The sequence below is a fragment of the Sciurus carolinensis genome, chromosome 2, assembly GCF_902686445.1.
Source record: "Sciurus carolinensis chromosome 2, mSciCar1.2, whole genome shotgun sequence".
Classification (NCBI taxonomy): Eukaryota; Metazoa; Chordata; class Mammalia; order Rodentia; family Sciuridae; genus Sciurus; species Sciurus carolinensis.
In genome coordinates, this window is record NC_062214.1 from 191,730,493 (window position 1) to 191,801,102 (window position 70,610).

At 54.2% G+C, this 70,610-nt stretch overlaps 1 protein-coding gene across 1 annotated transcript; it reads left to right on the plus strand.

Annotated features, from left to right (window-relative positions):
* Positions 1–7,482: 7,482 nt before the first annotated feature.
* Positions 7,483–48,854, plus strand: C2H14orf132 (chromosome 2 C14orf132 homolog). The gene is made up of 2 exons (XM_047533753.1): positions 7,483–7,712; positions 42,928–48,854. The coding sequence occupies exons 1-2, from the start codon at positions 7,686–7,688 to the stop codon at positions 43,150–43,152; spliced, it is 252 nt and encodes an 83-aa protein (XP_047389709.1). The 5' UTR covers positions 7,483–7,685; the 3' UTR covers positions 43,153–48,854.
* Positions 48,855–70,610: the final 21,756 nt, after the last annotated feature.

Below are 70,610 nucleotides of genomic sequence, written 5' to 3' on the forward strand. Positions count from 1 at the left end.
AAACAAAAAGTAACAAAATACTACTTCATACCCTCTAGAATGGCTAAATTAAAAGCAATGAGAACATCACATGCTGGCGAGGAGTGAGGTGACTAGAATTCTCACACACTGGTGGGGCTAATGCAAAATGTGCACGCTCTGGAAAACAAGCCAGCAGTTCCTAGTAGACACACAGCTAAGAGAGCAAGATGTCTGTACAGAGACCTGCACACAAACATTCATGGGAGGTTTCGCATAACACTGAAAGGCTTAGAATCAACAGGAAGACCTGCCAACAGGAGAATGGACCCATACACAGACCCATCCGTTCATCACAAGCCTCCTGTTCCATAGTAAGAACAGAGCTATCGAGATATACAGCACCATGACCTCAAAAACTTCCTGCTGAATGAAAGAAATCAGACGAGAGAGCACTCTGTATGATTCCATCCACAGAAAAATCTAGAAAAGACAAATCTCATCTGTAGTGACAGAAGCCTGACCATGGTTGTCTGAGGCTGGGGACTGACTGTGAAGGGCCAGGAGGGAACTAGTAGGGGCGATGGAAACGTTCTTTGTCTAGGCTATAGTGCTGGTTATGAAGACTCCCAGCCTGCAGATGCAGAAGGGAGACATGGAGAGAGTGACTTCAAAGCCACCTCAAGATGCCGCCCAGCCTGGCAGCCATTCACTCCCTCTGGCCGCCCCTACCTCTCTGCCAGGGAACAGATGGGAAGGTGCCTCCTTCCTTCAAAGCCTTTGTGATTAAACAGTTGTTTACCACGAGGGCACAGCCAGCAAGAGCACCCGGCTCATCACTAGCGGGCGCATACCTGCCCCTTCTGGAAGAGAGGAAAGACCCGCTTCCCCGGGAGAGGGGGACTTGCCCAAGGACTTGATGTAGGAGGTGAGCTCACAGTGTTGTCAGGGGAGTTGGGGTTTATAAAATAGGAACAAAACAAGCAGCAGCTTGCCTCTGTTGAGCTCCTCTCTTCCTCCAGAGCTGGGTCCTGGGGGAGGCCTGGGTTCCCAGGGGACAGGGCCAGCCTGCCAGAGGGTACTACAGAAGTACGTCACCCGAGGGCTCCTTCTAGAAGAGACGCCTCTCAGGGGGCTCCTCGTGGGGAGCCAGGCGGGCGTGGGAGCAGACACTGCCTTCAGCTGGGCCACCGAGCAGGGTCCATCTTCACTGCTGCTGGCAGCCCCACCTCCCGGGCCTCCTGAGGAGCAGGTGAAACACGATGTCTGCTCTAACGTAGGGACAGAAGTCCCAGGCGGCACAGGAGGGACGCAGCAAGGAAATAAAGGGCAAAAGACAGGGAGGAAGACATAGGAGATCCTTGCGTGCAAATGGCATGGTTGTCTGTGTAGAAAGTCCCAAGAAATCTGCAAAAACTTTAAAATAAAACTTCAAGGACTAATAAGTTCTGAGTCGCAGGATAAAAGATAAATGTACAAAATTGGTGATGGATGCCAAAACTAAAAATGCAACATTGCTAAGGTCAGTGTCCCTGCAAAAGTCGTCTGTTGGAATTGAAACCCCCAGGTGACGGTATCAAGAGGTAATGAGGATTAGGTCATGAACGGGATTCACACCTTTATCAAAGAAGCTTCACACATCTCTGTCCCCTCCAGGACACCTGGGAAGCTGAGCCTGCCCTCACCAGACAGTGACTCTGCCAGGACACCTGTAACTTGAGCTTCCAGTCTCCAGAACTGTGAGGCATACATTTCTCTGTTAATAAATTACACAGTTTGGGGCATTTTGTTATAGCAATAGACAGACTAAGACAAATACCATTTATAATCAAAAGAAGAAAGAAAGACAGGAAGAGAGAGAAAGGAAGGGAGGGAGAAAGAGAAAGAAAGGAGCCAAGGAAGAGGGGAGGAGAATACTTAGGTATATATTTAATAAAATACATCCAGAACGTGTATGCTGAAAACTACACATTGATAAAAAATATATATATAACTAAATGGAGACACACGTTGTTGCTGATAGATTGGAAGATGTAACGTAACACAGACGTGATCCTCCCCCCCCCCCCGGTTTGATACATATTATTTAGCATAATTCCATCCCAGCAAGATTTTGTTTCATAGACATAGACAAGAATATTCTAAAATTTATATGGAAAGGCCACAGACGTGGAATAGTTAAAGTAATTTTGGAAAGCAAGGAGAACGTACAAAGAAGCCAACCTCCTGATTTTAAGCCTGCCCTACGGCCACAACAACCAAGGCTGTGGATTGACAGAGGGGTAGACACAAAGACGGACTAACAGAGTGGAGAACCCAGGAACAGACTCTCGCAAACAAGCCCAGTGGGTTTTTAATAAAGGCGTAAGAGCAGTTCAGTGGAGGAGAGGGACTTTTTAACACAGGGTGCCGGAGTGAGATGGTATCCATAGTGAAGTGTGACTCTCTCCTGAGTCCATGTACAAACATTAACTCCAAAGTGGTGTGACCCTAAATCTTTCAGGAGAAAATCCTCACAATAAAGGACCAGTCAATGAATACTCAGACTTAACACCACAAAACTACCATCAAAACAGAAAACACTAATAAACTTGACATCATCAAAATTTAAAATGTCAACTGTTTAAGATAAAGCTAAAAACTAGGAGAAAATATCTTCAAACCATAGATTGGATGAAAAAGTAGTTTCTAATAAACAAATCTCAAGAGTAAACCAACGGTATAATTAGGAAAGGGTGAAAGACACTGGCAGGCGTTTTATCAGAAAGGATATACAGGTGGCAGATAAGCACTCGGGAAGGTGGTCAACGTCATCAGCCCTCGGGAGACACCGGTGAGAGTCCAGTGAGCTATCACTACATGCCTACCAGAATGGCAGACATAAAAATAAAGACCACGCCCGTGTTAGTCAGGTTCTCCAGAGAAACAGAACTAACAGGACTTATATAGATATGTAGGCTTTCTTATGGGAATTGGCTCACACAATAAGCAGGGCTGGGAAGACCCATAATCAGCCACCTTCCCTAGAGGCCCGGGGAAGAGACGGTTCTTCAAATTCCAAAGGCCTGAGAACCAAGGAGCCAATGGTGCAGAAGATGAAAGATGTCCCAGATCAGGCAGGGAGGCTGGGGACAAGAGGCCAAGTCCTCCTTCCTCTGCCTTCAGGTTCCACTCAAGCCCTCAATGATGCCCCCTGCCAAACGGGGGAGCACAGTCTCTACTGAGTCCATCCACTCCAATACTAATCTCATCCAGAAACACCCCCAGACACCCAGGAAGAACGTTTAATTTGGGAACCTGACTGCAAGTCAAGATGACATAGACAACTAGCCACCACAATATCAAGCGTTGGCAAGACTGTGGAGACCACTCGGGTGAGTGTCAGATTTACCGCCACTGTGAGAAGTAGTTGCAGATGAAATTACCAAATTATACTACGTACATGTATGAAGAATCCACAATAAATGTCACTTTTATGTATATCTATGAAGCACCAATTGAAAAAACAATAAATAAACAGACCAGGAGAATTGTAGAAGAGGAAGAGGGGGAGAGAGGAGGGGAGGAAAAGAGGGAGGACTGGGGATTGAAATGGAGCAGATTATATTCCATGCATGTGTGATTGTACCAAAATGAACCCCGCTACTATGTGTAACTATAATGTACCAATAAAAACATTCTAAAAAGAAAAATGCAACAACCATATGACCCCACCACTGAATTCCCGGGCATGTATCCCAGAGAAAGGAAGACAATGTGCATATAAGAAGGCAGCTTCATTCAGAACATTCAAAGGACAGACACGGCACTGGTGTCCTTCAGCTGACTCAGGGTTAAACCAACTGCAGCACATCCACAAAATAAAATACCCACCTACGAAGAGGAGCAACTACTGGTACAGCAGGAACCTCCAGAGAACGAGGCTGCCTGAAAAATTACTGACCAGAAAAGGTCGCATGTTCTATGATCCCACAATTCGAATCTATACTTTATGAATGTCCACATCCTGGTGGTCACACATTATAAGATGTTATGAACTTTTATGATTTCACAAAACGTTAACCATTATGGGAAGCAGGCAAAGTTCACATGAGACCTCTGTATTATTTCTTATGACTACATACGAACCTACAAGCACTCAAAAGAAAAAGTTTAACTTCCGAAAGGCAGAGGGGAATGTTTTTAGCAAAAGATTTGCTAGATCCATGTATAAAAACATTAAAGAAGAGCTAAGTACACATAGAGATATACATATCCAGAAGAGTATAGGGCCAGGAGTAGCCAGGAATCTTCTAGAAAAGAAAAGACAGGTAGAAAGGAGACAAAAGGAAGGAAAAGGAGATATGACCTTAACCTGAAAGTCTGCACTGAAGATCCGCGTGCCTGTCCTCCCAGGGCCAGTTTTATTCGCGGGCACGTCGCTCCCGAATTTCCGGGAAATCTACAAATCTTCACTCACAATCTTAAAGCTACTAGAAATTCACTCAGTTACCAAAACTTCCCTGAGCAATGTACCAATACATGTATTTTTGGAATAGACTCAACAAAGGAAGAGATGATAATTTAAGAAACTTCTACTACCAGGTACATTCCAAATGTTATCCGTTGATCACATAGTGGAGACGACGTTCCTCTAAGGTCCTGGGAACAGCGATCACCACACTGAGGTCATCCCTACAGGCTGTCTCATGCACAACCCTCACAGTTTCCTTTAAAAGAAGAGCTCAAGGCCCCCATAATGCCTCTCACTCCAGAGATATCCTGCACCCTCCCTTTCCTGAACAGGTCTGCTTGTCCTTCTAGCTCATCCTAAAATTCTTTTTTACCAGCCGCACGCTGTGGTGCACACCCGTAGCCTGTAATCCCAGCAGCTGGGGAGACTGAGGCAGGAGGATGGAGAGTTCGAAGCCAGCCTCAGCAACTAAGCAAGGCCCTAAGCAACTTAGTGAGATCCTGTCTCTCAATAAAATAGAAAAAGGGTTGGGGATGTAGTTCAGTGATTAAGCATTCCTACTTCAATCCCTGGTACCAAAAAATAAAATAAAATTCTTTTCTGCCACATTTGTCAAGGACTGGGTCATCCCAAGTTGAGGTCCCCTTCTCTAGGACCTCTTGGACCCCTCCAGTGACACTTACCCTACTTCAATCAGTATAAAGCTGTAGTGACTCAGTCTGTATAGCATTAGTGTTGGGATAGATGAGCAGCCCATGGAACAGAACAATCAGAGCCAGACCGGTACCTACAAGAACTCCTGAGAAACGCTGCTGCAGACCAACAGGAAAGGGCTAGTCCCGTCAACCCGGGGCTGGGGATTGATTATGAGTCCGGGAAACTGAAATTTCTTCCTCACCCAATACTAAAAAAAAAAAAAAAGAAAGAAAGAAAAAATCAGTTATAAAAAAGTTGAAACTTGTAAAGAAAGAAATATTTTATTTTTTTCTAAAAGCTACAGGCTAGCATCTTTATGGTTCCAGGTGGGAAAACACTGTTTTTGATATGCGGGTCTCTCCACATTTTCCAGGCAGGTCCAGAACTCCTGTACTCCAGTAAACCTCCCGGGCCAGCCTCCTGAGTACACGCCCTGAAAAAGATTTCCTAAACAAAGGCTAACTGTAAAATAATAAAATAATAATAATAATAATAATAATAATAATAATAAAATTTGACTAAACTAAAATTGAACGCTTGTCTATCAAAACATACAACAAAGAGAATGAAAATAAACCTAAATGCTGAAAGAAGCCATTTGTAACACCAATAACCAACAAGATCAGCACCTAAAATATATAAATACTTTTACAAAGAATCAATAAGAAAAACTCAACAACTGAATTACTAAAAAGATCACAAAAGACTTATATGAAAGGCATTTCTTATGAGAGGAAATGAGAGTGGTCAGTGGATCTACAAAAGATGTTTAATGTCACTGCTAATCAAAGAAATGAGGATTCAATCCAAATGGAACACTACTTCCTCTTAGCACGTTGGCAGAAATTAAATGTCTAAGGAAGCAAAGTGTTGGTGAAAATGTACAACAATGAGAACCTGTTGCATGCTATAGTATAGGACAATCAAATAGGAAAAATCTCCTTGGAAATCAGAAATGGAAAAGCAATGGACATTACTTAGCAAAGATGCAGAGGAACTGAACACATCACCCCACAATTTCATTTCTAGCATAATCTCTGAGTGCATCAAGATGCAAGTTCAAGATGTCATACAAGTATGGCCTGCTCTAGCAGAAAACCTGCAGATGATGTAAATATCCATCAAAGGGCCAATGACAAGCTGACACAGACCATCAGCCACACAGACATTGCTGACTGAAAATGGGGGAGAGGAGTCAGGCAAGGATACATCAAAGAGCATTTTCATTTTTTATAAAGTTTTAAAGCAGGTAAACTATAAAGAAAATCACGAGAATGATTACAATGAAAATTTAGGATAGAGGAGACCCTGGAGAGTGGGGCAGGTAGGAAACCCATTTGGAAAGATACACACCAGGGTTTCAAGGCTATTGCTTGCCCTTCTATTTGTTAAACGGTGAGGGGTGTTCTTATTTTTTAAACTGTACATGTACAGTATGCATGCCCTTTTTTTTAATAGGAGACTTCACAACCAAAGTACATAATGTGTTGACAGTCAGTAGGGAGGCAGGGAAGGTCCTGGTCTTGCCGACCAGCTGTCAGCTCCAGGAAGGATCTGACCACCCTGGGGGTGGCTGCTGGCATGGACCTGTGGCTCATGGGTGAGACTGGGAGTGAGTAAGCGGGCAACAGGCCCCTTTGGGCACCCTCCCCTCATTTCAGCCACATCTACATGGCTTGGGAGACTTGTTTGAGCTCAGAGGAGGACTTAGGGAGCCATGGAGTACCAGTGGTGCAATTGTGCACCACGTGATCCCAGGAGACACCATTCACAGCAGCCTGCTTTATGTGAGACTGGCCGTGGAGCCAGCAGCACGTGGAGCCATGTACACCTCATGTAATTCTTAGGTTCTGTTACCCTCATTTTACAGATGCGGAAATCCAGGCTTAGAGACACTAACTTATCCAAGCCGCACACAGGGCAAAACTAGATTTAAAACTTCATTCTGCCTGTGCCTAGGCACATACCGGAGTCTGAACAGAGAATTGGCACACAAAACTCCCTCACCCTAATCCTGCTCTGAGTGATGCTGACCCTTAGGCTTCGGATCAGCATGCCAGTCCTCAGAAAGCACATCCAGGTTCCCTGGTGGACTGGGGTCAACTGTACAGAACGGGGCGACAACAGCGCTGGGTTTGGGTTGGACGTTGGTTCTTGCACCAATCAGTGGTCTCAACTCAGGCCTCAGTTTCTCCTTCTGGCCCACGCAGGTAGATGACAGCTAGCGCTCAAGGGTCCGCCAGGCCCCGCCCCAGAGGGTGGGGCTGAGAGTGATCACGTGGAGGGGTGCAGGGTCCCGGGAGCCCCGCCCCGCCCCCCGCGCTAGGGGCCCCGCCCCCTCGCCGTCTGGAGTCGGGAACCCGGAGCCAGCTGAGGGCGCAGGGCTGGCTAGCTACGCGCCGCCACGCCGGGACTGGTGAGGTGCGCGCCGCCGCCGCGGGGACCCGGGGGCGCCTGTTCGCTGCTCCGCCCGCTCCTGGCCTGCGGTGCAGGCGGCTGGATCCGCAGCAGCAGCGGCGACAGCGAAAACTCGAGCGCCAGTGGTAGCAGCAGTAGCAGCAGCAGCAGCGGTGACACCATGGATCTGTCTTTTATGGCCGCACAGGTAACGGGGTACCTTCCCCACGCGCCCTGGGTGGCCAAGTTTGAGGAGGTGCAGGGCCACAGCCACGCCAGCCTCGCCCTCCTCGCAGGGGCTGAGCGCAACCGGAGCGCTCGGGCTGGGCGGTGGCGCCCGCCTAGGATCCATGCCCTGGTCCTTTGTCCCGAGCCAAGCCGGGCAGCCTCACCTGGTGCTCGCGCGGGGGGATGGAGCGGGGCGGGGTGGGGTGGGCGGTGCACCTCGCGCACCCGAGGTGGAGCTCTTCCCACTCCCGGCCCCTAGCGGAGGCTGGAAAGCGTCGAGGAACCCGAGGAACCCAAGCAGCCGAGTCGCCCCCTCCCTGCCCAGCCCCCACCCCGAAGCCTTCGGGGGCTGGCGAAGCTCAGACCCGCCGGAACCGGGTGGGCGGTCTACCGCGCACTTCCCAGCTCTGATTTGCGAGGCGTGGATAGGTGATCGACCACTTGCGGGTGACCTCGGGTGCCCCGCTTCTCTCCCCTGTGAGTGGGGACCACAGCCCCTGCCGCCTGGAGGAAGGCAGTGAGACTTTGTGACCTGGCAAGCTTCAAAGCCCAGCGGTCGATTTACCCATTTTTGCTTTGTGCTGAGTCTGATTAGCCCTCAGTGCGGGGCGCGACCATAACTCTTCCCTCCACGCAAACAAGCTCCTCGTGGCAGGGAAAACTAACGACCTTTTCCCGCACCAGCTGATCTGGGCTCCTGGAGAACCCTTTGAGTTCTGAGCGTGGGTGGTCATTATATTTCTGTGCTTTACCTTCTAGAGCCTGAACAAAGACAAACCCCCCATCTGTAGCTGCCGTGGCCCTTGGGAAGACCCATGCTGCCCTGTCTGGCTCTAGGGGAGGGCCACGTTTGTCCGGGGAGAATGAGCCCCATCCATCCCTTAGACCCCGCATCTGCCACAGCTGCGTTGGCTGAGCTGAGAGCCAGGGCAGGGGGGCCACCCGTACTCCCCTCTGTCTCCTGGGTGTGTGGCAGGGGACCTTGCCTGCTGATGTTTTCTTTTACCAGAACGAAGTTTGAGGGGACACTTTCTTTTCCCCAAACTTTAAGCTTAAAATCTAACAGCAAAATCCAGACTGTTGAGGGTGAGTCCCCAGTCCAGGGCGTCAGAGGAAACAGTCCACAGGTCATCTGGGGGGAATCCAGAGCCCAGCCTTTTAGCAGCCTCTTAACAAGTTTTCCATGATGCCAAATTGCTCTTAGGAGCAGAGCTGGCCCTTTTTGCCTGGTTGTCCATTTCCTGTTCCTAAGTCCGTCCTCATAGATATTGTCATGTCACAAACAGTCATAGATAGAGGTGTCTTTAGCTGCCCAAGGAGGTTTTCTGGGATTTATTTCGAGGTGGAGAAGGAACTCACACAAGTCTGTGGCTGCCTTCCCCTCTGGATCCCTTGAAACCACTGGCGTTTCCATGGTTACAAGATAAATTGATCATTGCTAGCCCTGGGGCTGGCTGGAGCATCAACTGTTGCTATGGTGACTTAACAAAATAAACATAGGGTTTTTCAGCAACTATGGGCAGAACCTACAGAGGTTGGGTTTTTCTTTTTTCTTTTCCTTTTTCTGTTTTTGTTTTTGTTTTTAATTCACATTTCGCATGGTCAATTTATTTCTGCCAAAGTGTTTCACAGTGATTTCTTGCTCCGCGCTATGGTAGCTGCAAGGAACAGGAATATGAAGTATCACACAAATGGAAAGCATGTTAAAGGGTTGCTGAGCACCTACTGTGTGCCAGATGCCAAGCATTTGGCGCATTGTATTACAATAAACCCTGACAAATCTGTGATGTAGGCCCTGTTTTTACAGATCTGGATGTACCAAACTTTATAACTTTATATCAGATTAAATAATTTACCCAAGGACACTTTGTTATAAGGAAGAGAACTGAGCTTCAAATTGAGGCCTGAGAATCTGCAAGACTGTTGGGTGTTCCACCTCATTGCTTCACCCCAAAAAAGGCACAGTGAAGGGAACAGACAAATGCATTTCAAGAGGGCTCACTCTTCCCCTCCCCAGGAAGTGTTCTCACTGTGGCGCTTTTCTCAGAGCCCCTGTGGGGTTTCCTCCATGGCTGCATCCTGGTGTGGGTCTTCCCTGCTATCTCCATCCGGGTGGGGACTGTTACTTCTTTATCTGCGTCACTTGACTGTGCTTGGCTAGAGTGAGTGCTCAGCGCCTGGCCTGGCATGTACAGCGGCCAGCAGGTATGTGTGACTGTGTCTGTCCCCACGCAGCCAGCTGTCAACAGTGGGTAGCCCACAGAGAAATGCTAGTGCATCATCCACTTCTTCAGCAGACGTTGGTCACCTGCCTGGTGCCAAACTCCATGCCAGGCGCCAGGACAGGGGTGCTGGTGAATGGTATGTGGTTTTCTTTCTGGGTGCTTGTAGACCGTTGGACAAACGATGGGCCAGGCAAAACCTAGCAAGGGAACAGGTCAAGTGCTCGGCTGATTAGCATACCTAACACACAGTAGGCTCTCCACAAGTATTTCTGAGGTGATTGGATGAGGACAAGATGTGTATTCCTGAAAGACACGGGAAGACAGTGAGTGAGAGATGTCAGAGGTGAACACCTGCCATCCCCAGGACGTTGAGAATAGATCTCTAGAAGGATTAGATCTGTGGGCAGATTCTGACCTGGAGCAAATGCATCCTGGGAAGAGAGGCATGAGGAGCCGGGAGTCCAGGAGACATTCAGAGTCCTCCGGGGGGTGGGGGACACAGTAGGGCCAGGAGAGAGGGGCTAGGGTCAAGTTCTGACTGGTGGACGGTTCATCGGTCACTGGTGGAAGCCATTGTGGGTTCTGGACAGGGCAGTGGCACGTCACTGAATAGTGTCTTGGGAAAATCTCTGCCCCGCGGCAGCTGGAGGCTGGCAGACTGGCGGGTTCAGGACTGCATGTTGGCCTGGTTTACTGATGAAGTGAACGAAACCATGTCCATGTGACCACCAAGCCCAAGCTTCCTCTCCTTGCCGTGTTACTAAATATGATTCCTGTTTGTGGGTTAAGAAAACCCAGAGCACACACACCTCCTTGGGAAGATGCCCTCTCCAAAGCCAAGCTTCCGAAAGACTTCCTTTTGGATGTGCTGAGTGGACCTCAGCTACCCTGGCAATCCTTCAGCAGGGTGCCCTCCTGGTGTGACCAGGGCTGCTCCCCAGGCCGAGGACAGGCTGCGGGTCCTGAAGGTCTGAAAGCTCAGCTCAAGGACCACACCCCAGCCTGCAGCCTGCTTTTCCTGCCCCAGGGTGCACCGGACGGACTCCAGGGACGAGGAGCATGTCCTGCATGTGGCCAGCATGCCCGTGGCATGGGTGCTCAGACTCAGTTCTGCCTCGCACTGTGGTGACTAGTCTCAACTCAGTAGTTCTCAAACATGACTGCCATTAAAATCACCTGGTGCTTTCAGGGTCCCCTGACCCTAGCCCAGGACCCACCCGATGCCCCATGAGAATCTAGGTGGGTCTTAGGAGCTGGGTGTCGATACTTCCATGGTTTGATCAAGACCAAGACCTGGAGTAGGGCTCAGCCCGCAACCCTCCCGGGTAGAACAAGTCTTTGGCTCTCTGATAAAAGGTCGTGAAAGGTCATGTGGTCACTGAAAATCACCAGATACAATACTGACTCAGCAATTTGAACTATTTAGGCCCACAATAGTATAACCTGTAAAATTACACAAAAATTGAGAAGTTCCCTCCCTCCAGACCACACCTGCTCCGGGGCAGGTCGGGTAGGTACTTTTATTGTTCCCACTGTCCAGACTGAGAGGAAGTGGAAAGCCAGGGTGACTCTGAGGACCCTTCTCCCCTGCAATCCCACCTCGTATCGCAGTTCAAGAACTGGGAGGCCCGGGGCCGCCCGGAGCCAACTCCTTGTCTGGTGTGCAGGTGTTGTGCCTGTACACTTTAAGCACATTCTTAAAGTAGTCCCTGTGGTTTCCTGGGGCTGCTGGAGTCAGTGAGGTGACTTAAAACAACAGGGGTTTATTCTCACAATCTGGAGGCCGGGCCATGGTCTCTGAAGGCCCTGGGAGAGAACCCGTCCCCGGCCCCTGTCTGGGATTGTGGCATTGCCTGCAGTCCTTGGTGTTCCTTGGCCTGAGGACCCGTCATTCCGGTCTCTGCCTCCAGCGTCACACGGTGTTCCTTTGTGTGTCTGTCTTCTTAAGGACACTGATCTCATTGGCTAAGGCCCACCCTTATGACCTTATCGTGACTACATCTGCAGAGACTTTGTTTCACAAAGGTCACATTCAAAGGTACTGGGGTTAAGGCTTTACTATATCTTTTGAGGGGACATAATCAACCCATAACAGGACCTGAAGACCCAGAAAAGATGAGGATCTTGCTTCTGGTGTCATTGGTCGCTGGTCTTAGAGAGGCAGTGAACGGATCGCTTCCCTGAGCCTCTGTTTCATCCTGTGAAATGGGGACATAACACCATTTATTTTAGTCACCCACGAGTGTTTCCCCTCCCCACACGGAGTGCTGGGGGAGGCAGGGTGTGACGCCCAGCAGGCTGGAGGTAGACAGTGGACAGTCGGGGAAGGCGTGAGGTTGGCTTGAGCTGTGTAGCTGTTCAGTGCGCAGGAGCGAGGGCCTTGCAGGCGGAGGGAGCCGTGGGCAGAGGTGGGGCGCCTGAGCCAGTGTCTGCTGTTGAACGGGGTCTCAAGGAGCCATTTGGCAAAAGAAGAGGCTGCAGGTGGTGAGGGTTGGAGAGGGAGCCAGTGAACCTGGTGCCAGCCCAGTGACCTCATGGAGTGGGGCAGCATGGGGAGAGGCTGTAGTGCCCTGGAGGGAGGGTCCTGGCCTCCGGGGAGCCCAGGCAGTGACTCCTGAGCTCCGGCTTGCTCTCTGTGCTGCAGTGCTGCTGGGCTTTGGGGAAAGCTGAAATTATGATTATCACGTGCAGGCTGGGTTTTTTAATGTTGGCATCTAATCAGAAATTTTTAACCAACCAGCCTGGATGAGGACTGCTTCACTTACTTATGCTTATTATTTCAGTTGGTTTAAAGCAGTGGTTTATTTTGCTCACTGTTTTGTGGGGTCAGAATTCTAGAAGGCCTCTGCTAGACGTTTTGTTTCTGCTTTAGTGGCATCAGCAGGGGCAGCTGGGGCTGAGTCCAGACCCAGCAAGTGGCTTCCTCCTGCACATGCCTGGCACCTCCAGGGAGCCTGGCCACTCCCTCCACCTGGCCTCTCATCCTGCAGGGGCCCTTCAGGTGGCTTAGCCTCCTCTGGCATGGAGGGCTCAGTCACTGCACTTCCTGCTTGGCCCCAGCTTCCCCCAGTTCCAACAGTCCCTGGTGAAACCTGCAGGCTTCTAAAAACCTCACTCTGAAAGTACCAGAGTGTCACTAACATGCATACCCTTGGTCAAGAAAGTCCCAGGGCAGCGGGGTGAGATCCAGCTTCCACTGCAAAGCACTGTGCATGTCCAGTAACCACAGGGAAGTGGAGGTGGCTCTCTGGGGACTGAACGGATCAGACAGAATGTGTGTGGGCTGGATCCATCCCCGGGCCACCAGTGGCTTATCTCTAGGCCGGGCAGGTCTGTACAGAGCTTGGCAAACCCTGTACTCTGCCAAGCCCTGAAGAGAGGCCAGTTACCATTAAGGAAGTAGGCCATTATATACTAGGCACAAACATAGGCAATTGCAATTATTTGACCATTTCTGACCTATGGAATGACCATTTCATACGGTTCAGCCTCACGTTGGACAGGTCTGGAAAGGCTTTCTGGGTTTGAGGAGCTGGAAGTCCCCCCATGTCTGTCCTCAGTCTGCCTGCTGGAACCTTGGTCCTGGCAAGTGGCGGGCAGGGTCACAGAGGGAGCATCATGTCACATGCAGGATGCCTCGTGAGATCAGACCAGAGCTGAGATGCAGGTGTGTGTTCCCTGCTGTCCCCTATGCCTCACACCCAGGATCTCAGGAGACTTACAGTTAATTTGCATTTTAATTATTTTTCATGGAGGAGAAAAACACAAAAGATGTCAGGCAGTATTGTCAGGCAGTATTGGAGAGGCGATTCTCTTATCTCTTGAATAGTTATTAGCTACACTCAAGGGCCTGTGGGATTGTTCTCACAGATCCGCAAGAAACCAGCAGAAGTTTCCTGTCCCCGGAGAAACAGGCCTCTGCCCAGAAAAATAGAATTCCAGGGAGCTTGGCAATCTGCTGCTTAGATGATATTTTCTCAAAGCAAGAATTATCATTAAAATACAAATTGTCTATTATCACAAATGTTTTTAGCTGGAGGGCCTGTCTTCTTTAAATTCCCATCAAAAAGATTTAAATATTTTATCGTTCTAATTAGAGCTACCTCAGAAGAGGGTATAAAGCTGTATTTTTGCAGGGGCATAATGAGCAGATAAGGAAGAAGTAAAAAAAGTTTTGTTAGTTTGCTTTTGACAGCACTGGGATTGAACCCAGGGCCTCGCACGTACTAGGCAAGTGCTCTACCCCTGAACTATGTCCCCAGCCCACAGAAACTTTTTTTAGACTGAATTTCCAGATAGCATTTAAAGACTGCCGACATTTGACCTGAGCCCTGGGCTCTCGGGAGCTGAGAGCGGGGAGCGGGGAGCGGAGGTGCCTGGAGGTGGACAGCAAGTCTCCAGGGAGTGCCTGAGTGCTTGGGCTGCCGGTCTGTGTATGCTGCCCTACTGCGGGGCTGGGCCCCAGTGTCCTGACCCCGAGAGGGTGGAGGCTCGTCTCTGGCACTCCCTGCTCTGTGCCTTCTTGTCATAGCTGCTTTTATGAGGTAGCCAGCACACCCTGTTTTGAACAGCACACCCGTCTCCCTAAATCCTCACAACAGCTTAAGGAATAAGCACTTTTTTAATAACTGAGGTCGAGTTATTTGCCCAGAGTCTACAGCTGGGATTCAAACACAGGTCTCTGAGCCACTTGGCCTTTTTTTTTTTTTTTTTACTTAAAGTTTATTTCAAGTTTTTTTCTTTTTAGAAGTTGTAGGTTCACAGAGAATTTGAAATCACCATGTTTTTCCATATACTCTGTCCATTTGCACCCCAGCAACCCCCACCAGAGTGTACACATGCTGCAACTGATGAATGGACACGTGTGTGTCGCCCAGAGTCCCAGGCTCACAGGGGGCTCCCTCCTGGCGTAGGACAGTCTGTGGGTTTGGACAAATGTATAATGCCTTGTTTCCACCATCACAGGACCATACGGATACTTTCACTGCCCTAAAACCCCTCTGTTCCCTGCCTGTTGGTCTTTCCCTCCCCACTAGTACCTGGCAAAAGCTCCTATTCATCTTTTTACCATCCCCATAGTTGTGCCTCTTCCAGAGTGTTGTATGATTGGAACCACAGTGTGCAGTCTTGTCAGGTCAGCTTCTCTCACTAGGTGCGGTGCACTTAAGTTTCTGCCATGTCTTTTTTGGCCGAAAAACTCATTCTTTTTAATACTAAATAATATACCGCTTTAATGTACCAGTTCACTTATCCTTTTGCCTATTGAAGGATGTCTTCATTGCCTCTAAATTTTGGCATCTATGAGTAAAGCTGCTGTAAACATCCACCAGCAGGTTTTTGTGTGAACAAATGTTTTCAAGAGCCTGTTTTAAAAATCCAATCTGATGATCTCTGCCCCTTAATCGAAGTGTTTAAACCATTTACGTTTAATGTGATTGTCAATATGGTTGGGTTTTGGTGTATTATCTATCGTCTAATTTTGTTTTTTCCATCTGTTCTTTATTTCTTGTTTCCTCTTTCTTCCTTCTTGTAGGTTGGGAAAGTTTTAATTTTCCCTGTTATCTCCTCTGATAGCTTATTAGATACAACTCTCCCATTATTTTACAGGTGGTTTTAGCATTTGTAGTATAGATCTTTAACTTTTATTCAGGGTCTATATATCTATATACTCTGCAAGTGATATTATATATCACTTCACAAATAGTAAGAAATTTACAGCAAAATACTTCTATTTCTCCCCTCTCATTTTTTGTGCTGCTGTTGTTACACATATATTTTTACACAAGTTAAAAGCCTCTGGCTACACTGTTACTATCTTTGTTAAAAGTCAATTTCCTTTTAAATGATTTCAATAATAAGGGGGAAACCTAATCTATTTTCCCATGGGGCTGATATTTCCATGCCCTTCATTCTTTTGTGTAGATCCACATTTCTCTGTGGTATCGTTTTTCTTGCCTGCAGAACCTCAATGCATACTGCAGAGGTGCTGATGGTGAGTTCTTTCAGCTTTTGTATGCCTGAAAAAAATGTAATTTCTTGTTTGCTTTCATGTTGGAAAGATACTTTTAACTGGACAGAGGTCCAAGTTAGCCCTTTGTTAAAGATTCTACTCCACCTTCTTGCGCGGGTTGTCTCCAGTGCAAAAGCTGCTACTATCCTTACATTTTTTCCCTCTGAATGTGATGTGTCTCCCCTTGGCCCCTGATTGCCTTCTTATCACTGACTTTGAGCACTTTGATTTTGAGGCACCTCCACGCCGTTTTCTTCATGTTTCTTGTGCTGGGGTTTGGAGAGGCATTTGGGAGTTTATGCTTTGTATCACATTTGGGGATTTTTCTGCTTATCATTTTTTTCTGTTCCCATGTATCCCTCTTCTCCTTTGAAGACTTTTTATGCGTGAGGGAGGCTGCCCAAGCTTGCCTCCCTGCTCAGGATGCATTTTTGCATTTCGTTTGGGTGGTTACTGTTGATACATCCTCAGGTTCACCAGCATTTTCTCCTGCAACGTCTAATGGCTGTTAATCCCACCCAGCATATTCCTGATCTCAGACCCTGGAGTTGTCATCTCTGGAAACTTCATTTGTGTCTTTTTAAAAAAAAATCTTCCGTTCTTTTCTTAACATGTTCCATATTTCCTGTAGCTTTTTATAGCACATGGAATATGGTTAGAACCACCGTTTTAATGCCCTTGTCTATCAATTCTAAATTTGCATCAGGTTTGGATTGGTTTTGATGGATTACCTTTCCTCCAAATATGGCTCATCTTTCCTTGCTGCTTGGCATGCCTCATCCCTCTTGAGTGGAGGCCAAGCACTGAATTTTACCTAGTTACATGCTAGATATTTATGATTGCCTATAAATATTCGTGAGCTTTGTTCTGGGATGCGCTTCTTTCTTGGGAACAGTTTGATCCTTTTAGGAGTTGCTCTTAAGGTGCCGTGGGCAGGACCAGAGCCGTCATTCCTCACTCCTGAGACAACGTCATTTGGAGTGTTCTGCCCAGTGCCCTGTGAATTTGGAGAGCTGCCCTCTGGCTGGTGGAAGGTACTGTTTGTGGCTTTGTACATGCAGCAGGCACCGATCGCTGTCGTCTTTGGGGCGAGTCTTTCCCTGGCCCTTTCCGCACACACCCACACTTATCAGTTGTCTTCTGCTAAGACTCAGCGGCCTCTGCAGGCCTCTGGGTTCTCACTGTGCAGCTGGCCCCTCTCCATACTCGGCCCCGGGCCTCAGCTCCACTCCGTCAACTCAGGAAGCCCACCGGGCCCCCTTTGCTCCCGACCCCATGCCTGAGACCTTTGCCAGGCAGAGAGCGGGGCCCTGGGAGAGCTCATCTTGCTTACGCCTCACCTCTCAAGGGTCTTTCCTAACGTCCAGTGTCCTGGAAACCACTTTCCTGTGTTTTATCTGCTTTTCCAGTTGTTTCATTTGAGGGGTAAACTCAGTCCCTGTTACTTGTGGGGATTTTCTGAGACCCATGATTTTAGCAGCTCTGTCCCAGTCCTCCTCTCTCTCCTGTCATGGAAAGGGATGTCACTCTGCTCTGGGTTGGGGCCTCTGTCCCTCCTCCCAGCTGTGGCACCTTGCCCCAGCCCTGCCCCCCAGTTCTGAACCATTCGGGGTCTGTGCGCCTCACCTCCCCGTACAGATCAGGTGAGCTGGCCCCAGGGGTGAGCCTGGGACCTGGTGGCATCCCGGCTGCACACAGGCTGACCAGGTGCCTTTCCAGCCTCCACTGCCACTTGGGGGGGTTCCTGTGTGTCCTGTGGCAGGACATTCATGAGGCATCTAGGGAGCCTGTCCATGATCCGGGTGTTGGGTCTGCCTGCTGGCGGCCAGAGGTGGGCCACCTGGTGACCTGGCTGGGTATCTTTGACCTCTGTCCCAACACCTGGATCCTGGGAAGCCTTATTCCCCAGAAGGAAGGAGGGGAGGGGTGGGGGCCTGTTGCTGCAGCCCGAGGCCCAGCCAGGGTGACCACTAATCCTTCAGCCAACAGCTGGAACCCTGCCTGTCCCCTGCAGACAGCAGGAGGACCCCCTCTGTCTCCCCAGCATGGACCTGTGGGAGCTGATTAGAAATGCTTTGAGACTTGGCTTCTGGCCGCTTTGAGGGAGACCCTGGGGTGACGAACACGCTCTCTAGGCCCCATGCACCCCGTCAATCTTGGCTGAGCCACAGCAGTGCCAATGTCCCCTCCCTCCTCCTGGCTTCCTGCCAGGCTCTCCCCTCCTGTGGAGGCTGCACCTGGCCCCGCTGTGTCTCTCAGTCACCAAGTCAATCAGGCAGGGTCGGCCATACAGACGTGAGGGGTGTTGGGAAGCCACTGCCAGTCTTGGTGGCCTTTGACATCCCTCACTAACATGGTGGAACATGTGGAACACGCAGAACATCATTCTCGGGCAGGCAGGTGAGCAGAGTCCCACCCGCAGGTGGAAGAAGGAGCAGATGGTGACCATGACCCCGAGTGCCCGCCCAGGCCAGGGTGCTGCGTGGCCACCCTGTGGGCACAGTTCTGTCAGCACGCCTGTCTTAGAGATGAGGACACTGAGACTCACAGAGTCCAGGGTCTTGCCTGAAGTCTCCCAGGTAGGAAGGGGCTGAGCCTGGGGCCCAGGAACCCGCTGAGGAACAGCTGATAGGTTGCCGCGAGTCGGGGTGGAAGGCCAGCCCAGCCCAGGTCACGTGGCTCTGGGTGGGGTGCGAGGTCGTCTGTGGATGGGCGGGTTGCTGCAGACCCAGGCTGGGGGAGGTGGGGGCCTTGCCCGGGTCTCCAGCTTCCACTGCCCGGTGTGCCTCTCACCTCGTGCAGCAGCCCTTCGAGGACACAGGTGGCCCTCACGTGTGCCAGCGTTGCTGTCCCCCAGCCAGGACCGACCCCATGATTGCCTCACCAGGGAGTGGCAGAGGGGTGGGGAGTCCTCGGAAGTGGGCAGAACCCTAGAGGGGAAGGACACATGGGCCGGCTGCAGATGCCACCTCTGAAGCCTCGCCTTCCCCAGGGCCACCAGTTCCCACCAACACCCTGTCCCCATGCTGTCCCTCAGGCTCCACGGTCCCCAGCACCCCCAGCCCCCTGCAGAGAGTGCTGTATGCCAGGCCCAGCTAAGCTGCCATCTCACTTCCTCCTCTGCAGAGTCCCCTTGAGTGACCCTGTGGCCTTGCTCACTTTACTCCTGAGAGTGGAGCCCAGGGAGGTGGACACGTGCAGGTCCCTGTGGCCATCAGCAGTCAGACTGGGACTTGGAGTGGGAGCAACCTCACTAACCCCGGGCAGTGCTGTCAAGGGTGACTCCGAGGTCCAGAGACTAGCCATCATGGATTGCCCAGGATGGAGGGCTTCCAAGACTGGGGACTCTCGGTGCCGACCTGGGACAGTCTCAGGCAAAGTGGGACCTGGCCACCCACGCGGGGCCCTCTGAAGGCTGGAGGGCCGTCCCCGGGTCCTGACCTCACTGTACACGCCGCTGGCATCTTGCTCTTTCCAAGCCAGCGGGGAATGTTGGAGCCGTTTCCAGAGCCCGCGCTTCCCGGCCCTCGTCATTCTGCCAGCATCTGACAAGCACTGTACGTGGGACAGTGACACTGGCTCTGGGCACTGGTGACACTCGAGAACAGGCTCTGAAGCCCCTGCCCTCCCTGATGATTGCTTGTCCCAACACCTGGTCACCTTCCAGGAAGGCGGCCAAGGACAGGGGACGCCACACAGCCCCACTCACCCCTGTGACCCAGATGCCACCCAGAGGGTGTCCAGTCAGCGCTGGCTTTGGATCTTCTGGGGAGGAGGGAGAGGGTGAGCAGACCCCAGCTCTCCCAGGCCCAGGAAGCTGCTCCCCTGGGCCCGCAGGCCACAGCCTGGAGCAGGCACCCCCTGCACGCGCGGACTCGCAGGACCCCGAAGCCCGGGCCAAGCCCCAGCGGCGGCTGGTGGTCCCCTGCATGGCCCTGGCCCCTTTCACCTGCACCTGGGAGGCTCGCAGTGCTTGGAGCACAGGCGTAGCAGCGCTGGCCTTCAGGGAGGGGCTATCACCTCACAGAAAGAGAGGCAGTGGCTTTGGACTCAAGCGTCCCTGCTGCTGTGCGACCACGGAAGTCACCCCTTGGCTCCAAGCCTGGGCACGCTCAGCGGTGCCATGGACGCTGCCAGTGGGTAAGCTGTGGTAGGCGCCAGGACTGGAGGCCTGAGGACCCAGGGGGCACCTGCTGAGTGCCCGGGAGTTGGAAGGATTCACCACCACCCTCCTGTCTTGAGCCAAGTCTGATCCTCCGGCCCACAGCAGTCTGTCCTGTGACCCAGGGCAGCACCTGAGGTGGGAAGCAGGAGGACCGAGTTCCAGGCCTGGCTCTGCACTCGTGACTGGCAGGGAGATGCTTCATTTCTTGGGGCCTCAGTTTCTCTGTTAAGTGGGAGCTGCTCCGGGGCGGGCAGAAGACCCAGCGAGGACGGATATGGGAGCACAGAGGGGCCCAGAGCGCTGGCCTCACCTGCAGGAGGCCCCGGGCCTGTCCCCTTCAGCACACGGGCACACCCCCACGGGCACAGTGTACAGCATTGCCAGTGTACTGTGTTTGAATGTCATCCTGTATCCTCCGTCTGTATCGTCCCTTCTTTTGGACTAAATGTGGGAATTTCCCTCAACTCTTTTCCCAACTGAGTGTTCTCTTTGGAATCTTCATTGGGTCAGGCTCTGGTCTGGACATGATGTGCTAGGAAATCTACACCTCCTTGAATCCGATACACTCATTAATGTGGTCGGTGAGAGCCAAATCATGTCCTGTGTAATGCTGAACCTTCAACCTGATCTCCTGAGTGGTCTGTATTTCCTGAGTGCTGCTGTTCAGCCAGGTCTCCCGTCTGGAATTTGTGCAGCTGATATTTTTGAGCCTTTGCACAGAAATGTCAAGAACGGAGAAAGATCTGAAATTTCACCCTGCTTGCAGGTTAGTCTGCCACAATTCCAACTCTGACAAAAGATAAGAGACTCTGCCTTAGACTCAGAGGACTTCCTTACTCACCCTGGAGCCGGCAACAGAGCTCTGTGTTCACATGAGTGTCCTCTACACCACAAGTCCCTGGGGGTACACAGAGCCCCAGGTGGGTCCTATACACATGGTGGGTTTAAGTAGCAGCTGGGGCTTCTCAAGCTCAGGAAACCCGTGTTCTAAGGAGGCAGCCAGCAAGCCTGCCCAGCCTTTGCCTGTGAGCGAGAGAGATCATCTTTGTATCCTCGTCAGGAAAGGAATGTGCAGCCGGCCCCGGAGGGGACACTTTCTGCAAGGCTATTGAGCATACAGACATCTTTGAAAAGAGTCCAGAGCAAAAGCTACGGATGCTTCCACTTAAAAGGGATGCAGAATTGAAAGACTGTGGAGAACTATCTCCTCATAATTTATTGATATTTATCCTTCAAAAATGCAGCAGCGCAGATCTGAGCCTGCCTCAGCCTGGCTGCTCCTGAGCTACGCACCCTGAGCAAACTCCTTGACCTCCGGATCCTTCTTCAGCTGTGCAGGGAGGCATGATTCCTACCTTCCAGGGGCGCCGCGAGGGCATCCTGAAGCCTCAGCGTGCCTGGAGTAGACTGGGCCATGCAGAGAAGGCAGGAGAACCCCGTGCCACTGTGACTTGGGGCCCGTCCTTCCGGCCACTTGAGTATCCCCCCTCCCTTCCCCTGACTTGGTCTAGGGGTTCTGGCCCTGCCCGTCACACAGGGCCTCTGGCCAACGGTGAGCATCTGGGCTCTGGGACCCGAGTGTTCCCTTTGAGCCTCAGTTTCCTCATCTGCCACACAGAGCATGCCTCCTGGATTTCAGGAAGAGTGAAGGAGGGAACAGGGAATGTGTAGAACAGTCCAGCACGTGACAGGTCTCAGGGAAGCCACCAGGGTGCCGTTCTGGTGGTGGCAGGCATGCAGCAGTTGCTCAGCCTGGTGAGTGAAGTGCCCGTCTAGGTGCTCCCGAGCTGAGCAGAGGCAGCCGCGGGGAGGCTGGCTTGCAGGCCCCTCGCAGACGGCTCTGCAGGCTTGGGCACTCGGCAGCCAGGTGTCAGGCACACGCGCACAGGGCTCCATGTGGGGAGACAGCACTGCCCTGGGCACCCTGCAGGGCTCGAGAAGCGGGGACCCTGAGCCGCCCCTCTTGGTCTTGACCATGCTGCTCACATGCCGAGTGACCTTTGGGACCAGCACCCTCTCTGAGCTGCAGCCAGGGCTTCCGTGTAGCAGCAGGTAGGGTGTGACATGCACAGTTGGAAAGACCCGGGTTCAGTCCTGAGTTTGAAATCGCTCCGCCCAAGCCCAGCTTCCTCATCTGTGAGGTGGGGACCTGACCTGCCTGCCGGCTGGAGTTGAGAGGAGGAGACAAGGCCCGTGTGTGCACAGCCAGGCCGGGGAAAGGGGCCTGGTAGGGTGTTGCATTGTCTGTTTCTTGGCCTGCGAAATGAGGGTTGCGGGAGGAGCCCAGCGTCTGTCGCCACCTGGGGAGGGGGGAGAAGTCCTGGAATCGAGGTCAGAAATCGTGTTCCAGGTTCTCTGTAGCAGGTTGTGCGTGCTTTGGGCAAGTCACATGATTTCTCTGCATCTCGTTTGCCAGTGGGACCAGCTCACCGTGTCACCTGTGATGTTTGGCAAAAACACTGCTTGTCATGCCTGGCATGGGACCTGGTGGGTGCTCAGGTCCCACTCGCTCCAAGGCTGTGGGTCCACAGGGCTGCTGGCCTCAGAAGAGTGGCCGCACACAGGGCCTGCTGTGGCTGCAGCGTGTGACCCTCGTCATTCACGCCGAGACTGAGGCCCCTCGCCCAGGGCAGAGACTGGCCTTTCAGAGGTGATGAGGCCATGTGGCCAGCACCCTGGGGAAGGGGTCAGTGTTTCATAAAAGGGCTCTGAGGGAGGGTTCGTCCCTCTGTCCCTTCTCCATGCCAGGACACAGCGTCCCCTATGCAGGATTCAGGCACAGGTGCCTTCAGAAGCTGAGCAGCCCTCACTGGACTCCGAGCCTGCCAGCACCCGGATCCGGACTGGGCTTCCTGGCCTCCAGAACTGTAAGACATAACGTTCTGTGGTTTATGAATCACCAGCCTCTGGCGCTCTGTTGCAGCAGCACCCACAGATGGACAGTGTCCACAACTAAAGCTGCCGTTGCTCTCTTCTGATGCCAAGCCCGGGACTTGGGACCTGCAGTGGGTGCTTTAGGCAGACGGAGCCCAGTTCACCCAGTGTCTCACTTGCAGCATGGACCGTGCCCTCGGCAGACCTCTTTTGCCAGGTAACCCAGAAGGAGCAGTGTCTGCAAGGGGGCCTCTCAGCCGCCTCCTGACCAGCCGCGTCTCCGGGCCTTTGCGGGTCAAATCCACTTTGGGTACCTCAGAGCAGGACACGTGAGCAGGGCCAGTGGACGCCTGCCCGCCCCATGCCCGGACCCACCCAGGTGCCTTCCTCCTCTCTGCTTGGGCTCACCTTTCACATGCCGTGGGCCCTTGAGGACCCTAGGGCTGTGGCCTGGTGACACCTGCCTCTTGCCACAGGCCAGACTCTGCCGAGGGCTTTACACAGACCCACACCCAGAATTAACCTTTCGTCCCCGTGGGTCGGTCGTCTGGGGTGCGTGTTACGGTGGCCCGCCCCTGGCTAGCACAGCAGTTAAGCAAGGTTTTCAGCAAAGCCACAGGGGCCCCAAGAGGGGAAGGGGCCCTGAGCGGTGGACGGGGGTGTGGCCTGCGCCCCTCCCCCCACCGTAGCCCACCTGCCCCCTGCTCCCACCGCCCGTGATTCCGGGCCATATCCCCCTCGCGCGTCACTCAGCATCTGGAGGAATGGCTTGCCTTTTTGCACAATGCTTACCCACAAATGCATCTTTTGGCTCCTGGAGGTGACCATCTGCTGCCCCGCCATTCCTCAATGACCCCACGGGCCCCTCCCCGCTTCCGGCTCCCAGCATCCAGCCGCTGGCCTGTGAGCATCTTTCGACATTGGCCTATTTAAAACCTCGGCCCTCCCTGGCCTCCCAGGGGGCTCGCTGTCTGCCGCCATGCTGGAGACCTTGAAAGGCCCGATCCCTCACCTGCGCCGGGAGCATCTGCAGGCAGCACGGCTGCGTGGCCTCGGGTCTGTCTGAAGTGAACGGGAGATTGGCCCCCGCAGCCCACGCCCGGCCATGTGGTGGGGATTAGCAGGCGGCACTGGGAAGGGCCTCCCTCCGTGAGTCTATGCTTTTAGACAGAAAGCTGGGGACGGGATTCAGCAGCCACCTGGCTCTGCTCACTCCAGATCTGTCCAGAGAGGATGGGGAGCTAGAAGGGTCTTCACAGAGTTCTGAGTTTTGACCCAGCCTCCCATAGGCTGTGGCCAACTGCTTCCCTGTGGGGAGGCCACGGCTTGCCTGGGGGGCTTCCCCAGCCCAGGCTCCGCCGTGTCCAGATGGGTGTCCTGAGAAAGGCAGGACCTGAGTCCGTTTGCATGTCTCAAGCGGGACTTGGTGAGACCTGCCCTCCAGTGTGCTTCGCGGATATGCAAATATGTGCAGGCAGCTTTGCAAACATGGTGAAGGGTCAGGTCATCACGAGGCCACTCTCACTGAGAGCCAGGCGCTGGGAAGTGCTCCTCGTTCCCATTCTCCTGATGAGGAGACTGAGCTCAGCGCACCTTCCTGGCCCCCACTCCCGAGTGCTGAGACGTCTGCGCCCAAGCTCTCAGGGCTCTGTCCTCAGGATGCCCCTGTGTGAGGCAGCTCAGGGCTCCCTCCCGTGAGGCCTGGTGCCCGCACCCCCGCGAGGACGCGCCCTTCCTCCCAGGGACCGCTGCCCTGCCCTGCAGCACCCGTGTGCTTGTCACTGCCGCTCTGCGGGCGGCCTGACGTTCCTGACTTTGCCGGCTCTTGCGTGTCTCCTCCAGCCGGGGCGGGGGCTGGGGTGAAGCAGCTCTGCATCACCATAGGGGAAGTGGGCTCGCAGCCGCTACCTTTGTCATGGGACCTGTGGCAGGTCCTGGTCCCCCAGAGCCACTGTCTCCACTTTCGGTAGGAGTGATAGTGGTTCCCGATCTTGTGCAAGCACGGACTCCGCGGAGCGTGCCCGGCTGGCCTGTCCACATGTGGGGAGCCTTGTGCTGTGGTGCTCGGCGGCCTGCGGAGGGGCAGATGGTGGAGGCTGTGCAGGAGCGGGGTTCCACCCCTGCGCCCCGTCCTGCTGCGGCTGGGTCAGGGCCGCAGTCACAGGGCAGCATCCTGTGGCACCGTCTCTCTCCTCCTGCCTCCCCACCCGCTGGATTTCCTCCCAGCATCCCCAGGGGCCCCGTTGCCTGTCCGAACCCCACGGAGGCAGGCGCTCCAGAGGGCCGAGCCTCCCACTCCTCCCTTCAGACACCTGAGGCTCCGGGGTGCCAGGGGCGGGCCAAGCGCGCACCTTCCCACCTGCCCGGCAGCTCCCTCGGTCTGGGTACGCTCACTGCAGACACTCGGTTTGGAAGGATGGTAGTCAGCTCATCGTTCTTGAACTTGAAGAAGTTCTTTCCAGAATGTGCACCTTCTTCAAACAGTAAAAAGAAAGTGATGGCCACCACTGCCCCCTGCTACTGATAGTGCCAACACTAAAATCACGGTGGCCTAGGAAATCATCGCCCGCCTGTGCGGGGCTCTGCTCAGTGCCCGGATTTTCACTGTGCCCAGATCCTTAAATCATCTCACGGCACCTGGACGAGGCAGGTGTTCTCATCCCCATTTTACAGGCAACAAAAGGAAGGCCCAGAGAGGGTGAAGGGTTGGTCCACAGACACACAGCTCCTTGGTGACCAAGTTGGATATGGAAGGCAGGTGGCCCAGCCCTTTGTCCCCACATGTCCCCTCTTGGAGGGCTGAGGTTGATGTTGTCTGAAGCCACAGGGCACGCATGTTATCACCACATTATTCCACTTATAAATTCACCTAAGGAGCTACTTGTTTAAGTGTGTGACAGATAGCAGGTGGCAACAGCAGAGAGCAGAGTCCTGTGATGGACATCTGGCAGCTGGAGAAGGCGTGATGCCCTGGAGGCTCAGCTAGCGTGTGCGTGAAGCTGACCTCCCCTTCTCTCCCGGCACTTCTTACCCCCAGCCTAGCCTCCACACCACAGATGCCGCCGTGGGCGGGACGAGATTTAAGGAGCATAAATCCACAGCTTTCCCTCTAGTGCTCAAGGGAACAATTACTCCAACTCTCCTGGGTCACCACACTCCGCCTTAATGAGGAGTTAATCCAACTCCCCAGGCTGGCCTCCCTCCGGCCTCCAGCAGTTAGAAGTCAGAGCACAGGCGGCGGTTCCTGTCTGCCCACACGTGCCCCCAGCAAGTGGCTCCCTTCCTCCAGTCCCTGCCGTCTGGCACTGTCCCTCATTCTGGCAGCTGAGACAGTGTCCCACAAGTCAGGAAAAGAAAATGGGGTTCCAAGCAGCACAGCTGTGGCTCTGCCACCCATGGGGGACAGAGCTGGAATGAGTCCCCAGTCCCCCTTCCCGCCTCAGCCCTAACATGACATCACCCTCTCGACTCGCTCCCTGTCAGTCAAGACAGCAAGCTGGCAGCGAGGGCGGGGGCCTGGTGTCCCCTTTCCTTAATTACTCCTCTGCCCTCGCTGCCGGTTGCAGAAGGGGCCATGGAGATCGAGGCTACCCCACGTCCCCACGCCTGTCACTGCGCTGTCTTCCTCAACAGGAAGGGAAGTACGTCCGCCTCTGGTGAGATCCACCTGCCTGGCTGCCCCAAGCTGCCAGAAACGCTCCTGTGCTCGGAGAGCTGCTTGGCGGGAGCCTCCTTGCCAACCCTGCAGGGGCAGGCACAGGTCCCTTTCCACACGGCAGCTGGGGCCGGGCCAGGGCTTCTCACCCGCGAGTCTTGACGTGGCTGTCTTCACTCCTGGGCTGGCAGACGCCCCTTTCCTGGGTGCCCTGTGCCTCGTTAGCCCTTGGGTGCCCTAAATGCTCTCAGGAAAAACAAGATCTTGTGTCTGAGATGATTTTCACTCTAACAGGTAGGTTCCTGATGGAGCATAATATGGGCTTACAGTGAGCCTTTATTGATGCCCGCCGCATGCACCTCACACAGTACCAGAGAGGTGGCCTGGTCCTTCCCTGTCCAGAGCCTCACGAGGGGTAGCGCTGTACACAGAACAGATAGGACCTTTGCCATCTGCAAACATCCAGGGTGAGGCAGGGACTGCCCTGCGTCTGGGGACCGAGCTGTCCCAGTGCAGTGTTGATTTGCTGCTGTGGGACAAGGTGTCTGCTCCCCGTGGTCCTGGCTTCAGATTCTTCCCAGGCCAAGCCTGCCACCCCAGCAGGCCGCCCCCACGTGGACGGCTGTCCTCGGGAGCAGGGTGGAAAGGATTGGGGGCAGCGAAGCCACATTTCCTTCTGGGCTTCCCTTCTGGGCTTGCTTTCCCGGCAGGGATTCAGGTGGGGCCCACCCTGCTGAGCAACCTGCCCTGGCTCGGATGGGCCCGGGTGCCACCCGCTTCCTTGATCTTCTGGGCCCTGGTCTCGCTCAGGGGCTCTTCCCACCCTGCACAGGACTCTGCGTGGCTTCCTGAACTGCATCTTCTCCGGCTGCCCACCTGGGTGGGCTTAGGGAATAACTGAGTGTCCTGGGCCAGCTTGGGTCAGCAAGGGACAGCCGCCTCTGCTCCTTCCTCTTGCTGCTCATGCAGGTGGCCCCATGGACAGAGCACATCAGGTGGCCCCGTGGACGGAGCACAGCGGTCCACCTGAAGCACCTGGCGTTTAGAAGAGCGCTCTGCAGAATGACCGGCACCTCTGTGGGCGCGGGCCTCTTACTGCCGTCCGAGGCCGATTCCTACTGGAAATAATTCTGGCCAATAGGGGAGGGAGGCTGCTGCCCTGGGGTGCCCCTGCCCACCCCTCTGCGCCCAGGACCTGCGTGCCCTCTGACGGACGAGGGCTCAGTGTGGGTTTCTCCTGTCCTCCCGCTCCTTTCTCCTGCTCTCCAAATCAGGGACCTTGTGCTTTTCTCTCTGTACCCCGGCCTCCAGCCTGCGCCCCTGGAGTGCAGTGGACGTTCCGTCCACCGTCTGCTCCGTCCCTGAGCTAACCAGCTACTGACCAGTCGAGCTTCCCACCGTCACCCTGTGGCCCTGAGCCTTCTGCACCGGGAGAGGAAATCCAATGGGATTAGAGGACATCGCCAGCACAGGGACACCTGTCTCACCCCAGGGGTGCTGTTGAGCCGCCCCAGAGATGCTCGGGACCTCCCTGGGGCACAATGGTGCCGATTTATGACAGCCTGCCCAGCTGTTCCCGTAGAGGAGGCCGAAGCTCCCTGCTGTCCAGTGTTTGCCCCACCCTTGACACCCAGTGAGTCCAGCAGGAATCTGTCCTCCCTGGCAGCCAAGCCACCCATAGGAGGCCATGTGCAGCCAGGTCACGCCAGCTGCTTCTGGCTCTTTCTCCATGAGGTTCCCAACCACCTAAAGCAAGCTGCGCTCCTGGGTCCCTGGAGCCTGCTGAGCTCTCACTGTGGACCGTGGGCTGGACCATGGGCTGGACCGTGGAGGACAGGTCCCACTCAGCATTTCTGTGTCCCCAGGACAAATCTTCCCTTCCTCATCGGTAATCAGAGATGATGTGCTCTGTGGAGACAGCATCTTCTCCTGCTGCGTCCTGCTAAGTTACTATGGCAACAGACTCAAAAGGAGCGAATTTGCTTTTTCCTCTTAATTCTGTAATGCTCTCAGGTTTTCCAAAAATACCCTTATTTTTCTGGGTCTTCTGTGGGTCTAGGCATGTTGGGTGCACAGCTGATAGTCACCTCCTCCTACAAGTATGTGCTGCATGCAAAGCTCAATTCACAGCAACTAATCAAACCAGCATTTTAATAACAATGCTTGCTGCACCTACTTTATGTAAGTAGATGTGCTAGGCACTGAAATTAAAGAGAAGTCAGACTCACTGTGTATCCTTAAGAGTTCACGGTCTGAGAAAGACGAGTGCACAACTTTAGGTGACATAATATAACAATGTAATGTGACGTGATTAATGTAACATAATATAATAAATACTTTGTCAGTTGTAGGAGTAAATGAGGGTGTACCTCTATTAATTCAGCGTGAAGTGGTGAGGATTAGGAGTTGTCAGCCTGGAGTTGGGTTCCTGATTGGTCACTTATGAGCTGTGTAAGCTCAAGGAAGTGCCTATACCTCTCTGAGCCTTGATTCCCCATCTACACTGGGCTGTTGTGCAGTGAATATGTGATACAGCACCCAGACCCAGAAAGGTTCTTACTCAGGAGGGGATGCTCAGGAGAGGCTCAGGAGGGACGTGAGCCTTGGCGGAGGGCCCGTGGGCAGTGGAGGGAGGGCAGTGGAGCACCCTGGGCGGCGGCAGCTCCACCGGCCACAAGGTGGCCATGTGAACACACTGGCATGCTCGGCTCAGGGCAGTAGGAGAGCCAGTGAGGCCAGCAGAGGCCAGATCTGCACCCACCGCCTCCCTGGGCTCCCGGTGGGACCTGCCTTGAGAGGCACAACTGAAGGAGAGCTGGCCTGGTGGCCACCCTGTGCTCCTGGCGGGCTCTGAACCAACACCCACGCTGCGCTTCGAGCTCAGTGTGCTGGCAGGCGCCCGACGTCTGGGGTCCTGCGGCGCGACTTCTGCACTCTGTCAGCCTCGATGCTCCTTGAGGGAAGGAAGCACCTCGGGTCCTCTGAGAGGCCGGCACAGAGCCCGCTGCCCGCGGGCCCAGAGAGGCTGTGGGCTCCTGATCCGTCCCTTGGCGCCCTGATCTCTGAGTGTGCAGGGAAGGGATTGTACCCTCTGGGCTGAGCGCCCACCTCAGTTTCTTTCCATCTGTGCCTCCAGGTCCTTGCCTGGAAAATGAGGACCGTGTCTGTACCCATGTCTGGGGCTTCTGATGACAAATGCCATTGTGCCATGAGGTGGCCGCCACACGCCTGGCACGGAGCAGACACCGGGAATTGCCGCTTCGGTCCTTACCGCGCGCACTTTGGCTTTGAAAGCCCCGGCCCGGGCATCCAGCCGGCAGTGTCAGGGTTTGGTGTAGGGTGGCAAGAGCCGGTGATGGGGGTGACCGTCCCCAGGGAAGTCTCCAGACATGCGTTCCTTACCATTTCTTCCAGCACTTTCCACAGGTCCCGGGGGAGGAGGTTAACTTCACCATCTGCCCTGAGCCACCCTCAGCCTTGCTCCTTTATCTCATGCCAGGCAGACGTGCCAGGTGCCTGCCCCCAACTCCACCAGCGCGTGTGGCTGGAGCCAGGCCGGGAGCTGGGAGGTGGGGGCCCTTCCGTTCTCCACCAGGGGCTGGTGTGTGGTCCTGGGGGGCCCTTCGGGTTCCCAGGTGATTAACTCCAGGTGCGATCGGCACCTGCTCGTTACTTTTTCCATAGGTGGCTGGTAACTGGAGTGTCCCCCAAGCCCAGGCACCGGCCCTGTCCAGGATCCACTGGAGCTGCCAGCGCCCAGCCTTCCCTCTCCAGAGCAGGCTGTGCGTCTCCTGCTGCGTCTCCTTCCTCACCCGGAGCCCTCTCCTTTCTCTCCCCGGGAAGCCTGTGGCAGACAAAGCCCGCACTGTGTTTGCAGAAATTCAAGGAGACGCTCAGGCACATCCCCGCCAGGCCTGGATCGGAGTTTGAAGTGCCGGGCGGATTGCAGGGTCCGCCCACGCGTGCCCAGGGATGCTCTGCTTCACGTCGTGCCCCGTCGGCCCTCCCAGGCTCTCCTGGCTCCCGGGGCGCCGACCACAGTCCTCTCTGAAGGCAGTTTCTGTGCCCACTTTTGTCAAGCACCCCGTCCCAGTGGTGGCAGTCCTGGAGATCCACACCCAAGGTGTGGGGAGCCAGCTGCACACCTGGGTCCCCTTCTCTGACCTGTGGCCGCAGGGCCACCCTGCATCATCACTGTCTCTGTCCTTAGGGCCATAGGTGCTGTGACCATCGGTGTGCTGCTCACAGGGACAGCTGAGATGGCCCTGAGCCTTCCCAGAGGGGGAGGCAGCAACCGGAGGGCTCGAGGCCCCTGACCAGAGGCTCATCTCCAAAGTCATTGTGCCAAATCCAGGGTACTGAGCGAATGTCCCGTGGCCCTCATCTTCTTAAAGGACATCTGATGAAGTATAGTGGATCCACAAAAGCACCAGGCTGGCGCGTCCCCCAGGTGAACGTGCCGCCCGCCCCTCCTGCCTCCTCAGGGACTTCACCCTCCAGAGCAGCCCAGGCTGACACCAGAGATTTGTTGTGCCAGATCTTGACTTTTGTGAAAGTCACGGTCCCTAACCCCGCACCCTTGACCCTGGGGCTGGGTCAGTCCGAGTTGTCAGGGGCTGCTTGTGCATTGCAGGGTGTTTGGCAGCACCTGGACCTCAGCTCGATGGCTGCCAGGTCCCTAGTCGTCCTGACAATCAAACGTCTCCAGACCCTGCCATGCTGCCCTGGGGGTCAGATCGGACCTGCCGGCAGCCACTGATGTGAACAGACTTGCAGAGTGTGCTCTTTTTGACGCCTGGGGATGTCAGTGAGATTCAGCCGCATTGTCGTGTGTAACTGTCGCCCACAGCGTTCATCTGTGCACAGGTCTCTGGTGGGAATGGACCATTGCTTACTTAGCACGTCCGCAGGACAGGGTCCTGAGTCCCAGCAGACCTATGGGAATGCCCAGGGACTTCCGCGGTGGGCCTCGGGTCTCATTCCCAAAGCACCTTGGCCAGAGATGCAGTAAAATCTAAGCATGTAGAGAGAGCCTGAGCTCCAGATGCTGGTTCCTCAGCTGCCCCCTGGATGATGGTATGTTGCCACCGTCTCTTGGGGGCCCTGCGGTCTGCATGTGTATCAGTCAGCTTTCCATCACTATAACGGAATGCCAGAGGCAGGTGACTGTATAGAGAGACTTGTTTGACTCATGGTTTGGGACACTGAGCTTGGTGCAGGCTCTGAAGACCCCGCCCTGTGTCCACATGCCCCCTCGCATCCTTAGCTGCAGCATCTACTGAGCGTGTGCTTGACTTTATAAAAGCCGCCAAACCATTTTCCGAAATAGTTGTGTCGCCATGCGGCACCTGAGAGGTCTGGTTGCTCCACGTTCTTGCCAGAACTTAACAGTGTCACTATAAAAAGAGAAAAGACACTTGCCATTTGCAGGGTGTGCAGTGGCTTTCTGAGGTGGTTCCAGTCATGTTCCCCTGACGATCAGGGCATGGAGCATCTTTCCGCTCACCCCTCTGCCTCCTGGGCATCTCCTGACTGGCGATATCGCTGCAAAGATTTTTTGTTGTTATCTTTCCGAGTTTTTCAGTGGTCTGCTGACAAGCCCTTTGTTAGATGTGATCTGTGTTTTCTGCTCATCAGTGGCTGGTCATTTCCTTCCCTTAAGCATCAGAGAAAAGCTTAATCTTGATGAAGTCCAGCTTGCTCATGTCTTGTATGGATTATGCTTTGGTTTGGGATCTAAGAACTTAGATCCAACACGGGCTCACGGACATTTTTCTCCTGTATTTTTTTCCTAAAGGGATTGTAGCTTTAGGTCAGCATTTGCATTCAGGTCTAAGATCCATTTGAGATTTCTTTTTACACAGCATGAGTTTCGCCGTTCATTGCTCTGTCATTTTTGTGTAAGATTCCAGATTCACACATCCGTGTTTCTAGATCTGGACAGACGTATGTACCTTGCATCCTGGAATCTCCTTGTTCTTCTGTTGAAAAGACCACCCTCTCCCACTGAATCGTCTTTGCAATTATTTTCTAAAGTCAACTGACCACATTACTGTGGATTTATTCTGTACTCCTTTCACCACCTCTGTGCAATCTTAATAGCTGTGATTTTATAATAAGTCTTGAAATAAGGCAGTGTGAGCCCACCCACTGTATTATTTTTCAAATTGCCCTGACTGTGACTGATCCCTTACCTTGTATGTGAATGTTGGAATCAGTTTGGAGACATCTAGAAAAATGCCTGCTGGGATTTTCACTGGGATGTCACTGAATCTGCACATTGATTGGGAAGAATCAGAACATTGGCTCTTCCGGTTCATGCCGTAGTATTTCTGTCTGTTTATTTGAATTCTCCTTGCTTTATTTCACCAGTATGCTGATGTTTCCACCATCAGTTAGATCATGCACATATTTTGTTAGAAGTATACTAAGTATATTATTCTGTGGAGTTATTGTAAGTAGTAGTTTTTAATTTTAAATTCCAATTGTTTATTGCTTGAATATAGAAATATAATTGATCTTTAATGTTGACCTCAGTGTGACCTTTTTAAATTCATTTGTTAAGTATGTGATCTTTTTGTAAATTCCTTGGGATTTTTTATAGACATGTCTTCTACAATTAGAGTTTTATAGCTCCTTAGTATATAAGGAAAGTATGTGCTGCCTATTTCTTTTTCTTGCCTTATCGTACTCTCTGGAACCTCCAGTATGATATTGAACAGGAGTGGTAGGATCAGACATCCTTGCCTGTCCGCTAGATCTCGGGGACAGCATTCGATCTTTTACCAGGAAGTATGATGTCAACTCTGAGTTATTTTGTAGATGCTCTGTCAGATTTAGGACGTTCCCTTCTATTTTTAGTTTGCTAAGAATTTTTATTATAAATGAATGTTTAATTTAGTCAAATGTTTTTCCTGCATCTGTTGATATGACCGTTTTCTTTTTAACTTGTTAGTGTGATATCAATTACATTCATTGCCCCTTGAGTGTTGATTCAGCCTTGACTGTATGAATCACATTGATTGATTTTTAAATGTCATGTGCATCTGCATCAATTGATATTTGAATGTTGACTCAGTATTTCTGTCAACTCTATCCTCTGTGTACAACCTTTTTATATATTACCGGATTCAACTTGCTAATATCTGGTTGACTGCTTTTTCTCTATGTTCAATTGGGATATTGATCTGCAGTTTTCTTTTCTTACAATAGCTTTCATTTTAGAGCACAGTAATGCTGGTCTCGTTGACGCGATTTGGCAGATGTCTCATAAAATGAGTTGGAAAGTGTTCCCTCCTCTTGCTTTCTGAACAGAGTGTGGAGAGTTGGTATTATTATCGATTCATCAGTTAATCCACTTGGAAACCCTTTCCAGAATTTTTTTACCTGTGAACTTAACTTCTTTAATAAAGTGAAAACTGTTCAGTGTATCTTTTCTTCCTGAGTAAGTTTTGGTAGTTTGTGTTTTTCAAGGACTTGATCCATTCTATTCACATTGTTGGACATATGGACATGTGGTCCTTTTTAATAATTCCAGTAATCCTTTATCATCCCTTTAATATTAGCAAAGTCTCATAACTTCCCAACTTTTTCATTCTTGATATTAGTAGTTTGTGTTTTCCCCCTTCTTGTTAGGTCTAGTGAGACATTTATAAATTTTATTGATCCTTTCAAAAAGTCAGATTGTGAATTCGTGGACTTTTCTCTGTTGTTCCTGCTACTAATTTTATTGATGTTTGCTCAACTCTTTTAATCCATTACTTCTATTTATTTATGTTTAACTTGATGTCCACCTTCCCTTTCATTTCTGAAGGGGGTGCTTTGATTATGGATATCTTTCTTCTTTTCTATTATAATTATTTAATACTATGAATTCTTCTCTAAGCACTGCTTTGGTTGCATCAACAAATTTTGAAAGCTTGTATTTTAACTTTTATTCAGTTCACAATGTTTTTACTTTCTCTTGAGACTTTCCCTTTGACCCATGGATAATTTAGAAATGTGACATTTCACTTTCCAAGTATTGGGAGATTTTCCCAATGTCTCTGTGTTACCAATTTCTAGTTTAATTCCATTGTGGTCAGGGGACATACTTCACATAATTTCAATTGGTTTAAACTTGTAAAGGTTTGTTTTATGGCCCAGGATATGACTTGTCTTCGTCAATGTTCCAGGGAGGGGATCTTGAGAAAAGTGCACATTCTTAATCATGCCATTCAGATCCTGTTGACTGTTGCTGGTGTTAAGTTCTCTGTGTCCAAGCTGATTTTCTATTTCTATTACTAGGAGAAGAGCCCTGAAGTATGATAGCGTTGGATTTTAGCCTGAGTATTTTTAATTTTACACTGTGATATGCCAGATGTTATTGGTAAACCATGTCCCTCCCTCCCCAAATTCATATGTTGAAGTCTTAAGCCCTCGTACCTCAGAATGTGACTGCATTTGTAGATAGTGTTTAAAGTTAAGTTAAAATGGGGTCTCTGGGGTGGGTCCCAATTCAGTATGACTGGCGTCTTTGTAACGAGGGGAAATTTGAACACAGACACACACAGAGGGAAGATGATATGGAGAGATGCAGGGGAAGACGGATGTCTACCAGCCAGTAGGGGTCCTGAAACATTCTCCCTCCCAGCCTTCAGAGGACACAACCCCACCAACACCTTGATCTGGGACTTTGCCTCTGCAGAACTGTAAGGAATTAACCCTGTTGTTCCAGGCCCCCGTCTGCAGTGCTTGGTGGTGGCCCTAGGAAACCCTGGCCCTGCTGAAGTTCTTTGGAGAGTGTTCGTTTTGCCATAGCTGCTCGGGTTGGTCTGCTTGGCTCTCGTAAGCAGAGGGTGCGTGCTGGAGCACACTGAATTTTGCAGGTCTGTCTGGGGCTGTCCTGAGGGGCACCTTTGTGGGCTGTCTCCGTGTGCGTGGGGGCTTGTGTCGTAGTTTGACCCTCGGAGCTTTGCTGTGCTTCTTGGGGTCATGAGTGCAGATTCACACACATCTTAGGTGCTTCCTGCACCTGCCCTGGGATTGCCCCGAAGCCCTGTGGCTCCAGGGCCCTTCTTCCCTAACCTCTAACCAGAAGGTCAGTGTGTGTCAGTCACCTGTGTCGCTCAGCTTCCCTCACTGTGGACCCCTGGATGACCCTCTGACAGGGAGGACAGGCTGATTCTGGGTCACTGATCTGGAGGTTTCGGTGCATGTTCAGTTGGCCCCGTTGCTCTGGGGCCTGTGGCCAGGCAGCAGGTCAGGGCAGGGAGCACAGGGTGGAGAAGAGCTGCTCATCTCATGGTGGCTGGGAAGCAAAAAAGAGAGGAAGTAACTGGTTCCCCCAGCCCCCACTGAGCGCACATCGCTGAGGACCTTGACCTCCCGTCAGGCCCCACCTCTTAGAGGCCCCACCACCTTCCAGTGGCTCCGAGTTGGGGACCAAGCCTTCAACACTGGGCTTTTGCCTAGTGTCTGTTCAGCACCTCTTAGTACAAAGAGTAAGCCATGGTGTTTGTTGAATGACTAATGGATGGATGAATGGATTGTCACTCTGAATCAATCCAGTCTCGTGTTGAGGCCATAGGGACCCCGTGAGATTTTAGCAAGGAGAGAAATTGTTTTTATAATGTTTGTGGAGGCTTCTCTGTGATGAACTAGGTCACTCAGAGACCACTGGGGCTGCAGTCCAAAGAGACAAAACTGAGGGTGTGTCCCTTGGTACAGATTCTGAAACTGCAGACATTTCTCAAATTGGCTAAGCACAGAGCTATCAGATATGGCAGATTCAAATACAGGACTCCCAGTTGAATTCGAATGTCAGATAAATAATAATTCAGCATAAGTATGTCCAGGACAACATAGGGGAAATACTTATACTAAAAAACAAAAAAAAAACAAAACAGGTCTTCTTGTCATTCATCTGACTTTCACATTGAACTGCGTGTTCTGCATTTCATCCGAGGTTTTGATGGGGTGATTTCTCTGACAAGCCTGGCCCCACGGCTTCTCACTTTAGGCCCATCGACCGCTGATCTAGCCTTCCAGGTATTTGGTGAGGACTTCTGAGCTGAGGGCTTGGCCTTAGCCATCACTCCATCTGAGCTGCTCCCAGGTCTCCGGGCCCAGAGCCTGGTGGGAGCGCCACAGCCCACTGGAGTCAAGAGACAGCACAAATGTTTTCACCCCTAGATGAATTTAACACTAAGGTCCACAGCCAGGAGCACCACGTTCTGGTTATGGCCAGACCAGGAGGCTTCTGGGCACTGGGAATGGCTGCCTACCAGAGGGGTCTGGTGGGGCCCAGGGTTCAGCGGCAAGGCCCACGTCCCAGAGGTGCTTGCTGTTCAGGACGTCTGCCTGGTCTCCTCTCAAGCTGGGCTCTGAAGATTTCCTTCTGAAAGCATTTTGTCCTTCTCTGGAGAGGCCCAGGAGGGACGTCTGAGTGACACGCTCCTTGGCAGGAACAGACGGGGCCTGAGGCCACCCCACTCCTCAGACAGTTCCACTCCTGGGGCAGGATGGAGACTGGGGTACCCCCAGGACCCTGGAGTGGACACGCTGCCCCAATGTCCACTCTTCTGAGACCCCTCCATGCCACACTCAGCCACCACCTGCCACACAGTGACCTCTAACACTGGAGGATGGGGAAGCATTGCTCTTCATTTTATGAAGTTCAAAACCACCAAAGTAGCAGAGGCCTGTCTGCCCACTGACTGGCACGACCACCTCACCGCATTGCCATCTGGCTTCGTCTCCTTTTGCAATGAGCTGGAGGCAAATCCGCCTCCATCATCCCACAGGCCACATAGTACCTACCTCTCAGAGATGTGGATCGGAGTGCTGCACTGTAGGGAGCATGTGTGGTCTGACCTTCAGGGGCGTGGTCTGACCTTCAGAGGCGTGGTCTGACCTTCAGGGGCATGGTCTGACCTTGAGGGGCAGGGTCTGACCTTCAGGGGTGGAGTCTCGTCTGGGCTGTGGCTTCCCTTTCCTCTCCCCCAGAAAGCTGCTTTCACCTGGTGGAGAGCCTCATGGTGACCCATTTCTACACAGCAGACCTGATTATTTTCCCTGTTTTACATGAGATGCTTGACCTCAGGGAGATGAAGAAGTGGGGCTAGGTCACACAGCAAGGAGAGGTTGGCTCTGGGACCACGTCTGATACCTTCAGGGTTCTTAACTGATGGTCCTAGGATCCAGTCGTTCATTGCATATTTTGGGGGTGTCTGCTCTAGGCAGAGGGGATGCTGGGAAGACAGAGTGGGTCCAGAGTGGCCAGGAAGCACAACCTTCAGCGGTCACCTTGGCTGAGTTTCTGGTCCACTCTGACCTGCTGAACTCTCTTCAACAAACCATGAGCATCTCCTCTGACAGGGAAACCACCCCCGAGTCCTGTCTCCCACCCACACTCTGGTCAGATCGTCCATGTCCAGCTCAGCCTGAGGAAGCTTATTGGCAGTTCTGTGCCCTCGGGCCACATTCCCTTCTGGTGTTCCAGGCTAGTGGCTGTACCCCCAAGTCTGCTCCAAGCTGAAAGCTCACCAAGGATCCTGTTCTCAGGGCTACTCCTGACCTCTGGTCTGAGAGACCCCAGTCACTACCATCAACAAAGTCATGCCACCAGAAGGGTGTCTCAAAAAGTGACAAAATAAACCTGGTTAGCCAGGCACAGTGGTGCACTCCTGGAATCCCAGTGGCTCAGGAGGCTGAGGCAGGAGGATCGTGAGTTCAAAGCCAGCCTCAGCGGAAGTGAGGTGCTAAGCAACTCAGTGAGACTCTGTCTCTAAATAAATACAGAATAGGGCTGGGGGTGTGGCTCAGTGGTTGGGTGACCCTGAGTTCAATCCCCAGAACCAAAAAAAAAAAAAAAAAGTTAGACCTGGCTGGCCAAGTGGCCTTTGAAAGCCACCCTCTTGCTCTGCCTGCTTCCAAGGTGACTTCAGCCAGCGCCCCTCTGACCATCAGCCAGCTCCTCGTCCACCTTCCCATCTTCCAGTGACAGAATCAGCACCAACCATTTGTTGCAGTCCCATTTTGAGATTTTTACCGAACATCATTTTCATAGCCAACCCATCACTTTGAATTTAGAATCTATTTTACAAAGAAAAAAAAGAAGAACATCAACACTAAACAAAATCAATGAACCTGAGGCGGATGGATTTGGAGCCTCTCTCAGCAGCCTACCTCAGCATACATTGGAGGCATGGGGGACCTTCTGTCAACAACCGCCAATGAATATCTGATTAATTTATCACACAAAAAACACATGGCTAGCAATGCCTGGCTCCTGATTTCTTCATTTTAGCTTCAGCATAGTAATGTTCTCAGTGTTCAATTACTACAGGCACAGTAGAAGGGAAGAGTATTAGTAATTATCAAGTGACTACAGTAGTCTGCTTTCTGTTACTGTAATGAAATAACTGAAGCTGGACACTTTATAAAGAAAAGAGGTTTATTTAGTTCACAATTTGGGAGGCAGAAAGTCAAAATAGCATGGGGCCAGCTCTGGGGATGCCCTCACATCTTGGCAGATGGCATCTTCGTTGGAACACAGGCAAGAGGGAGAGATCACATGGTGGGACAGGAAGCCAGAGAATGAGGAGGGGTCTTCCAAGCTCTTTTATGACAACCTCTTGCAGGAACTGACTGGTGTCCCACAAGAACCACCTACTCCCTTCAGGGGGCAGTGCCCAGTGACCTCCCACAGGCTTCACCTCTTAAAGGTCCATCACCTGTTAACATGGCCACCTGAGGACGGGGCTTCCACCACATGAACCCCTGGAGGTTAGCCACGTCAAACCCTAGCGGAGACTGGCAGGTCCGTGTCATTGTGGATCTCAGGTGCCCCGGCCACAGTCTCACCCGTTCATCTGTCTTATCTTCAGCACTTACGGAAGTTAAGCCCAGTGTGTAAGGGACACACCCGCCATCTGCTCACGCGGGATTCGCCCAGGTCTTTCTGAACCTGTCTCCCCTGGCCCCAGGCACTGAGGTGGCGGGATCAACCTGACACTAGCCATACCCTCTGGCGGTTCTGAGCTCACTCCGCAGGTGCAGGGCAGAGAGGAGCGTCTGGGCCTGGGGCTGTCCCATCCCTGGGGAGCCTGCAGGGAGCCCTCCTGCAGCTTTCACCCCCTTGGTGCCAGATGCTCCTCCTCGTTACCTTTGTTGTGTTAAGAAGGAGGCTGAGTGGTCACCCAGGGAGCGCTGACCCTCAAGGTCAGCCTTGCCTGCTCAACCGCCCTTCGGAAGAGTCCTCTGTGTGCACGAGGCCTCTGGAAGCTGGAAGAGGCCAGAAGACCCCGTTGCCCTGCGCCTCCAGGAGGCCAGCCTTGCTGACACCTTGACTGTGACCCAGCGAGACCTCCAGCTCCAGAAAATAGTAACCAGTGTCGTCTAAGCCACTGACGTGGTGGCAACTTGTCACTGCAGCTACAGGAAACTAGCACCTGGAGGTATTAAAACCCCACAGGGAAGCAGAGAGAGGGTGTGGAGGTTGAGGCACGCTGCTGAGGCTGGTGGGGGGGGGGCGGCCTCTGTGGCCCACGAGTCTCTGCTTAGGTCCCCAGTTTCTTCCCCAGCGATTTCAGTGAATTTTCCAAAACTCATGTTTGCCCCAGAGAGAGGCAGACAGCAGGCTCGGCCAGGGATCTCCGCAGGGTGGAGGGACCTCGGAGCCTGCGTGCAGAGCCGGGGTCACCTGTCTAGAAACCCACGCAGACGGCCCTGGAGGAGGGAGGGGAGCACCAAGCCACCTGCATTCTGCAGAGGGCCAAGCGTGTCCAAGAGGACAAACATGCTCTTCCCCTGCTGGACCCCCTTCCCAAGAGGCTTCCTGCCGAAAGTGGCCTCCGTGGCCTAGGAGGCCTTGTCCACAAGGGTGGGTCCTGTAGAGGCCCCAGGTCGTGACCCAGGGGCAGAACCAGCCAAGTGGGAGTAACAGTTGTCTGTGCAAAGGAGACAGTGGCTATCTTTATCAGCCCGCGGACATTAGGCACCACTGTGTGCAAGGTTCTAAGAGTCTCACAGTAAGAACAATAAATCTGGTGCCCCCTCACAGAGCCTCCAGCTACTGGGGTACAGTGTTATGGGACAGGCCTCAAGAAGTGATCACCCAGAGAGCGCTGTAGGGGACAGCACTGTTGCTCTGAGACCGGAAGCATGCTGGGCTTAGCTGGAAAGCCCAGGCCACCTCCCAGTGGCTGTGCCCAGAGGCACCAGGCCCTCTGCACAGCCTCCCTGTCCCCAGTTCTGTTGGTTCACATGTGCCAGGTCCCCTGCGGCCCATCCGACCTGCATCACCAGCGGGGGCAAGACAAGTCCTAGTTCTTTTATTTCAGAGTGTCAAGGCTTTGTGAATATCTGCACAGACGGTCTCCAGCTTACAGTGGTTCACATGGGACTTTAACTCTGCCATGGCGTGGAAATGAGGCATGTTTACTAGGAACTGCCCTCTGCAGTTTGAGTCTGGATGTTTCCGGGTCTGGATATGAAGCCCGATCCTCTCTGTGGATGCTGGGCAGTGTCGGTGGCCACAGCTGCATCCGCCCCGCCTGCTCGAGGGGAAGCCACCGAGGCTGCAGCTGGCCATTGCCGAGCTCCGGTGCCTGTCGGGTTAGGCGTAGTCCATGTACAGTATCTTCCACTTACCGTGGGTCTGCAGGGACGCAACCCCGTCCTGTGTCAAGGAGCTCTGCCATCTGTTGTCTGTCCCATTTCCATTTGTCATTGTTTATTGAGATAATAAAACATGTATGTTAGTGTAGCATGCTCTCACATACACGTAAGCCGTAAATGCCCCTCAGGAGCTGGCTCACCCCAGGTCCAACGGCCCCCATCTGGGAGGAGCCTGGCCTGAACGCCCCCTGGTGGCCCTTTTCCGTCACTACACCCCAGGTTCACTGTCATATCTCCACCTAAGGGCAGCGCTTGGTCAGCAATTAAATGCAAGCTCCTCAGATCCGGAGCCCCTCAGAGGTTGCCCAGCTCAGTCAAAGCAGTGCCCAACTTGCTTGCTCAGTAATGGTCATGCTTTATAAGGAGACCGAGATCTGCCACCCACCAGTACGAGTCAGACAGCCCTGGCTCCAAACCCTGACAGATTGGACTGCCTGTAAAATGGGGTGCAATACTGCCCTCAACCAGGAGAAGTGAGTGAGTATTTTAATATCTCTGGCACAGTCCCTGACTGTCGCGGAGGCTGTAAACATGCATCCACGAAGGTGTAGCTGTTTTCTGTTGGTCCATTCAGGTCCCACTCAAGGGAAACATTTATCAGAAGCCGAATCGGTGCCAGAACCAACCCCAGGGATTAATTCCTATCCACGCTGTCTCTGGGGAGGGCCTGGCAGGGCCTGGGACAGCCTGGACATTGGTCTCCTGGGCTAGAGCCATCGTCCCTCTTAGGTCCAGGGCCACCCTCTCCCTGTGAGCAACTGACCGTCCCCCGCCTCCATCCTGCAGATTGAACAGATGGGAGCCTTTCAGCCTAGAGATGGCAGTTCCAGTCCCTGGAGACAAGCGCCCAGCATCCTCACATCAGCAACGTGCAGCCCGGGCAGGGGGAGCTAGCAGTGCTGTCCTGGGGGGAGTTTGTCCCTGTGGACCAGAAATTTCAGAAAGCTCATCACCCTGGACTCAGAAATTGTGCATGTGGCATCTGCCCTCTTAAATAAAAATGTGCATGCAGGGAGGTATCCCTGGGTGCACAACCCTTACCAGTGCATCGCACAAAAGACAAAAATGGAGACTCCTGCCTCCAACTCCAGGGGATGGGTTAGATTAGAGTTTATTTTTATGATGGAATACTACACAACTGTTGGAATGGGATTTGGATGGACTTTTTAATACAGAGGTGAACCCTTCTGCCTGTCTCCCTGGCCTCCAATACACGCACGTACAGAAAACATTGAGAAGAAAAAAATCGAAATGTTACAGCGATTGTGTGGGTATCGTGGTTCTCCTTTTTGTCTTTGTCTTCTGTTTTCTTAGTGTTCTGTGCTGATGGGTCCCCCCTGGCGGTCGGATGTGCTCCTTGGAGCTCTTGTGGTTGGAGTGGGCACAGGGGCACCGGCCACACACCTTGCCACCGGCCACACACCTTGCCACCAGTGCTCATTTTCGTGCACTGAAAAACGCTGTCCAGTACACGCGGGGAAGGCAAGGCCTGCTGTCGCAGCAGGTGGCTTCCCCTGGAAGGGCTCCCCGCGCCCCGCACCCCACCCCTTGCCTGGAGGCCCCACCCCCGCCCGCTGCCTGTTAATTCTCTCTCCTTCCTCGCAGCTGCCCATGATGGGAGGAGCCTTCATGGACTCGCCCAACGAGGACTTCAGCACCGAGTACTCCCTGTTCAACTCCTCCGCCAACGTCCACTCGGCCTCCAACGGCCAGGGCCAGCTGGAGGAGCCTCCTCGGTCCTCCAACGACGCCGTCTTGCTGTGGATCGCCATCATAGCGACGCTGGGGAACATCGTGGTGGTCGGGGTGGTGTACGCCTTCACCTTCTGAAGGCACGGGTGCCGCCGGCCACTCAGGACGGCCCCTCTGCACCAGGCCATTATGGGCCAGGCTTTCCACGTGGCCCCCTCTTGCCCTTGTTCAGAACCAGGAGCTCTGACCACTTGAACGACCTGACGGGCACCAAGTCCGTGCACCTGGAATATCCCTGGGCAGCCACGGGGGTAGATGTCCCGGGCTGCAGTCAGGCTGTTCCAGACGTGGAAGTATGAGCTTCCTGCTCCTGGAGGCCCAGCAGTGTGGCCTGCGAGGAGCCAGCTGGGGGTCATTGGAACTGTGCTTCCAGAGCAGGAGACCATGTGGAACAGGTGGTTAGGTTTGAACGGCGACGTGGCTTGGTGATTGCTTGCTGCTGGTAAATGACTGACACCGGGTCATGTTTTATACAGATTTATTAAACCCCCTGTGGGCGCTGGGGCAGGGGCAGCCCTCCAGCCCAGCTCAGTTTCCTGTTCAGCCCCTGGTAATGCTGGTGATCATCTCCCAGGGCCATAGGGCTGCCCTGATCTGACTCGGAAATGGCCTTTGTCACCAGGCACTTGGCTCCTGATGGGTCCCGGGCACATCAGGAAACCCAGGGATGGGAGATGACTGGTCACACGGTGGGGTTTCGGGGGCCTTGGTGTTCACTGCTGGATGGACTTCCTGAACTTTTCAAGAAGAGGAGAGGGGACACCTTCCAAAGCCACTTCTGCCGGGCAGCTAACTTTTCAGCTGCCCAAAGTCACTCTTTCTTCTCTGAGGAGCCCTGGAATTAGAGAAGGGAAAGTCGCAGGTCCACCTAATAGCTGGACAGATGGGATGGGGAGGGCTGTGGTCTGCCTGTGGTCCCTGGGCCAGTTACTCGGTCAGCTCTGAAAGGTGTTTAACTCTTCCCGACCCGCTATGCGCGGTGGTGAGAGTGGCGGAGAAGCTGCCCTCTGCGGGTGAACATCGGGGTCTTGAGGCCAGGTGGGAGACGGCAGGGCGTTCTTAGCCTGTATCTTAAGCCAGTCTGGATACTGTGTGCTCTTCTGCGGGTCCGAATCTGCTTCCACCCAGCCAGTTTCCCTGGGGGTCCTGCCAAACAAGGAAGCTCCAAGTAAAGAGGGGGGCAGGTGGGGCGTGCAGGGCCCAGCACACCCTCTGCCACCCCTTCCCGAGGCCACTCCCCCTGCAGAGGAGCGGAAAGCATCTCAGGGGACCCGCTCGCCACAGGCCTGGGGTGTCTTTCCGCTCCCTTTCTCCCTCCACCACAGAAAAGAAAGTCGGTGCGTGAATCTCCCCTCTGTGGTGGAGAAACTTTAAAGGCTAGTAAAGAAGCCCTGTGTGTGTCACTGCTGTCCAGGGGACATGCGTGTTCTCGATGACAGGCAAAGGGCATCTCTGTTGTCCAGACGTGGCCACTCGGCTCTGGGAGCTGCCTGATAACAGGATTGCCAGTCTGGCCTCCAGACAGGGCCGTGGGCGGCCGCCAGCTCTGACCGGCCATGCAGCCATCTGCAAATGCGTCTGCTCAGTGGAGGCCATGAATGGAGAGCCAGCCTGACCCTTACAGCCGGGGAGACGCGACCAGGGACCATCTGCCTGGGACTCCTCACGGACTCACTGACACACAGCAGGCTGGACGGGGTAGTTAGCTTCACACACCGGGGGCTCCTGGGTGTCCGCCCGGCCTCTCCTCCTCATCGGCCAGGTCTGCCTCCCAGCAAGACCTTCTTAGATTTCTCCCTGGGAACCCGAAGAGAGGCTGCAGAGCCAGGACGGGGGCCAGCCGCCCTTTGAGAAGCAGGAAGCAGCCCCGGGCTCCCTGTGGCTGCGGAGAGGCAGGTGGCGCTGTGTCTGCCATGACCGGGGGAGAGAGGCAGGAGGAACAGGGGCCTTGGAAAGGGCGCCCGCATTCCAGTCCCCGGGGCTTGTGACTGCAGGGGTCTCCTCTGTGACACCCCCAGGCACACATCAGTGCCAGTTGTCAGTATTAAAGTCTCTGTCCTCCAATCAGAGCCACGGACAGCCAGGTGCCTGGGCCTCCTGTCCACCCGCGGTGTGTGGATCCCAGTCTTCCTCGTCACAGATAACAGTGAGGAGCAAGGGATGGATTTCCAGCCGGAGAGTGAGCCGCGCTCTCCCTCCACCTCTGAGGGTCCTGTCTTGGTCAGGTAGGGGAAAAATTGGCTCCTGTGCCTGAGTGCTGAGTGCAGGCACAGCGCCACATTCGCACACACTACCCAATCCTTGCAGTTATTTTACAGCATCATTTCTCTAATACACAGTGAGGAACTGGAGTCTCAGAGGAGTGAAGTAACTTTCCTGAGGCCACACAGCATGCAAATGAGGAGCTGTGATTGGAACTGGGAAGCTGGATCTACAGAGGCCCTGGGTCTGCAGTTTGTCTTTCAAAGAAATGAAAGACGTGGAATGGCCTGGGCCAACTCTGGCTCTCACAGGTCCCTGACCATCCCCAGAACCAGGTATCCTCAACCCCTGCCCATGCCGTCTCTGCCTGACTCTAGAGTTGGTGGTCTCTGATGCTGTCCCCAGCCATCTAAGATTGTCCACAGGTCTCCTCGTAAGGCTCCAGTGGGGTTCCCAAAGACAGCCTTTCTCAGGATGCTGCAGAAGGGGACCCCTGACTGGGAGCCCTCGGGCAGTGCCCCCTGGGAAAGCTGCTCCCCGAAGCCAGAACCACCAGGCCAGGGTCGTGGGCCCAGCCTGTGTTGCATGTTGACCTTGGCTTAGACGCAGGCCTTTCTCTGAGCTCCAGGGCTCTCCAGAGGAGGGGAATGGATGTTCTTCATTCAGACCCCAGCTGGGGCCTCGGTCTGGCCTCTGCCCAAGAGAGATGGAACCCAGCTCCCCCTTGGTTTGACGGGTCAGTGCTGAGGAAGGAGGCGCTTGCCTCTCGAGTAGCTGGTCCTCAGAGGACTGCATTTGCTGGAATATTCTCTGTGCTCCAGGAGATCAAGGTCAAGAGGCAGATGAGACCCCTTCCCGACTCCTTGCAGGAGTCCCCAGGGTCCCAGGGAGCAGGAAGAAGGGCAGGCTGGCTCCACGAAGCTGCAGAGGCAGCAGGTCCGCCTCCAGCCCCATTCCAGGTGGGAGCTGGGGAGCCTGCCAGGCCACGTTAGCGTGTGTCAGGCTCCGCCTCTGCACGGGCCCCACGTAGTCGTCAGCGCGTCAGCACCACCGTCTGACTCAGGCAAATGGTCCTCTCCTGCAGCGGTGGCTCCCTCCACCATGAGCAGGGATGTCCCTAGTCACTCTCCCACCGCCGTTCCTCAGTCTCCCCTGTGGTGTGCTGCATCTGTACTTCCCAAGTTACCCCTGGGGTGTAGAGGGGTGCACACTGTCACCCCACTTTTCTGTTGAAGAAACAGGCAAGCCATACACCTGAGAGCCACAGCAGGGTGGGCCTCTGAGGCCAGGGCCTGGGAGAGGTGCTGGGAACCTTAGCCGGATGTCACAAGTGAAGAGGGGCAGGCATGGCCACGCGCACTGAGGCTTTCGCGTGCAGTGAGCAGGGCCAGAGCTTCAGGGAGAGCCGCTGAGGCTGCCCAGAAAACGAGTGCAGAGCTGAGGAGTCCCTGGGTGCCTGATGCTCAGCACGTTCACCAGGAAGCACAGGGTTCCCCGGGTCGGCAGCAGAAGACCAAGGGGGGCCGCCAGGCAGATCACGTGGAGTGTCCCCAGAGCAAGCCCAGGGGGGACTGTTGGTGTGACAGGGAAACCCAGGAGCTCTGTTCAGGGGTCCGAGGGGAACAGACGGAGCCCAACGGTCCAGACTCCTCTGTCCCAACCTCTCCCACCCCAGTGGCCCATGGGCCCTGACCATTCTGCCCAGAGAGAGGGACAGAGGAGAGGGCAGGCAAACTGGGTGTGGAGAGCCCAGAGGCACAAGTCCACCATCACCAAGCAGGAAAAGGCGCCTCTCCCCAAAACCCAGAGAAGCAGAACCATAACAACCACGGGTATTACCGGTGCGACCTCCTGAGATCAGAGCTGGAGCAACGACTGTCTTCTTGGGGGAGGGGACAAAGCCACACGGACCATGGTGACTGGTGGAGATGCAGGTATTCCCAGGGTGAGGGAGTGTGACCACCAGGAACACCAAGGGCCACCCAGAGGACTGAGGCTGGTGGCCTGCACGCTGGAGTCCAGGTCTGCCTTGTCTGTCGAGTCACCGTGAATTCCAGAAACAAGCAGGGGAGGAGCCCTGGGCCTGCAGGTCTCCACCAGCCGGCCCTGCACCCGCCCGGGCAGCCCCGTCCCCGCCTTGGTGAGGGTCTTGCTCTGCCTCTGGGTCTTCAAGCCGACTTCCGCCTCCCCAGAGGAGGTCGGAGCCCTGTTTTGCCACAGGAATAAGTCCCAGCAGATGCACAGGGTGCACCTAAGGAGAATGTGCCACCTTGGCTGTGGGGGTCCCGGTCCCCCTCCACACCCAGCCCCTGACCCCTGAGTCTCTCACTGCGGTCTGGACATCTTAATGCAGGAGAAGCTGCAGCACTTACAACACAGCAGTCCCCTTGCTCCCGATGGTCCTGGCTGCCAGGGAAGCTGGCCGGAAGGCAGCCAGAGCCATCAGGACGGGAGGAGGCCGAGTCTCGAGGAGGTTTGGGCTCACTGCCAAGTGGAGCTGGTTGCAGGAGAGAGGGTCCCGGGCACCTGACTGCAGAGTCCAGACTCCACCAGGTCAGTGGTTCTCTGCTGCAGGCACTTTTGCCCCCAAGGGGACATTTGACCATGTCTAGAGACATCTTTGGTTTTCACAACTTGATGCGTGTGGGGTGGGGGTGGCGACGGCATCTGGTGGCTGGGGGCCGGGGTTGCTGCCTAAGGTTCCACAGTGCACAGGACAGACCCACATGACGAAGGGTTAGCAGCCCCCGAAGGCCAGCTGGGCCCGAGGTGGGGGACCTGCTCTAGGCCGAACGCTCTGATTCCAAAACCACGAGGGTGTTTCCAAAGCGCTGCTTTTGCTCATCCGTGAGACTCTGAATAAGTAGAAGCCCTTCCCAGCAACAGCAGAGGGGTCATGGCCACTGGCCGAGCTCAGAGAATTCCGGCGGGGACCACCATGGAACCCCTGGCAAGTCAGATGGGACTTCTGGAATCCCAAGCCACTCTGTCTCCGCGGCGCGGCTTTTGTGAGGACCCCAGCCTAAATGGAGAAGACCCCACCGGTGGCCTGTGTCTCTGGCACCTCCAGGGACTGGCCCCACCCGCACCTCTCTGAGGCACAGCCTGGGGAGGAGCTTGGGCGTGGGGTGGCATGGGAGGCCGGTGATCAGCAGGGCCACCTGCCCTCCTCTGTTTCTGACCCTTTTCTCTCCCTCCTACTGAAGGCCTGCGTGTGCTCTTCCCACCAGTTAAACTTTTGCAGAATTCCTAATTCTTGTAACTTGCCATCTGCAGACACCACGCCGACAGAATCAGAAATGTTTGCGTCTTGCTAACGTTTTCACGGTCGACCTGCGGCTTCCCTGATGCAGAGTTATTTCAGCTACTCCTGTAGGTCTTGGCTACTCCTGCTCCTGGTTTCGCCGTGAGACCACCCGGGGACTGGGGTGGTGGAAAGGCTCTCTTAATGTAAGGTTCCAGTGTGTCCTTTTGATGAAAAATATGTAACTTTCAAGGGTGTAAAACCAGTGGTGAACTCTCCCCCTTTGTTAGCATTATTGCTGTTGTCGTTTTCTATTATGATAATTAAAAATAAAAAACCAGAAAGCTTTAGCTCTTCCCTGTCTGATTTCCACGGCGCTCATCTTTGGAAGACTCCGCGGCAGGGTCTCCGCCATGCTGGGGCCCCCCAGCTCCCCTCCCAAGCAGGGCTCTAGCAGATCCCGAGGCTGCCTGCACTTCCCGGTCAGTTTCCCCTGCCACCCGTGTCCTCCAGCAGCAAGGTTTCTGCCTCTCGACTTTCTGCCCCCACCACCTGGTGCATCACTTGGTTTACGGCACACCCGGCGAATACTCAGGATGAACGAGTGATGTGTGGACGACCAGGCCAGGTGATCTCAACAGGACAGGAGCTTCGAGGATGCAGTTCATTCATTCACTGATAATGGTGAACATTTATACAGCACTGGCTCCATGTCCGGTGCAGATCCGAGCTCTCTGTGAGCTGTTACAATGTAACTACTGCTGTTATCCTCATTTTACAGAGGAGGAAACCGGGGCATAGAGAGCTTGCCTGCCCAAGGCCATGTAACTAGTGACCAAGACAGGAAACCTGATTCTGGTCAGTCGTGGGCTCAGGCCTCAGGAAGGCCGGTAGCTTCCTCTCAGCTGACTCTGGAGCCCTGAGGTTGGCCTGTAGGTGAGGGAGCGCACAGCCTGGCTGCTCCCAGCCTGCCTACTGCCCGGCAGGTGAGTGAGCCAACAGGGAGGAGGTGCAGACACAGAAGGTGCCTCCCGGTGTCAGGCCCTGCGTGGGCTCCCTAGGCACCAAAAAGACGAATCTCTGAGGACTTCCTGGGGGAGGCGGACTGCGTGTGGAGAAGCAGGTGCAGAGCCAGGAGGGTTGGGGCTGGAGGGTGTGTGGCCAACTGGGGCAGCTGACCAATGGACTAGTGGGAATGAGGCCAGCAAGAGGAGGCCTGGAACGTCAGGGTCGGGAGCCCTAAGGCCATGGGGCTCCGTCGACTCTCCCCAAGCACAGCTGGCACCCGCAGCAGAGGGTGCAGTGTCTGGAGAAGGAGCAGACGGGGAACTGGAAAGCGACTCCCGATTGTTCCTCTCAAGGCTGGCCCTGCCCCCCAACTTTCTGCTCCTTAAAGGTCCCCAGCCCCAGCACTGTGGTGGCCAGCAGCTGGGCCTCGCCATCCCAGGCCCTGGAGGCTGGTGGCAGCATTCACACCACCTCGGGGGTCCACGTTCTCAAGGCTGAGGCACGGGGTTTAGAAGCCATAGAGGAGGCCGTTGTCACCATTTACAAGAGAAGGGAGTTTGTGCATCAAACACAAACCCAAAATCTGTGTTCTGAGAGGCTAGAGCGGATCCAGCCCCCACCAGGCTCTCTACTCCCCAGACGCATCCGCCCTGCTAGCATTTGTACTGAACTTTCGGTTTTGCGAATTTGGTTTGTGGACACAGTTGTGTGCTGTGCCTGTTCCCAGACAATCTTGACTTTGGCGAGGGAGGCCCTGGGTTTCCTGGGGCAGACCATGGGCGCATGGAGCCTGGGAGAAGCAAGTGACCAGCTTCTGCAGCTGCCCCCTCTGTCCTGAAGCCAGGACTGCTGTGAGCTGCTGGCGTGCTCCCTCCCTGGGGACAGGCTGTGCATGCTTGAGGACAAAGGCCCCCCAGGCTCATCCTCTGGACCCCCAGTGCCAGGCCCTGGGAGCATAGCATCAGACTTCCACATCTGTGAGCCAGTAAAGGAAGAAATGGGAGCTGAGGTGAGGAGACCAGGGAGGGAGGACGATCCTCCACACTCCCGCTGCCCTGAGCTGCCAAGCCTGTGAGGCTGGAGGAGGTGGGGGTGGGCAAGGGAAAGGACAGAGTCCTAGGACTGTGATGGGCCCCCTAGCGGCCCTGGCCAGGCCGCCTGGCAACAAGGCTGCCCACTATGTGGTCTCCAAAGCCCACCCTCCTGGGGATTTTCCACTTGGGCTCTAATTGCTCTGGTTCCTGCAGAGTGCTGGGCTGAGCAGGGCAGGGAGAGGGCCCCATGATTAATACACTTACATGAGCCAGGCCTTTTCTGCAAGCAACACGAATAACATTAGCTACCATGGCAACCATCAACAAGCATGCTGAGATGCTGGGGATGCTGGGGACGCTGGAGATGCTGGGGATGCTGGAGATGCTGGGGATACTGGGGATGCTGGAGGTGCTGGGGTTGCTGAGGATGCTGGAGATGCTGGGGATACTGGGGATGCTGGAGGTGCTGGGGATGCTGGGGATGCTGGGGTTGCTGAGGATGCTGGAGATGCTGGGGATACTGGGGATGCTGGAGGTGCTGGGGATGCTGGGGATGCTGGGGATGATGGGGATGATGGAGTTGCTGGGGATGCTGGGGATGCTGGGGATGATGGAGTTGCTGGAGATGCTGGGGATGCTGGGGATGATGGAGTTGCTGGGGATGCTGGGGATGCTGGGGATGCTGGGGATGCTGGAGATGCTGGGGATGCTGGGGATGATGGAGTTTCTGGGGATGCTGGGGATGCTGGGGATGCTGGAGATGCTGGGGATGCTGGGGATGATGGAGTTGCTGGGGATGCTGGGGATGCTGGAGATGCTGGCCCAGGCTCTGCAAGCGCATTCCAATCCCACCTCTCAGCCTCAGGACAGGTGCTCCCTCCAGTCACCAAGCCCTTCTTTGTCTTTGGGGAGGGAAAAAAGGATCAGCTGAAGACCACAGGATGTAAGGTGTGACAGTGAGCAGGAACCTGAGGTGCGAGAAGCCTGGGGAGGGTCACCATGGTGAGGCAGGCTTCACACTGGGGTGGGCAGAGAACCACAAAGCCCTGTCCTCCTGATGGTGAAGGTGGACAAGAAGCCAGCAAAGGACAGGGCTGAAGAGTGCCATCCAACAGGGAGGTGTGTGGCGGGAACAGTGAGCCCGGGCTGGGGGTGAGGGCGTGCGATTTGGGAGAGGGGGGTCAGGAAGCTCCTGCCCCCAGAGGAGAGGTGGCAGCAGTGGCTCAGGCTAGGGGGACAGTTCAGAGAAGTGACGGACGTGCTTCGTGTGCCCCAGCCACCTCACCGCACCTGGTGGAGAAGAGAACTGTATAGGCGGTTCTTATGAAGTGCCGTCTTGCACCAGATGTGCCTCTGAGGATCGCAGCACTCATCTGCTCACTGAGCCCCCGGGACTGCACAGTCGGGCGTGCAGCTTGGTTCCTGTCCCCAGGGTGCTCACACTGCAGGCTCACGGTCCCACTTAGGACTATACTGTGACTGTGGTTGGAGCTATGGGCCCTGCTCTCCCCTGAGGTCAAGCCTCCAAAGGCGTGTGTTACCAGCTGAGGTCCACGTGCAGATTACAGCCTGGAGATGGCCACCTTGGTGGAGGCCCAGATGTGCCCTGTGCCTCCTTGGACTCTTCTAGGTGGACAGGGTGTCCCCTGCGTGGCTTCTACAGGGGCCCCAGATCCAGCACCTCCCAGGCCAGGTGCTGCCTTGGTTCAGGAGGATGAGTGCTGGTCTTGCCCCCAGCTTCCACCCAGCACCCCAACTTCTGTGGGAGGCCACACCCCTCAGTCTCTGTACCTATCCATCCGACTCGGTGGCCTGACTCCTGGGATATGGACAGGGTGGGCCACGGTTCTGGTCTGGTGAGTGGTGACCGTCCAATGCCCCTGGTCCAGAGCCTGGTCAGGGAGGACGACATGACCAAGCAGGTGCAGCAGAATAGATGCTCCGACTCACACGGGAACACCAGGTGCTGCCTTTTTGCTGGATGGAGAATCACAGGGTCAGGCCTGAAAGTGGTGGCCGCCATCTTGCCATGGCAAAGGAGGAGTCATCTGAGAAGAAAGCCATAGGGGAACCCGAGTCCACAGATGGAAGGAGCTTGGCTCCTGGCGGGTCTAACCGGCCCCTCAATCAGGCCACAGCTGAAGGCCCACTCTGTGAGCTGGTCAGCTCCCTGCACGGTTGAGCCAGTGTGAGTTGGTTTCTGCCCCTGGTAGTGCGAACCTTGGTCCCTCAGTGCACGCTGACCGTAACCACGTGGGCAATGGCCCATCTCAAGCTGAGCAGCTGCAGGGGCCCATCCTGCTCCTTGTCCATCCCTTGGGCTCTCTGCTCCCACCTCACTCTGCTCCTGCTGTCACCTGACTCCCCTGCTCCTGCCACTCTGCACCTTGAGTCTGTCCACACATTCTGCTTGTCTGGCTGACACTTTATTCCTGGACTTCTCCTTGTCCCCTGGTCTCTGATGGGCCACGTGCTTCCCACCAATGAGTCCCAGAACCCAGGACCTGACCAGGACACCTTGGTCCTGTCCCCCAAATAATTAGAATGTATCCAGCTGCCTCCTTATTCTTGCTCCATGCCGGTAGAGTTGTGGGGTGGGGTAGGGAAGCCCTGGGCGATCGTCATTTTAGGGAGCCTGACATAACCACTATTGTGCCCAGCACTTTATAGTTTGCCATCTTTCACACAATGGACTCCTAAGTATGCTCCCCCAAACTCGTATGTCAGAATCCTAGTTCCCAAGGTGATGGTATCATTTGTGAGGGAGGAACTCTCACGAATGGGGTTAGTGTCCTTATACATGAGGCCCAAGGAGCTGTCTCCCTCTTTGTGGAAGGACAGCAGGCTGCAGCTGGAACAGGGTCTTCACCAGAACCACCACGCTGGCACCATGAGCTCAGACTTCCAGCCTGGAAGCCAGGAGAAGTAAATTTCTGTTGTTCCTAAGCCACCTGGTCCCCGGTACGTTCCAACAGCCCAAGCTGACGAGTACATATCGTGCACATTTTCTCATTTGCTCATGCGGTGACCCCTGCAGTGCTCTGCCCAGATGCCTTTGCAGGATGTGTGTGCCAGCTTCATTACTATAATGAAATACTTGAGCAATTAACTTATCAACTAAAAGGGTTATTTAGCTCGCAGTTCTGGAGGTTCCAGTCCAAGACTGGGTGGCCCCTTGCTTTGACCTCTGGAAAGGCCAGTCCATCATGACAGGAGCATATGGTGGAAGAAGCAGTGAGCATCAGAGCCAGGAAGCAGAAGGACAGGGAGGATGCCCTGGGGTCCTGCCGCCTCTTCAGGACACTGGCCCACGACCCACGGACCTCCTACAAGGCTCTGCCTCACAAGGGTCAGCCTGGACCTGGGTGGGGCAGGTCGCTCATCCAGGTCATAGCAAAGGACAGCACGTTTTGGGGCACCTGCCCCCGCTGCAGTGTGCTCTGTGCCTCCAACTGCCAGTTGCCTGGGCAAGGGGGCAGCAGTTTCCCACCTGGAGGAAGAGGCCACGGGCCTCCCACCCCAGCCCCTGTCCACCCACTGGCGGGTGCCGAGTCCGAAGGCCCAGGTTCTTCACAGCTAACAGGATGTCACAACCAACAGCACAGCTCCCTGCAGGTCAAGCTGAGGCTGTCCCCTGCAAGGCTTCTCTGAAACTGCTCCCTTGCTCTGTTCCCACACTTCTAGCCTGTTCCCAAAGCCCCGCCATGTCCCCAGAAGCACTTCTTAATAAATCACCCAACCGTGTCCCAGGTCTGTTTCTGGGGAGCACATCTAAAGCCATCACCGCAGCTACCCTGAGAGCCGCACACAGGCATTGCCACTTTGAGATGGGGAAAACAAAGCTCAGAGAGGCTAAGCGACCTGTCCAGTGTCACACAGCCAGTGAATGACACCCTGAGGGTGTCACCAGCAATACGTCTTCACCAGCCAGACACCGGAGCAGAGTCTAAGGGAGCTCTGTGCCCGAGAGAGCTGACAGCTCTCTCTCACCTTAACCTTGTCCGTTCAGTTTCTTGCTGTGTGAACCAAAAGTGTAGGTCCCAGGATGAAGGCTGCCTGTCCCAAAGAGCCACGAAGAGGGTGAACTCGCTGCAGGAAGTGGCAGCCCCAGTTACCACAGGGTCTGAGCACAGCTGTGGCTCCTCCCAGTCAAGACGATGCTTGTTGACCAGCACCGTGGTGCAGGCCTGGAATCCCAGCAAGGGAGGCTGAGGCGGGAGGATCCCAGGTTCAAGGCCAGCCTCAGTAACTGAGCAAGACGCTGTCTCAGAATAAAGTAAAAAGGTCGAGGATGCGCTCAGTAGTGGAGCAATCGCCCGGCGCGCACGAGGCCTGGGTTCCATCCCCAGCACCACACACACACACACACACAATAACAACAACAACAATAATAATAAAGAATGCTCGTGACTTGTTATGAAGCCAGTTACCAGAGTTCTCTTGATCTGAGTCTCTCCTCCCAGACCGCTCAGGGCTGCTTTTGTTTGGGGGACGAGGAGGGAGCACAGGCACATTACTGAGTGACACAAAGTGGAGAAGTATTGTGACTGACAGCAGGTCATTCCTGGCACAGGGCACAGCGATGTCACCTGCAAGGCCCCCTGATGGGCCCAGACACCTTGGGGGATGGGCTGCCTGGAGCCACACACTCTGGCTCCCCTGCGCCCCTCGGCCTGCAGGAGCAGGGGTGGCCAGGAGCCGGCACTTGGCCGAGGCCGCAGTCGCTGACCCACCTCCTCCCTCGGTTCCCTCCCACCATGCTGCACATGCCCACGGCTCCCTCCTTGGCTCTCTGGACGCTTTCAAAACCCTGCCTCACTTGGGGAACTACAGGCCTGTAATTCACTCCCCCAGACTGTCCCCTGGGCCCACGGTGAGTTGTCAGTTGTCCCAGCAGGGGGCAGTGTGGCGCCAGGAACGGGAGGAGACCTGGGGAGCGGCGGGTTTCTGGTGCATGGACTGCAAGGAGCCGAGGCCCACCCGGGCCCCTTACCCGCCATGTGGCTGGCGGCCTCAGGATGGACCCGTCGGAACTCTAAGCTGCCCTGTACCTTTCAGGAGGTCACATCCCCACACAGGGAGTGGCCCCCGAACCTCGGTGGTCTAGAGAAGAAATTCAGCCACAGCTCCTTGGGAAGCCCTGACCCCACAGGAGACCTTCTGAGCCGGGGGCCCAAAAACCCCCACAGGCCCACCCAGGCCTCAGCCGTCTTCGTGGCCCTGGCCCTGGCCCTGGTTGGTTTTAACAAAGCTTTTTATTGATGTGTGACATAGAGACAGAAAAGTGCACATGTCACCTGTAACCGTTCAACAAATTTCCACAAAGTCATGCGGCCCTGGAGCCCAGGAATCAGGTCGGCAAGCCCAGCGTCCCCAGAACGCCCGCCAGCATCCCCACCTCCAGCCGCACTGTGCAAATTTCACACATGGCTGCGCCCAGGACGGCGCTGGGAACCGTCCTGCTGACTTCTAGTTCTCTTGACAAGATGGAGGGATCGCCGGTGGCTGCCGGCCACAGGGTGGGGAGGTGGGCTGGAGCTGAGGTCAGCCCCATGTAGACGCACGCGCACCCGTGGGGCCAGGCCAGGACCCTGGCCTTGCTTCAAAAGTCCCTCTCTTTTTTTCTCACGTGCTCCTTCCTGTAAGGCCAGGGGCTCCAGGGGACAAGGGACATGTCCACCCAGCTCTGCCATCTAGACCACGGGCCTTCCTCTAGACCTGTGGGCTCTTCTGCACCATGCCCTTCAGCACCAGGATGGCACCAGGAAACCAGTGAAGGGAGCTGAGACGAGGAAACCGAGGGCGGGAAAGGCAGGAAGGAAAGGGGCAGACCTGGGACCAGGGCCCACTGCCTGGCACCAGGTCCAGCACGGAGCCCCCAGTGCTGCATCGAGTGCACTAGAGGTGCAGAGCTGCTAGTGCACATCTTACACTCACACTCACGCTCACACTCACAGCAGGCCCTGTTTCTGCAGGTTTCACATTGAGGATTTAGCCAACCACAGACAGAAAATATTTCCCCCCAAAATTGCACCTGTACTGAACATATACAGACTTTTCTTGTCATCATTCCCTAAACAAAAAACAACTATTTACATCACATTTTCATTGTATCCGACATTATTAGCAATCTAGAGATGGTTTAAAGTAAATGTGAGAAGCCCAGCACGGTGGTGCATGCCTGTAATCCCAGTGACACAGGAGGCTGAGGCCTCAGGATCCTAAGTTTGAGGCCAGCCTCAGCAACCTAGCGGGACTCTGTCTCAAAATTAAAACTAAAAAGGGGTGCAGATGTAGTTCAGAGGTAAATCACCCCTGAGTTCAATTCCCTGTACCGAATCATAATCATAATCATAATAAATTCAAAAAAATGTAAAAATAAAGCATATGTTGTCAGGGGTCTTAAGCCCCCTTGCTCTTCTCGACCAGCGACAAGGGAAGGGGACACTCCCCAACAAGGTCAGATCAGGATAGGTAGGGCCGACTGATCGCCTGCTCCCAGCCCTCCAGGCGGAGAACAATCAGACGTGTCAGGGAGACCCGTCACAGCAGGAACTCGTTTATTGAGGAAGTCACACAGCTTTTATGTAGGGTGGGGGCTAGGCGGGAACCAATCGGCTTAAAGGTCAGCAAGGCAGTGGGGTTCACACAGGCGAGAGTCCCATTGGACTATATGGCAAGCACGAGCTGATCACGTTCGCGGAACTGTTGTTAACCAATCCCTGACGGTGGTCCGGTTTATCGTCATGAACCTTTGAAACCGCCTTTGAGCCTTGATTTTGCTCACTGGCCAGGGAGTAAGGAGTCAGCCTGAGTTAGTTAACGTGTCATTAGTCCCAACAGTATGTGAGGATGTGTGTAGGTCTTATGCAAATACTATGCCGTTTTATGTAAGGTGCTTGAGTGTCCAAGGATGTGGGGGTCCTGGAACCAGTCCCTGTGGATACTGAGGAGCGACTCTGTTGATACGTGTACACATGTGTGAGCTCACCAGCTTCATGTTTGGGGAGAGAGAGAGAGAGATTTATTATAAGGAATTAGTCCGTGCAATTATGGGGCCTAGTGCCCTTGGTGACCTGCTGTGGCTCAGTGGAGATCCAGGACCCTCTCCAAAGCCCTCCCCACCCTGGCTTTGTGCACGGCACCGCACAGAGGAAGCGCAGTTGCTGACGGTTCCGTTTCCCCAGAACAGACGCAGGAGCATCGTGGAGCCAATGCGGGGCCGTCAGCAGCTGGCCTGCACGCTACACAGTTCTGGACTGCAACAACTGTCGCCATTCCAGGGGCTCACTGCCCAACAGAGCGGCCCTGCCTCCCAGCGAAACCCGTTCTCTCCCGGCTGGGCAACTTGTGCAGGGCTTGTGGCTCTTCCCAAACTTCCCCTTGGCGAGGGTCCTGGAGGAGGGAAGGGAAAGCACGGTGCCCGGGGACAGGACCGAGTGCGGCCACGGCCTGGTGTCACAGATAAAGTTTTATTAGAACACAGCCACTCGCATTCAGCGACGTAGTGTCACAGCGGTTCAGAGCCTGCCCTAGCGGTGGGGTGGCCGCTGCAGAGGCTGAGTGGCGAGCTTAGTCGCCTTACGGAAGAAGTTCGCCAGCGCCAGGCCGGAGGGCAGGCTGGAGAGTCGGCGCTTCCTGACGGGCAGAGGGTCCGCCTGGCTGGGGGGAGGGCGCCTCGGGCCAGCCTTCCTCTTTGTCATCGTGGGAGCTGCTGCCCCAGGTACCCAGGAGGAGGCAGTCCGTCACACGACTGGCACGGGAAGGCAGCCCACCTCGTTTGTCCCATCACCCGCCTGTCCCCACACGCCCACCGGTGAGCCCTGGTTAAAAGTGGCCACAGGAGGAGGCCATTTACGGCCCCACAGTGGCATCCGGCCTAGGGTCACCTGGGGCTGACACCCTGGCCCTGCCGCTCCCCAAGCCAGGTTCCTGGCATTGACTACCTCTGCCCAAAGAAAGGGGCAGCCCTCGTTGTTCCTGTAAAGGTACCTGTGGGCCACGTGAGCCAGTGCTGTGGCCCCAGGGCCTGCACTTCAACCCCGCCTGGCCCTGGCCTGGGGCAGCAGACCCCACTCTCCTAGCCTGTCTCCCTCATCTGTCAAGCCAGCGAGAGCAGCCCCGGCGGGTCAGGGAGCCCCGTCCTGACCCCGAGCCCGGGGCATGTTACCTCCCACACAAAAGGGACCGCATGCCTGTGCCTCGGTGAGGGACCCGGGCGGGAGGTGACCCTGGACTACCCAGACAGGCCGGCGGAACCACGAGGGTCCTAATGAGAAGGCAGGAGGGGCAGGGTGGGCAGATGTGGCCAGGGAAGCAGAGGGCAGGGTGTGCACGAGGAAGAGGCCATGGGCCCCGGGGCGTGGACAGCCGCCAGAAGCCACCTCCCCCCAGGGCCTCAGAGGGAGCCAGTCCTGCTGACCCCGAGACTTTTAGTCCAGCGACACTGATTTGGGGTTTCTGGTTCCGGAACTGTAAGAGGATAATTTTGTTGTTTTAAGGTGCAGGGGCCCGTCCCTCCGGCGCCTGCGTCAGGGGTGGCTGTGAGGTCCAGGGGAGGGGTCAGGGCACTGTTCAGAGCGCCTGCTCCTGCCACCGTCCACCATGAGGATCCCCAACTCCTCCCCCCTCCCGCCTCTCCTGTGGGGTGGGTAGCTGCCCCCACGAAGCTCCTGGGGGAGACGAAGGGTGACCCAGGACCCTGTGAGGAGGGGAAGGAGGTGCAGGGAGCCCTGTGGTAAGAGGACAGTGACTGCATCACCCAGTCTCGTCCCGAGTTGCTGGACATGGAGAGGGGCCAGGAGGCCCCTGCGGTCTCTGTTTACACACGCTGGCTTCAAGAGCAGCGAGCCAGAGCGCAGGTTAATCTCAGGCCAGATGGTCCCCTACAGTAACAGACCACCCAGGGACTGTCGGACTTACAGGTCACTGTGGGTCCAAGGGACAGTCTGACCCGGGGCTCCTTCCCCTCATCTGACTCAGCCCCCATCACCCTTCGGAGCCTGGCTACAGCTTGTCCCCTCTCTGTGTGGCTCCACCCAGTGACCCAGCCCCAGGGTGACCCACTCGTTCTGGTTTTCAGAGAACTTTCTTAGTTTGTGTGCAGAAAGCCCTGCGTCCAGGGGGCTCCCTGGTCCTGGGAAACCCTGGATCTAGGACTTGGGAAACCCAACCCTCAGCCTGCAGCCAGCGCGGTGGGTGTCCCCAGCGCTCGGGCCCTTCCCAGGGGACGTCTCCTTTTCTTTGTGTCCTGCCCAGCCCTGGGGCCCTCCCCACGCTAACCTCTGCCCAGCATCCTCCTTCTTCGGGTTGGTCGTGCTGGGCTGCCCGGGGGTCCCTGAGCACCCTGCTGTGCTGGGGTCATGACTCCTGTGTCCTTTCTGTCCTTGACCCTCTAACAGTATATTGTTCCTGCTAGGTCACAAGCTCCAGTTGGTCAAGGCGCCTGAATCCTCAGTCCTGCACCGTGCCTGACACACAGCAGGAGCTCAGCAGGCTTCCAGGAGGGTGGGGAGGAAGGAGGGAGGAAGGGCGACAGATGTCTGTGGCCTCAGGACCCAGCCCTTCAGGTGACCGCTGCCTGGAAAGAGGGGCGGTGCCACGCGGTGTTTAACTGACAGCTGGGGCACCAACGCCCCGAGTGGGGTGTGTCCACCACTGAAGAGCTCTCGGAGGAGCCGGCTGTGTGTGCAGGGGTGCGGCCACCTGTACTGTCATCTCCTGAGCACCACCCTCAGGGCTGCCTGTGTTGGGGCTTCACAGCAGGGGCCACCTGTGTGATGGGGACCAGAGCAGCCCTGCACACCCCAGCCTCCCCAGGCATGGCTCCAGGGACAGCAGAGGGCCGGGGCTGCTCACAGGAGGACACCCCAGCCCAGGGTGCTGAAGCCTAGCCCTCCCCCACCCGATCTGTGCAAGCGCATTGGTCCTCATGACCACAGCAATGGCCGTGAGCTCCACACACACCTCTTCCCACCTCCCAGGGGCATGGGGATGCACGCCCGGGGTCTCTCAGGAGCTCCAGGAGGGCTGCCCAGGCTCCCCTGGAGTGGCAGTGTGTGACACGTAAGGCATTCACAATGTGACTCAGTGATCACGTCTGTCCGTCCAGCAGACGGAGCTGTGTGCATTGTTTGCCGGCACGAGGGCGGACCCTGGGGACAGAGCGGTCCTGCCCTCTTCCACGTGAGGGGTAGACAGAACACCAGCAGAAACTCACATGGTCATGAGTGCACCCATGAGACAGCAAGAAGTCACCAGCTGTGACTGTCCCTGGGCCACCTCCACCTCCTGTGCCATGCCAGACCAGCTCTGTCACCTTGTGACTCGGTTTCTCCCCTTCCATGGGTATTGCGATCCTCTTGTGGCAAGCCCTTGAAGATCAGGGAGATAATGGCCCCCTCCACCCTCAGCCCTGGGGCTCCCTCTCATGCCTGAGAGACAAGGCCAGAGGGAGGTAGGGACAGCCTCATGTACGGCAGAGGGTATGGGGCAGTGGGAAGTCAGCTGAACAGCGTCCCCTTGGAGGGCAGGTGTGCGAACACCAAGACCTTTCCTTGGCCAGGTAAGAGAGTAAGTGTCATGCAGAACCTTCTAGAAGAAGGTCCTGGCCACCGTGGGAAGGCTTGGAGCCCCTCCCAGGGAGACGGGCGTGGGCAAAGCCTCCAGTGTTGCAGCTTTTCACAGACGCTCGCTCGGGTGACCCGTGCCCACCTTCACATCTGTACAATGAAGCATTCAAAGAAAGAACGAGATGACAGCGCTTGTCAAGGCCGGCTCAGAGATGGTTATCCAGGTGACCACGCTCTCCCTCCTGTCTGCCCAGACCTGGCACGTCTGCAGAATACACCTGCCCACGTTTCACTCAGCATGGTCACTGAACCCCACTGGGCCAAGAACACACACACACTCAAATAATAGTGGCTTCAAACCACAACCATTTTATCTGGTTATTTTCACAGTGCTGGAGATGAAACCCAGGACCACATGCATGCTAGGCAGGAGTCCACCACCAGCCATGGCCTCAGCCCAAGACCATGTCACTAAGCCCACGGTTCTGGGAGTTGGTGGGGTGATGTGTCTGCTCTGAGCCAGTCAGGCGGCTACTCACCAGGCTCACCCACTACAGGTCTGTGGTCATTTGGCAGAAGAAGATCCAGAATGGTCTGACTCCTGCACCTGGCACGGAGGGGCAGCTCCCCCACTACTCCCGCGTCCCACAGGCTAGCTTGAGCTTCTCCGCACGGCAGCAAGAATCCACCAGAAGCACCAGGGAGAGCTGCAGGCACCTTGAGGGGCTCTGAGGTTCAGCGTCCCTCCCACCACAGTCCATGGCTCAAAGCCGGTCCCTGGCCAACCATCTCCAGGAGTGGGAAACACACCTGCTCTACCTAGAAAGGAATAGACGCACCTACTGGGTGGCGAGCCCCGTTAGCTCCATTTTCCCGTTACTACTCACGGTAGTGCTATGAGGAAGTGGCACGATCTCACTTAGTAGATGAAGAAACTGAGGCACGCTGCGGTCATGACAGGGGACGTCCCCAGTGGATTCCAGGAGGCCTTCAACCCATCTGCTAGGGCCCCTGTGTCTACCTCCATTGCAATTCCCTCCTGCTATGAGCTCCACTGTATCCTCACACCTTCCATAAAACGAAACCCTACCTCCCCGTGTGGGTTATTGAAATAAGGGAGTAATTAAGGTTATGTAAAGTCATGGAGCGGAGCCCTGATCCTAGAGGGTTAGTGTCCTTATAAGAAGAGATCCTGTGCTCCCACCCCTGCCCTGGTGTACTTCCTGTCACTACCACAGAATACCTGAGACCGGGTAATTCATCAAGGAAAGAAGCTTCACCGTTCCAGAGGCTGGCTCCAAGGTTCAGTGACCATGTCTGGCTCAGGCCTGGTGTGTGCCGGCCCGGCAGGAGGGCAGAAGGCAAGCGGGTGTACGGAACAGACGAGCGGGAGGCGCTGGGCTCACTTACAACCACCCACTCTCAGGGGTTCAGGAGCTCCCTGAGAATGACCTGCTCCCAGAGGAACAGCACCAAGTCACCGTGAGGCATGACCACCAGGCCACCAAGTCCCCTCACTACTCAGCACTGTTTTGTGGGGGCCGCATTTCAATGGGTTTTGGAGGGACGAACCACTTTCCAACAAGAGCACCCTCTCCAACCATCTGAGCAGAGTCAGAAGCAGCCTCTGCAAGGCAGGCATGGGCCCTCACCGGGCGCGGAAGTGGCCACACCTTGACCTGGGACTTCCAGCCTCCAGAACCGTGGGAGGAGTCTTTCTGCGGTTAGAGCCACCCCAGGAGATGCAGCACCTCGCCCTCCCTGGACTCGGGTAGAAAGCAGCACCCTGAGCTGGGCAGCACTGCATCTCCTCAGTGCCCCCCGAGAGGGAAGCTCCCAGGATGCCAGGATTCCGTGTGGCACCAGCCCAGCCCCGTCCTCTCTGTCCCCTCTGTTCCGAGTTCTCTGTGTGGAAGGCGCGGCTGGCTGCCTGCACGCACCGGGGCCTCCTCCGCTGTGAGCACGTTGAGAACAGAGAGGGAACGGAGCTCGCCTGCCAGTCCGCGGCCTTCCCACGCAGCCCGGCAGGCGTGAGGGCAGAGGTGCCCTGAGCCACGCGTCCACGGGGCACCTCCCCACCTCCGGCCCTCCGACTTCCCACCTCTAAGGGGAGACGGCTGTGGCTCTTTCTCACAGGGCTTCTGTCAGCACTTTAAATAAGTGGTCGCCAAGTTCTTAGAGCACAGGAAGTGCCAACAAGTGTCAGCCATGGGGGTGACCCAGAGTGCCCTGGACAGGGGGCTAGGGAAGGCCATCTCAGTCACCCACACCCGAGTCCTGGCACGGGACTGACCCCCTGCCCCTCCTGGGGCTCTTACAGGGAAAAAGACCGTGGGGAGGGGGAGGGGCTTCTCATAACCCGCGGCTTTGTCCTCAAGGCCACACTACCGTCCGTCATCCCAGTGGGGAGCTGAGGTGTCTTGTCCCAGGTCACACAGCCACTGAGCCAAGTCTGCCCCTCCCCACTCAGTTCCGATTCCCACGAATCTCTTAACCACCCTCGGGGTTTCCAGGAGAGCTGGACACCATGGTCCCTGTTAAAACAGTCGGTCCCCACTCATGCTGCCCCTGCCCGCTTCTCGCCTTCAGTCATGTGCTCACGTCCACCACGAGAAAAGCAGACAGACGGGTGGGAGTTCGGGCAACAGGTCCATGGAGCAGCCGACGCCACAGCACTCCTGGTCTTGGACCAAAGCGTATGCAGTCAAGGGTCCCTCAAGGGTCCCTCTTCCTTGGGCCAAAAGATGGCTCTCCTGGGTCACCAACACTCCCCACAGTGCCCGACCCAGGCCAGGGGCTTAGTCCACCCTAGAGATGGGATTTTAAAGACAAAGGAGGTGTTCTTGTGAAGTGTTGCCAAGATAAACAGCTTTCCAGGCTGAGTCTGATCTTTGGAACCAGCGCATCTCCCAGGAGGGGCTGACTGGGGTCCTGCCTGGGGGCTGGCTGCATAGACCTGCGGCATGCATAGGCCTGGGAAGCAGGTCAGGCTGCAGTGACAGGGCGAGGGCCGGGATGACCGAGAGACAAGACATGGGGCACAGAGGCCATCAGGTGGTCTGTGCCAAGGTCAGGCCATGATGGAAGAGACCTGTGGGGCGTGAGGGCCACTGAGCCTGCCTGAGTTGAAGTCCAGTCCTGGGCACCAGCTGGATGACCGTGGGCCCTTTCCCTGGGCAGTCGATGGAGGTCCTACCAGGCCCTACCTTGTGTCCACATGGTGCCACAGAACCTGCCTGGCATGGGGTGACCCTCAGAGGAAGATGGAAGTTATTTTCTGCTGACATCATGCAGCATGTGTGGGAAGTGGCCTGGAAGGACAGTGTGAGCTTCAGGAGCCAGCTTGAACCCCAGCTCTGCTCCTTGAACTCCGCACACCCTGGCCAGTTACCTCCAAGCCAGGGTTTGCTCCGTCTTGGAGCTGGGAGCGTAACTCCCTGGGACTTCCATGCAGGGCAAGCTGGACTCTGCAGTTCAGTTGCCTGCTTGGAGGAAATACCCACACTGGCCGGCGGGCATGCAGAAGGTGGTGGGGGAGGCACGAGGCTGCCAGCCACCCCAGGTCACAGGTTCCCCAGCTCCTTGGTATTCTCCCAGGAATCAGGGATTGGCCTCAAGAGCCTTCAGCAAGAATACCTCCAGGGAGGAGAAACCCACATTTGGAAGCCAGTTCGTCAGAAGAGGGTCCAACTGAAAGATACCTCAAACCTCTTCATCCGGCCTAAACACAGCCTTTCCCAGAGGTCATAACGCTTTTCAATTTGTTCCTGAAAAATCATTGGTTTGGTCTTCTGTGGAACAAGCTTTATTGAGCACCTACTGTGTGCCAGACCCAGAGCTCAACACTAAAGTGGTGAGAGCACCATCTCTCCGCAACTTGTTCAAACACATTTCCGGATGCGCGCTGCATGCTGAGCACTGGAGCTCGGGGCAGACCCCTTGCCCAGGCCCTGAAGACCATAGCTCCAGGCACAGGCAGCAAGACGCAGCAAGCACAGAAAAACGATGCCTGACCCCACCTACTCTCCAGAACGGCCTTTGGTGCTGCCTGTTGGCAGCACTTGGGAAGAGCAGAGCTTTAAGCCACAAGCCATCGTGGAAGAATCTGGACATCTCAGGAAAGATTCTGGGAAGTTAGGGTGGGGAGCGGACCTTCCACAGACTCTGAACCTCAGACCAATACGCGATGCCCAGATGCCGATGTAACCGACCAGCTGAAAGATGCTTCCTGCGGGCCTACTAGGTGCTGGGCAGGGTATCGAGAGATTCGCGCCCAAGTCTTACTTTTGGTTTTCTCTTCTTTTGAGATGGCACAGAGGCAGCGCTACGGGGGTAACCCAGAAGCAACCAGGGGCCCTTTCCAGAAGACCACCACTTCCCCCTCAGGAGAGCCGGTGCCATTAACTCAAAAACATTACAAGGGAGGACGGGTGTGGGGAAGTCCCCCGTCCCGTGCTCAGCGAGTCTGCTCATCTTTCCAGCTGGAGGTTAAGCAAGTCCCCGGCCCACGCGGCCTCTGTGTCTCTAAGCGTTGAGGTGGTTTCCAGCTGGAATCATGCAGACCTGGGCTTCCCTCTGCCGTGAGTCAGGTGGCAGTCGCAGGGCCACCTTATCGATGAGAAACAAGCCGTGGCAGTGTAAACAGGAGAGAAGGGCCTCACCTGACTCTGTTCAGGAAGGAGAGCAGAAGAAGCGGGGTGCAGGTGCCATGCTGGTCAGTCTGTGGAGGTCCCAGGGGTGGCTCCATCAGGAACCTGTCACAAAACCCCACCAGGCTGCTGACTGGAACTGAAGATACACACCGGGAATGACCAAAGAAACGTTCGAGGAAGTGGCCCCTCAGGGCTGTGGAAGGCCCCTGACTGTAGAGAGATGCTCACTGGCCCCGCTTCCCGCTTCCTACCCCTGATGTGCAGGTTAAGTAGGACAGGATAGGGGCTGGGTGAGATCTGCAGGTCTCACATGTCCCCCCCACCTCCCTGATGAAGAATCCTTTCTCCTACTTTGACCTACCAGGCTCACGAAGAAAGTTTCAGAACATTCCTGTAGAGTAGCAGTTACAGTCGAGAACTGCACGCAGGTTGAGCCAGGAGCTGAACCCGCCCCCACGAATGTAAGGGGTGACTTTTGGCAGTGATCAGGCTGCAGAAGTCAAGATAAAGTCTATTTTAAAGCAGCATTCCAAAAAAAAAAAAAATCCAAATTAATGCCAAAAAAGCCCATGAAAAATAAAATATCAGAATGTTAAAGAATGTAGATAAGTATTTAGCAGCATGCCTGGGACCCAGCATGCTCTGTGTAAGTGACGACACTGCTCTGAAGCCACACGGTACACATAAGAATAAGACCAGGCTCCTATCTCCCAGGAGGACCCGGCTCACTGGCCCTGCCCCAAATTCTGGGAAACAGGGAAGCTGCTTTCAAGAAAAGTAGAAAAGAGACATTTCTTGGTGGCATCTGTTTTGTTGCTTTTGTGGTTGTTTTTACTTAGCCCCTCCTCTATACAGTAGGTGCCTAATCAGCATCTGCTAAAAGAAAGGATGGGAAGATAGAATAAGGCGGCCCATGGCCACACATCATAGCTTGACGTCCAGCGCAGGGCTGGGCAGAGGGCACGGCCTCCAGGGATCTCTGCAAGGGCCCCTTGCTCCACCCAGGCCCCAGGCTCCAGGGCTTTCTTGCTTTGATTATGGAATGCTAAAAGTACAGGTAAAGCATCCCTTATCTGAAATACCTAGGACCAGAAGGTTTCCAGATCTCAGGTTTTCCTGGAATTCGGAATGTTTACATCTATGTGATGCACTATCCTGGGGCTGGGAGCCCCGTCTAGACATGAAATTCATTTGTGTTTTGTATTTGCTTTGCACGTGTAGCATTGGAGGATTCCTACAACATTTTCAGTGCACTGCATTTTGGATGGCTTGTGTGAGGTCAGGAATGCAATTCTCCACTTGTGGCTTCATATTGACACTCAAAAAATTCACATTTTGGAGTATTTCAGATTTTAGATTTATATATTAGAGATGCTCAAGCTATGTGCATCAAGGTAGAGAGACTAATACAACGATGCCTCTTCATATGTGTCCATCATAGTTATCCATAATCATCAATATTTTGCTAATCTTAATTCACCCATCCCCCCTTCCCTTTTTTACCTTTCCCCAGAGTATGCCAAATTCAATTAATTCAGTCCCATTTCACTCACACATACTTCTGTTTATGTCTTGAACAGATAAGGCCTTTGAAAACCCTGCACTGCAAGATCATCACTTCCAGCAAGATTAAGAGACTCCTTAAGGTCCACTAATGCATGACCAAAGTTCACATTTCTCCAACTGTCTCAAGAGTGAGAAACAAAATATCCGGATCGGGATCCAAATATGGTCCAGGCCCTGATTTTAGTTGATAAATCTTTTAAATCTCTTTTAAATCTACAACAGTCTCTTTCCTTCTTTTTGATCCCTAAAAAACTCAGGCCATTTGTCTTTCAGAATTCCTTACATTCTGGTTTGTGATTGAGCATGTCCTTGTCTGCTGTGGGTTCCTCTAACCTTTGAGTTTCCTGTAGGCTGGAGAATAGGTCTAGAGACTGGACTCAATTCAGGTTGAGTGATCTGGACCAAAAAAGAAAAAAGAAAAAAGAAAAAACCTTCCTGAGAGGTACTGGCAGCTTCCCGTGACATCAGGACCCAGCACGTGTCTTCTGTTCCTCCATAGAGAGCTGCTCATTAGCCTTTCTTCGGATGGTTTAGCATCCAGACAAGGTTGTTAACTAACTTACGAGAGGTGGGGCAGTTGCAGCTGGTGTTTGGAAGGCAGGACTCCTGTTTACTCAGCTAGTGTGAATTACCCAGGGTGCCTACCTCTGGGTGCACTCTTGTCTCACTTTGTGTCTCAGGCTTTGAATAACACCTGGAGATGCGTTTTTTAAAAAGTTGAGTTAATATTCTAAAGTGGAAATAATACCAATTTTTAAATAAAACACTCAGTTTCCTTTGATATGTGGGAAGTCCAGCTGCATGGGGTCCGTTCTACCACTTGGGGGCAGTCTATGCAATCAAATTAGTGACTGACAGTCTACACAGAGTGCATTATTGATTCTCCATGGTCACTGCCACTCCCTGTTATGTCCCCAAAGCTACAGTTGAGCCTCAGATACCCCATGGGGCACTTGTGGTTGAGGATGGAGAGGTAGATCTATAGTGCTAAGGCCACCACCAGGAGCCTGAAAGCAGAAGATAGGTCAACAGTGAAGCTTAGTTCCAGAAAGTTAGAAAGAGAATATTTGTTTTGACATTTTCAAAGATGAGAATAGTGGTCTAGTAAATAGGTCTGTTAAAAGAGTATGGTTTGGGATAGCTTTGTGCTGCTACCAGCCCACTGTGCTTATTCACCTCCATGACGTGGAGTTTGTAGAGCATCTTACCCCCTCTCTCAGCAAGATCCCCCGTGCCCATAACCTCAGGTACCACCTTGTTATGGGCTCAACGTGTCCTCCCCAAATTCATGGTAAAGTCCTAACTCCTGATACCTCAAAACGTGACTGTGTTTAGAGATAGGTACTTTAAAAAGGTTATTAAGTTAAAATGAAGCCTTTAGGGCAGGCGCTATTCCAATCTGACTGGTGTCCTATGAGAAGAGGAGATTAGGACCCAGGACAAGCTTCCGGGGCCTTGGGTACAGAAGGACAACCACAAGAAAGGCAAGAAGGTGGCCATCGCAAGCCAGGGAGAATTGCCTCAGGGGAACCAACTCTGCTGGCCCCTGATCTTTGACTTCCAGCCTCCAGAGCTGAGAACAAATAAGCATCTCTGTTTTAATTCCCCAGTCCGCCATATTTTATTAGGGCAGCCCCAGCAAACCAATACACATCTCTGAATTGAAAATCCCAAATCCAGTGCCCTGACCACTAGTCTGGAATTTTCAGCAGCCTGTCTTACATCTGGTCTGCAAGCAAAACCCGCTCAGGCCTGAGCAGAGCTGCAGAGCCAGGAATCCACCCAGGTGGGAGGCTGAGGGCTTGGCCCCAGGAGAGCAGAAGAAAACTCAGAGCAGGCAGACCGAAGGTGGGATGGTAAAGGGCTAAGAAGCAGGGGACTTTCTAAAGGCCACCAGAGATTTTCAAAGTGCTGTTTGGGGAAGATGAATCATGCAATTCTTGCCTTCCCTTTTTAGGCCCGATTAACAGGCCTTAAGAATGTTGTGTTGCTGTATTTTAATCCTCAATCCCCGTCAACAAAACAGAGCAGAGCGCAATAAGCATTTGTTAGGTCCAATTGACTGGAGTCGTGCCACATCACAACAAAGGGGCGTTGCCAGCGTCTGGCCAGGCTGTGCCCCAGGGGAAGAGGCTGGGCTTTCTGTCCAAGTCTGGGTGGGGATATAGTCTACAATCACAGATGGTGCTGTGGGGAGAAATGGCCCCGTTTCCCACGCCTGTGGCTTTATAACTTCATTTGAATCTCTGGGGTGAGGAAGCACAAAGTCCCACTGTCTCTGTTACTGCATTGTAGTAACAGCGTCATCAAGAAAGGAGAGTCCCGAGGAATAATTCTAAGAACACGCTCTACTCAGACAGTCCTTGGGACCAGGTGGAGGCAACAGCAAGAAGGTGGCAGGCAGGAAGGGTGAGAAAAATAAATGCAAAACCAAAAACATCTCAAATTTATTAGAGTTTGTGAGTGAAATTTCAGAACTATGTAAAACATTCATGGTAAGCAATGGAGTCCGTATGTTGAACAAGAACTCACTGTAGATGAAAAAGTTTCTGTGAAACATGATTTCTAACTATGAAATAAGCATATGTAGGACACGCAGTTAAAAGTAGGCATTTGCTAGGAGAAGATACAATAAAAGTAAGCCAAAATTAAACAAAATGGGTGTGAAAAAGAGATTTAAGTTTCTGCTATGCAGTCAGACTTATATTCTCAAGACATCTGACAGAGTTTGGGAAATAATATTTACTAAATTTTCACCAGAAATCAACGGAAAGTCAACTGAATATGGAAAAGAATGAAAGCAACTCTTGGTGTTGAATTTAAGTGGAAATAAGTCTGCTAGGAAGAAATACGGTAATACATATAAAGAGTCATGAAACTGTTTATAAATTTTGGACCCACTAATTTTACATTGGAGCATTTATTCCATAGACGTAACCAAACAAAAGCCCAAGGCACAAATATATTCATTGTTACGAATGGTGAATTCCTGAAAACAGCCTGTTCAGTGGGAACAAACAGAATTCTAAAACAGAATGTTCCTTATGAGAAGAATAGTTTGGTAAAAAATGATATAACAAGTAAAAGAACTAGATTCATTAAACAATTATGATTGCATAAGAGCACTTTTAAAGAATTATGACCAAAATAAGTTGAAGCTTAAAACTGAATCTTGCTTTCTGGCCATGGTGGAGTAACTGTCCAATGAATCCGTCCACCATAAACAACCATCAACTAGACAAAATATATGAGGCAATTT

What these genes read in the sequence shown, in the direction of transcription:
- C2H14orf132 (XM_047533753.1), top strand. Translation starts at nt 7,686, where the DNA reads ATGGATCTGTCTTTTATGGCCGCACAG. An exon ending in TGTCTTTTATGGCCGCACAG is followed by an intron (nt 7,713 to 42,927) that starts GTAACGGGGTAC and finishes CCTTCCTCGCAG; the next exon opens with CTGCCCATGATGGGAGGAGC.